Source organism: Mesocricetus auratus, unplaced genomic scaffold (assembly GCF_017639785.1).
Source record: "Mesocricetus auratus isolate SY011 unplaced genomic scaffold, BCM_Maur_2.0 Super-Scaffold_100003, whole genome shotgun sequence".
NCBI lineage: Eukaryota > Metazoa > Chordata > Mammalia > Rodentia > Cricetidae > Mesocricetus > Mesocricetus auratus.
Window position 1 is genome coordinate 40,192,536 of NW_024429188.1, and position 72,089 is coordinate 40,264,624.

At 43.1% G+C, this 72,089-nt stretch overlaps 2 protein-coding genes across 3 annotated transcripts in view; one reads left to right on the plus strand and one right to left on the minus strand.

Moving 5' to 3' along the window:
- Positions 1-25,494: 25,494 nt before the first annotated feature.
- Arx (aristaless related homeobox) lies at positions 25,495-37,393 on the plus strand. The gene is made up of 5 exons (XM_040744193.1): positions 25,495-25,948; positions 27,597-28,470; positions 31,002-31,047; positions 33,692-34,020; positions 36,214-37,393. Exons 1-5 carry the CDS (start codon positions 25,753-25,755, stop codon positions 36,452-36,454), a joined length of 1,686 nt encoding a protein of 561 aa, XP_040600127.1. The 5' UTR covers positions 25,495-25,752; the 3' UTR covers positions 36,455-37,393.
- A 6,970-nt stretch (positions 37,394-44,363) lies between these two features.
- Pola1 (DNA polymerase alpha 1, catalytic subunit) overlaps positions 44,364-72,089 on the minus strand; it is a 304,504-nt gene continuing 276,778 nt past the window's right edge. The window contains exon 37 of one of the 2 annotated variants that reach the window (XM_040744194.1): positions 44,364-45,442. In XM_040744194.1, coding sequence (XP_040600128.1) covers positions 45,297-45,442 — 146 coding nt within the window. In that variant the 3' untranslated portion in view covers positions 44,364-45,296. The remainder of the gene's footprint in view (positions 45,443-72,089) is intronic. The other variant, XR_005876750.1, reaches the window with a different exon arrangement.

Below are 72,089 nucleotides of genomic sequence, written 5' to 3' on the forward strand. Positions count from 1 at the left end.
GTCACCACTAGTCAGTTCCATCGTCTTCACTTTTGTCGACTTGGAGGACCTTCCAGCCTCAGCTCAGCCTATACATTAGGACACCAGGGATCCTTTTATCCATGTGCTGGAGAAGACCTTTTATTGTGCACAGGCACCATAGATCTCCTAAACTGATTGTGTTTGACCCATGGGTGTATATTTCCACCCAATATCCATAGCACTAGAGCTTTAGTTAGGCACATGCTATCTGGAACCAATACAACACATCCAAGACTTAATTTCAGCAAAAAGGGACAATGTGACTATGTTCTGCTAATGAGTAGATGTTCACAACTCCTAAAACTTTACATCCAAAAGATAAGGAAGGTCCTCTTTCCTTGCCCATCTCCCATCCCATTGCTGAAACATTTGTATTAGCTATCTTGGGTTATACAAATGTAGGTAACACCCTGAAGACAAAAGAGCAATGAGAAAGAGTGGCTGTGATCTCTAGGTTTTCCTTGAATAGTCATCTTATGAGCTCCAATTTGAAAAATCAAAACAAAGCAAAATGTTTCACATATCCCAGACTGGCTTTGAACTCTTTATGTAACCAAGAATGTCTTTGAACTTCTGATCATCCTGCCTCTATCTTCCTAATTCTAAGAGATTACAGGCATGCGCCTGGTTTTATGTGGTGCTGGGAAAGGAACTCAAGACTTCATGCTAAGCAGAGAGTCTGCCAACTGAGCTACATCCCAAGCCTCAGCTCTAACTTTTATATGAAATGGAAACACACTTTTGAACCTATTAAACTACTGTTGCAGGTAACATTGTTACATAGCAAAGGTGCTTGCTATTGAGCCTGATGACCTGTGTTTAATCCCTGAACACACGCGGTAGAAAGAAGAAAACTGACTCCAGAAAGTTGTCCTCTGATCTAGACACACACACACACACACACACACACACACACACACACACACACACACACACACACACACACACACACAGAGAGAGAGAGAGAGAGAGGGGGGAGTGGGACAAAGACAGAGACTTACACACATAGATAAATAAATATAATGGACTGTGCTTTTTTAAGTGAAGAAAAAAAGAACACTGGTCTGAGCCAGCTACCCAGGGAAATCATGGATCTTGGATGAGAATCTCCAACTGCTACTTTACTAAACCAACATAATCCTTAACTACATTCTAAATTCTTAGCCTTATACACACAGATATGAGTAGCCCCCACTCCTCATCAGGGAAATATCTCTTTGCAACAGATGGACACTGTTACAGAAAAATCAATCAAAATGCAGAGTTGTCAAAGGTAGTCCCAGTGGATATATCTAAAAGACAACTCCCCACCTAGGACTCAGGGATCATTACGGAAGAGGGGATGGAAAGATTGTAAGAACCAGAGGATCAGAAAGTTTCCTGTAAGATTATATCTCCTACGAATGTCAGGAACTATGCCCATAAAATTTCACCAGCATGGCTGTTTAAACATGATGTGAACAATGACAACAACAGACATGTTAGCATGGATGTAGGTTAAGCCCATGAAGCCTCAACCCTACACAAAGAACTCCAGGCAACTAAAGATTGCCGAGAGTGCGAGAAATAGTCTTCCCCCAGGGAAGAGAACACCAATTGGCTACCCAATACCAAATGTCAATCCCAAAAACATACATATAAGTCACATACAGAGTTGTTTATATTTATGTATTACAAATATATGGGTATGTAACAACAATTAATAAAAAAATACACCATGGAAGCCAGGTATGACGGCACACTCCTTTAATCCTAGCATTTGGGAGGCAGAGGCAGGTGGATCTCTGTGCGTTCCAGGTCAGCCTGATCTACAGAGAGAGTTCCAGGACAGCCTCCAAAGCTACAGAGAAACCCTGTCTCAGAGAACAAAACAAAAGGCATGGATTTGAATGATAGCAAGGAAAGGCATATGCAAAGGTTTGGGGGGAGAAAGGGGAAGGATTAGGTTAGAAACGATGTATTTATATTTTAATCTCAAAAATAAAAATTTAAAGACCACTGTTGCCATTGGGCCACATGAGCTCCAGTCTATATTGTAATGAATGTACCTGATTTCACCACAAGTTTATAAAGGAATTGTCTCCCTTCAACTTCTTACACACAAATAAAACGCAAAGTCAGGAACCCAAGCAATAAAGCAAGAGTGAGAAACAGGTCTTGAAAACAGACTGCTCTCCGTGCCTTGCATTATTGTCTTCTTGTTTTGGAATATTTGTGTAACAATGTAAAGATGTGTTGCTGTTTGACCTAAGGCACCTGATTGGTCTAATAAAAAGCTGAAAGGCCAATAGCGAGGGAGGAGGTATAAGCAGAACTTCCGGTCAGAGAGAATAAGTAGGGGGAGGAATTTAGGCTCAAGGTACAAAGGAGGAAAAAAGAAAAGGAGACAACAAGGAGATGCCAGGGGCCAGACAGACAGACGTGAAGGAAGCAGGAAAACAGGACATACAGAATAAAAGAAAGGTAAGATGTAGATGAATAGAAACAAGTTACATTAAATTAAAAGATCTAGTGGGACAAGCCTACACTAAGGCCGAGCATTCATCATTAATAATAAGGCTTCATGTCTTTATTTGGGAGCTGGTTTCTGGCCCAGAGAAAATTTCAACTACATCTTCTCTCTTAAAGAACAGCTAATTGGCCAGGTGTATTAACGCATGCCTTTAATCCTGGCACTCCAGTGGCAGGGCAGAGGCAGCCAGAATTACATGGTGAGACTGTTTCAAAAGACCAGAAATGAAACAAAAACCAAAAACTCTAAAGTACAGCTATTTGACAGCTTAAAACCCTTAATGACTTTTCAATGCATTAAATGCAGAGAGCAGGTTCATAGACACAAGCTCTTAGTGCTTGTCTGCTACCCTCTCTGGTCAAAATCACTTCATTCTCCCTGTTATAACCAAGTCATTTTGCTGCTAATTGTATTTGCTATATTCTATCCTGCCATGAGCCTCTGTACTATGCTGTTATTGTATTTGCTATATTCTATCCTGCCATGAGCCTCTGTACTATGCTGTTATTGTATTTGATATCTTTTATCCTGCCATGAGCCTCTGTACTATGCTGTTATTGTATTTGATATATTTTATCCTGCCATGAGCCTCTGTACTATGCTGCAACCTGATTCCTGAGAACCTGGTTTTATGCTGCACTAGGGATTGAACCCAGGGCTTCATTCATGCTAGGCAAGCACTTCCAACTGAGTTACCCTCACCTCTGAGTTCATCCTGGCTCCAATATCATTTCTTGCTCCATGACCTACTAGATTTGGCAAAGGCTACATTATAGGCCCTCCTGACAATATGATCCTGACAGGCAAAGGAATAAGAGTTGCAGTTTCCATCTACTTTGTAATGGTGTGATGAAATGTAAGCTCAGGGTGGGGCCTTGTGTGTGGTTTTGTCCCCCACTGTAGCCAAGGTTCCTATAATGCATACAAATGAAATACTGTCCATAAGCTCCTACTGCAAAAGTAGGGCAACATTTGATCTTGTCCTGTCACTCAAGATTAGGTTCAGCTTTGTACGCTAGAAAATAAGACTGGCTTAAATCAGGAAGGAAGTGCACTTCCCTTCCTGTTAAATGTGTGTAGGAACTGGCAGTTTGGGACTGGAGTTTAGTAGCTCTGTGATGTTACCAGGAACTCAAAAATCCTCTGACTTTATCACACCTAGGATCCATTTCCTGTCTTCGTGGTTCAATATGAATGCCTAAGAACACCATACATAATGTGTCCTTATCCAGCGTTTAGTCAAGCTGGTCACTCTTCAGAAAGGGAAGTCAAGAAATGTGGTCTGTCAAGCCACACAGCTACTGTGTGACAAGGAAAAGGAGTTTAATTGCTAAGGGACTTAAAGAATGTTTTGGGTTATGTCTTCCTTCATAAAACATGCTAAAACTGGGGCTGGAGAGATGGCTCAGAGGTTAAGAGCACTGGCTGCTCTTCCAGAGGTCCTGAGTTCAATTCCCAGCAACCACATGGTGGCTCACAACCATCCATAATGAGATCTGGTGCCCTCTTCTGACCTGCAGGGATACATACGAACACTGTATATATAATAAGTAAATATTTTTAATCCTAAAATTACAAGAATCAAAAATTAGCCATTAAGTGTACTGATCACTCTAATCCTCTCTTCCAGATGCACTCATTGTGTGTACTCAGCTAGGCAGTTTCTTCTGCTGATCTCACTAAGGGTTGCAGTGAACTAAGAGGCTGGGACTCTTGGACCTGTCTGTAGCATGAATTCTAATTGGTCTTAATAATAAACACTCAGAGTCAGCTATCAGAGGGTAAAAACTGAAGGATCAGAGAAGCAGAGGAGCCAGCTACTAGAGAGTTCTCACCTCTACCAATGATCAGACCAAAGGGGCGATCCTGTCCTCAGACTGCATCCTAAAACTGCATTGCTCCTCAGACTGTCTCCTCAGGCTGACTGCTCAGACTACATCCATCTCTATGAATTCTCAGACTGCCTCCTGAGCTCCTGTCTCCTCCTGCCTTGTATTCCTCTCTCAGCCCAGCCATATCACTCCTGTCTCCCTCCATAGTGCTGGGATTAAAGGCGTGTGAACCCAAGTGCTGAGATCAACTTTGTGTGAGCTGTTTCTCTATTAGACTGATTCAATCTCGAGTAGCCCAGGGTGGCCTTGACCTAACAGAGCTCTGTCTGCCTCTGTCTCCTGAGTGAAGGGATTAAAGGTGTGTGCCACCACTGCCTGGCCTCTTTGACTAACTAGTGGCTTAGCTATGCACTCTGATCTTCAGGCAAGCTTTATTTGTTAGATTGCAAAGAAAATATCACTACCTCCGTCTCTTCAGTTTGCTCACAAATTCTCCTCTAATCTCATCAATGGAAGGTCAAAAAAATACAAAGCTGATTCTCCCAGGACATCTCAAAGCTTAGACATAGTGTCACCTCACCACTTTTACTAGTCAAAACAGTCACAGGGCTAGGCAAAATTCAAGCAAGGAGGAAACATGCTTTTCTTCTCTATGAGGAAATTGACACAAAATTTGCAGCTCTCTTTAATACACCACCAGAAGAGTGGGTACTTGGAAGTAATTAGCAGCCTTTGTCTCAACTCCCTCTAAGACAAACCACATAAAAGTAAGAGAGTGCCATTGTTATACAAAATTCACAGGGGGAAAAACTGACTTAGACTCTCAGGAAATCAGAGGAGAAATATGGTGATATTGTAATAATTCTCACACTACCTCTCCAAAGATCCCGTTTTACTTTGGTTTCTGTTTCTCTGATAAAGTAATCAATGAAATCAACTTGGGTGGGAGGTTTATTTCACCTTACATTCTAGATAACAGCTCTTCACTGGCGGAAGTCAAGGAAGGAACCTAAGGCAGGAACCTGGAGGCAGGAACTGAAACAGACCATGGAAGAGTGCTGCTTTCTGGTTTGCTTTCTCTCATTTGTTTAGCTATTTTTCTTAGTCCAGATACACATGCATAAGGAGGATAGCCACAGTGGACTAGGCTCTCCTGTCTCAATTAGTAAATGAGGTAGTGCTCCACAGACATAGCCATGGGCCAATCTGATGGTTGCGGTTCCTTAACTGAGGTCCCCTCTTCCCAGATGAGTCTAGTTTGTGTCAAACTGACAAAAAACTAATCAGCACAAGGCCTTAATAACTATGGGTGCACTAGTCCAGACAACACTGAGAAACAATGGAAATCAGACACTCACAGAAAAAGAAACATAATTGGCCAGTTGTCAAAAGCCAAAGTGCTCCTCCTTACTAATAATGAGAAATGCACAGATAGTACTTTTTAAATTCTCTGCAAGACAGCACATACACACTGTTGGTGGCTGGAGAAATGCCCCCAGTTAAGAGGGTTTCTTGTTCACTGAAAGGACAAAAGTTCAGTTCCCAGCACCTATATCACGTAGTTCTTAACTGCCTATGACTGCAGCTCTAGGGAATACCCTCTTTTGACTTCTCTGGGAACTAGCACATATGGTATTCATGCACACAGACATATACATACATACATACATACATACATACATACATACATACAAATAAAAAGTCTGTTTTTAAAGATGCACATAAAGTTGAAAGTGAAAGTAGGGGTCACAGGGAAGAACTGGGGGCGGGGCAGGACTGGGGGCGGATTTGACCAAAACATCTCATATATGTATATGTATATGAAATTCTCAAACAATAAAAGAAACTTTAAAAATTAATTTTCTAAAACAAAACAAATAGCCGGGCAGTGGTGATGCACACCTTTAATCCCAGAACTCAGGAGACAGAGGCAGGCAGATCTCTGTAAATTCGAGGCCAGCCTGGTCTACAGAGCGAGTTCCAGGACAGCCAGGAGGACTACACAGAGAAACCCTGCCTGGATAAACCAAAAAAACAAGAAGCAGAAATAAAGAAAAACACACTGTGGAACAATCCTTTTTGTACACTGTGAATATGTACTGCTCTCATTTGTTTAATAAAGAACTGACTGGTCAATAGCTAGGCAGGAAGAGTTTAGGCAGGAGAGCCAAACACAGAACGCTGGGAAGAAGGATAGTCATGGACATCACCAGGAAGACTCAGAGGAAGCAGGAGATGAACATGCCATGCTGAAAATAGGTGCTACCATGCAGTAGAGTATAGATAAGAAATATGAATTCATTTAAGTTGTAAGAGCTAGTTAGTAACAAACCTAAGCTATCAGCTGAGAATTTATAATTAATTTTAAGTCTCTGTGGGGTTCTTTGGGAGTCAGCTGGCAGGATGAAACACTCTGCCTACAAATGGCACGCAACATCCAGCACCTACATCCACGTAAGACCTGAGAAAGCTTAAAAGAGAGTTCTAAATGCACAGAAATGGAACTATATGTGGCTTCCTAGTCTCATGTCTCTCATGCCAGCTGTGGTACAGGGACATGTCCCCCAGCCATTAGTGTGAGCCACACCAGTATACCATGAGCTAAGATGCATGGTAGGTTTAAGGTTTTGCTCATGCAGACAGAAAAGGTTACAGTAGTAAAGCAGGTTTAGATGGGAAAAGAAACTTCTAAATAAGTTAAAGTGTGTTTAACAATGTGTGTAGGCTTTTAAAAAAGAAAAGAATATAGACAATCATAAAAATAAATACATAAAAATAGCATAAAATAATAAAGTTCTTAAAAAAGGAATAAAGTAATTATAGGGGGGTAAGGACCAACCAAAGAAACACACTTTGTCCCTGAAGCAAGAACCAAAGAAACACACAACACTGACCCTGAAACCAGAGCCAAAAAGTTAAAAAGGGCCAGTGAAAGAAACACACTTTGGCCCTGAAGCCAGAGTCAAAGAAACACACTGACCCTGAACAAATCAGCATGAAAACCAACCAATCCCTGAGCAGAAAACCAACCAATCCCCTATCATGAAACCAACCAATTTCTGAGCACGGAATCCAGGCAATTTCTGAAGTTGTCCAAGTTCAGGGACTGAAATCTGACCAATTCCCACCCTGAACATCTTCACCCTGGAGAAAGGATACATACAGTCATAGAATAAAAAAATAGTTTAAAAATAATAAAGTCCTTAAAAATGAATACAGTAATATAAAAGAAAAATCCAAGTAAAGATGAAAAATACACAGGGAATCTGGAGTCTGTATATCATTGTGTTGTCTTTACATTTTTTTATTGCGAATGAAAAAGTGGAGGTTTCTGGATTAAACCAACCTATATATTTTTTAAATGCCTTGACTTTACAATGAAAGTCAAAAATATATTGCTTTGGGAGAAAAGGTTCTACTTTTGTTTCCACAGAAAACAAAAGGCTGTAGATTTATTCAAGGTTGAAGATGATCAGGTTTGATCAGGGGAAATCCCCCTGAAAATCCTGGGTACAGACATAAAGAAATAAACCTAGAAAAACTATGAGACACATGATGTATATTTTTCTTGCTCAAACATAAAACAAAAAATCATCCTTGGCTAATCTGTGGACAACACACTTATATTAAAGCAGATATGTATGCTACCATTAAAAGTTTATGTATTTTCAGAACAAGTGGACCAGACACCAATAAAAATGAATGGTCCAGGTTATCCAGCATCTCAGAGCACCGCTGTTGCAGTTTCTTCAGAGTTCTACATGCAAAACAGCTTCAAGGTAATCCACCCTCACAAACTACTCCAGCCAAGACTTAATCATTATCCTGATTTGTTGGGGAAGTCCTGTGTATATGTCAATAAAGCACTGTCTGGCCAATAGGAATCTAGATAGGTGGGACTAGGAATCCAGGAGGATTCTGGGAAGGAGAAACACAGGAGAGTTCGAGATGTAACCGCCATGGGGTAGGAAGCCCGGAACTATTCTCCAGTAAGAGAAATACTTAGATTAACAATTATGGGGTAATTACTTAAGTCAGAGCTAGCCAGTAAGAAACAAGCAAGGCCAACAGCTTCATAATTAATATAGCCTCCTGTGTGCTTATTTGGGACTGATGCAGCTCTGGAACCAGGCTGGCGGGAAGGCTTCTCTCAAGGAAAAAGCTTCCCTTAACAGAATGGTGTCAGAAGTGGGATTGAATTTCCACGCAAAATAACAAAAGCTTTAAAGGAATTTTAGAAACAGAAGAACAGAGAGAAGCACAGATTTTGGTAGCAGCATTTTTCTCAGGTGTGCTCTGTTTTGCTATCGACAAGCCGAGATTCACGTGGCTCACTTACCGGAGTCTTCCTGACTCGGCATAAAAAGAAAAAAAAAACAGCCAGCAAGGTTGTTTTAAGAGACTCTGCTAACGATTGAAAGGTATGTAAGTACAGCTGGAAGTGGCAGCTTTTGCTGGATGTCAGCATGGACTGAGGCGGTAAGCTGGAATCACGCTTACGCCCGCCATCTTGAAAAAAAGGCAGTTTAAACTGCCGCCATTTTACAGATAAGACACGTGGCCAGAAAAACGTAAAGATTTACAGTAAAGTCAGACTTGGATGAACAAAACCTCTAAAGGTTTACAGTGTGTTTAAAAATATACGTAAGACGCACGCCTTTAATCCCAGCACTCGGGAGGCAGAGGCAGGCAGATCTCTGTGAGTTCGAGGCCAGCCTGGTCTACAGAGCAAGTTCCAGGACAGCCTCCAAAGCCACAGAGAAACCCTGTCTGGAAAAACCAAAAAAAAAAATTCACAAACCAATCAACCAAGCAGATAAAAATATACGTAAGATTGAGAGAAAAAGAAGCCGACTGTGGTGGCGCACGCCGGTAGGAATTGCTCCAGAGGCAGAGACAGGCAGATTTCCAAAGAGAAACCCTGTCTCAGAGAAAAATAAATATAAGTGAAAGAAATAGAGTAATAATAAACAATAGATAAATAAATAAGTCACGTAAAGATGGAAAATACACAGAGAGTCTGGATACTGTACGCTATTGTGTTTTTCAGTTTTTTGATTACTCAGGAAGGAACTGCTAAAGTACACTTGATTATAAATGCTGCTGAATTAATCCAACTTCTATCTTTTAAAAATGCCTTGACTTCAAAATTTAAGTATAAGGATATGTTACTCGGAAAAGGAGTTTTAGTTTATGTTTCCACAGAAAATGAAAAGCTGAGGATTCCTTCCAGGCTTCTGTGGTTTGATGAACCAAGACCCCCAGAAGCAGTGGGCCAGATGTTTCAACAATTGAGACAGCTAAGATGATGGAGCTTTACAGACCCTGAAAATAAGGACTTATACAGGTTTCTGAGTTTTGTCATGATCCCCATGGTATGAACAGCGCCCCCTTCCAGCATGAAGCAGTTTGGAATGAGCGACGTCCTAATTCCCATCTTGTTTATAAATCTTTGTTTTCATTTAAATGGGGTTGTTTATAATTGGTTAATGATCACAACCAATCTCCTTTTAATGGTAAAAAGGGGAATTATGGTATGGGTATTGTTTTTCATTTATTTATACAAATTCAAGGTCAATTTTGTGATGCATATATTTCTCCTTTTGATTAAGTATTGTGCTTATACTGTTCTTTTAAAACATAATGCATAATTGAATACAGACTATAGATAGTTACTTATAATAGTCAGAACTTATAGTTAGGTAAGTTAGGTTTTCTAGATATACAGAAATATATTTGAGACAGATAGATAGTCTTCAAACCTTTCAAAGACCTTCAGAAAATGGCATTTAAAATGGTTTAGGGTTTTTCTTGACAATGAGAAATATCTGCTCTTGGCAGCACCAATTACGTCTGAGAGGAAGATGGGCATCGAAGAAACTTGTTATGGAGTTTGCTTTCAACATGGCAAGAATAGCCATTTGGGCAAGAAACTGCTCTTGCCTGTACTGCTTGACTGTTGTTGTATAAACTGGACATGCAGGACCCACAGAAAAGTGACTGCTGAACTCAGTCTTACAGGGTTCCTGCTTCATGGAAGAGTCTACCAGACTTTCTACAGGACAAAGAAAAATGACTGACAGACTGCCAGCGCAGATGGACAGTTTGAAATTTCCTGCTTTGCTGAGAAGTGTTCCAGACACATTGTGGCCTATGGGCTGAAGATGGATGCCCCAACGTTACAGAGGAACTTCGGGTGACTGTCCAGGCAGTAATATACCTCTGTCAATCCTAGTGTTTATATATTATCCTTCTGTGGTCTTTGATGGAGTTGAAGACAGATAGTTATAATTAGTTTTCCTTAGTTATGATAAAAGATAAGCTACATATAGGACTTTGGACTCACAAGGATGGGATGGATGATATTTTCTTTAGATCTTGCTAAATGTTAATAGACAAAATGTTGTAACTGTGTTCTTACTTGATAACTGTTCTGTCATATACAATTTGACTATGTTAAAGTTAAGACCTTTCTTTTTGTTTAAACAGAAAAGAGGAGATGTTGGGGAAGTCCTGTGTATATGTCAATAAAGCACTGTCTGGCCAATAGGAATCTAGATAGGTGGGACTAGGAATCCAGGAGGATTCTGGGAAGGAGAAACACAGGAGAGTTCGAGATGTAACCGCCATGGGGTAGGAAGCCCGGAACTATTCTCCAGTAAGAGAAATACTTAGATTAACAATTATGGGGTAATTACTTAAGTCAGAGCTAGCCAGTAAGAAACAAGCAAGGCCAACAGCTTCATAATTAATATAGCCTCCTGTGTGCTTATTTGGGACTGATGCAGCTCTGGAACCAGGCTGGCGGGAAGGCTTCTCTCAAGGAAAAAGCTTCCCTTAACACTGATTTTCTCAAGAATCCCTCAAAGATGCCAGTGCCCCCAAACAATATGAAGCAGTCTAGAGAAAATAACTCCATATTCCCAAGAGGTAGTTTATGGATGTCTGCCATCATTTGGGGGAGGGGTGGTTATAAGTTGTTATTGGTCATGGTCAGAAAAATGATAAATAAAGTAGAGTTAAATTCAAAGAACTCTTTCTGGAGGAAAAAGGGGGATATAATATGGAAATGATAAGAGAAAAGGGTAGATTATTGAATCTATTTTAATCTAAAAAACAACTATTAATCTTAAATATTTTACATTAGTATGGATTTAGATTTATTGATACATATTTAAAGTTTGTTTATACTGTATGTATGTTCCTACTCTTGTTTGGGGTATTGTGCTTATGCAGCTCATTTTAAGATGTAATGTATAATTAAGAAATACAGGTTAGTAGTCATCTCTAATAATCAAACTTGTAATCATATTAGTTATGTTTTCAAGGTTAAATAGATATATTTAGATAGATAGATTGATAGATTGTCTTCAAACACTTCAAAGACATACAGGATATGGCATTTAAAATGTTTTAATAAAATAAGTCTTTTTTTTTACAGTGAAATACATCTGCTCCTGACAGCACCAATTTTATCTCAGAGAAGACAAGGGCATCAAAGAAATTTATATGGGGTTTTCTTTCTTTGTGGCAGTATCTAGCCACTGGGCAAATAAACTGCCCTCATCTCAATTGTTGACAGTATACTGTCCAAACTGGACCAGCAGGACACACAAAAAAGCAACTGCCAAACTTTGCCAAGACAAGGTATAACAGTCATTCAAAATTCCCTCCCTGCTTCTTAGAAATATCAGTCAGATATACTAGGCCTATAGGCCAAAGATGAATGTCCCAACATTACAGAAGAACTTTGGGTGACTGTCCAGGCAGACAGATGTCCCTGTCATTAGGTAACATTAAACCCTTCTGGGGTCTTTGATGGAGTTAGAGACAAAATAATTTATTGACTTTCAACGGAAGGGCTTACCCCCCTCTGAGGAATGGATGGAGGTGGGAAGGGAGGAAGGGAAGGAAGGAGAGGAAGGAGAAATGGGATTGGTATGTAAAATGAAAAATAAGTTTAAAAAAAGAGAAAAAAACTAAGTAATTGTTCTTAAAGTTCCCTTAGTTATTATAAACGATAAATTAGGTATAAAATTTTAGACTCCCAAAGATAAGATAAATAATAATTTCACTAATTTGCCAAACACAAATGGACTGGATATTGTAATTCTTACTTGATAGCTGTTTTGCTGTATACAATTTTACTATGTTAAAGTTAAAACCTTCCTTTTTAATTAGACAAAAAGGGGAAAATGCCATGGAATAATCCTTTTGTACACTGTGAATATATATTACTCTCATTGGTTAATAAAGAATTGACAAGCCAATAGCTAGGCAGGAAGAGTTTAGGCAGGAGAACCAAACTGAGAGAATGCTGGGAAGAAGAAGGATAGAGTCATGGGAGTCACCAGGAAGAGGCAGAGGAAGCAGGAGATGAAGATGTTGTGCTGAAAAAGGTACTGCCACATGGTAGAGAGTAGATAAGAAATATGTATTAATTTAAGTTGTAAGAGCTAATTAGTAACAAACCTAAGCTATCAGCTAAGCTTTTATAAATAACAGTAAGTCTCTGGGGGTTCTTTGGGAGTGAGCTAGTGGAACGAAAAACTCCACCCACACATAGAACAGCAGAGCACAGTAGTAGCTCATACTGTAATTCCAGCACCCAGGCTGCTGAGACAACCAGGGCTACATAGTGAGCTCCAGACTAGCAGTCTGAGCTATAGAGCAAGATCCTGACTCAAAAACCAACCAACCAAACAAACAAAGTACTCTCAATGTTGTCTGGCAAACTACAAAGTACAATGACTGGCGCTTATATCTAACATAGTAATAGACTCTCAGCATATTTGAGGTACTGGGTTTGATTCCCAGCATTGCAAGAAAATAAGAAAATGTAAAAAAGCCCTTGCACTCTTAAGGGCTTCTAAAATATAGAGTTATTATCTCTTTAAATGACATTCTATTACGATCTATACAGTTTGGGGACCAGGGATATAGCTCATCATGTAAAAGCATTTATCACACAAGCCTGATGATCTGAGTTCAGATCTTCTGAGCCAATGTTAGAAAACAGACATAGTATTGCATGTCTATGAACCCAGCATTCCTATTGTAAATCAAAGATAGAGACAGAAGAACTCCCTGGAGCACTCTGACTGGCTAGCCTGAAATACACAGCACAGTGGTACAACAGGAAGAGAGACCTTGCTTCAAAACACAGAGGAAGGCAAAGACAGACAGCCACGGTTGCCTACTGATAGCCACACACATGCCATGACATACATATACCTTCACACACAAACGCATATATCATACATGTAAACGTATACAAAAATATTTTTAAAAGATCTATAGAGTTTAAAATATTAATGGACTAGAAAGTAGAAATGAAATTGTCTGGAGGAACAAAGGAAACTATCATGAGAGGGATAAAAGAGAGGGTGTGTGGGTAATATATTCAACACACAATAAACACACATATGAAAATTTAAAGTAATAAATGCAAAGGAAAAATGTGCATGCAATAGGGCCATTCCAGTCATGAATCAACAGTTTACAAAATAGTTGCAAGAATATTTCAGAGTAATGAGATAATTGCAATATGATATTCAAATATAACACAACATAAGCTAACGTTTTTCTTTACTCTTTTTCTTTTTGATGCAGGGATGGAGCTTACTATGAAAACACTGCCTCTGAACCACATGGCCAGCCAATAGTGAGCTAGCTTTTACCTATCACAATGTGTCACTGTGCTCCAGGCACTTTTACCATCCCTGGTTTTCAGGTGAGGAAACTAAATCTTCTGAAGTTAGAATGTCCAAGGACACGGAGCCAGGAAACAGAAAGAATGGACTCTTAAATCTCTGTTTCGGTGGGACTTCCCCATAATCTCAACACTTGGAAAGTGCAGGCTGGAAAAACAAAGAGTTCAAGGCTAGCCTCAGCTACACGGTAAGCATGAGACTGGCCCAGGTACATAACAACCTTCTTGAAGAAATTAAATTAAAAAGAACTGGCTCCAAGCCAAGTCTCATGACCTCCAGATTCCAAGGCATTACACACTATAAGTCCAGCACAAAGATCGGTGATGACTTCATCCAGCATGGTGGATGTGTGCTGCCTCCGGATTGCTTTCTTTCCATGTCTCCGTGCCTTCTTCCTGGCAAGTTAAGCCTTCAGAGTGAGCAGGAGACATTATGCACTGGGGGTGGAGGAGGGAGTAAATACCCAGGTGGAATTCAAAGAACTAGAGTCAGGCTGAGCATTTAGTTTGGTAGTAGAGCAAGCCCTGGGTTTGATCCTCAGTGCCAGAGGGTGGGGAGAATTAAAGTCAACAACATAGCAATTTAAATAATCCAATTTGGTGGGGGAGAAGGAAAGGCTATAATGTGTAATGGTAGCAAGACTATAGCAAAATTGGCATGTCCATAGGCTGCTAATGGCAGTGCGGGCTAGGGGTGGGGGGAGTTGGTTCCACAAGTTGGAGACCTTTTTGGCAATTTTTCAAAAGACACATTTTAGCATTTTAGCTCACTCTTTAATCAGTAATCCTCCTCCCAGGAAATTACTTAAAGGCAACAATGCAAAAGAATAAGTTAGGTACCCCCAACTTTTCTTTACAATAGAATTGCAATAGCCAAACAATTAAAGCAGCACAAATGTCTGAACTGAGAAATGATTATTCAAGGATTAAAGGTTTGTACTCGAGAAGAACCACAGCTGTTCACCTTTTTTTTCCCAGAAGCCTTTGGCTCCTCGGAGTCCTGAGTCTCACACAGCCCCCAGGTGCTAGCGTTAAGTAAAACATCAACAGTCACTAATACACAGTCTTGCTCTGCAGCACTGCCGTGGAGGCAGCCCAATGTTTTCTTCACATTTAAAAAACTGAGAACGCGCTCCACCTGCCCTCTTTTAGCTCTGCATAAGTCTGTGCTCTTTAGCACATTTGGTGTTTACAGTGGCAACTCCCTCACAGTTGTCTCATCATTTCCAAAATGTTTTCTTCCCTGAAGTTGTACATAAGCTTATGGCATTCAGGATGCCCGCCAGGACTCTGTGAGACACTGGGGCCTGGATGCCTCCCGCATCAGTGTGATAGAGGCCAAATCACAACTCCACTAACTGCAAAGCCTCTAGGAGAGATGACCTATAATTATAAGAAATACATCAAATAATGATTATTTTTATTGATGTCAAGCTGCCTTTTTATAATGAGCTGTTACGAGAGGGAGCAAGTCCTCTCTCGGCTAATGCCCAGCTCCACAACCTGCTTACAAACTATATACACAGAACACAATTAGTTCTTGCCATTTTGTCCAGACAGCCCCCACCGCACCATGCTGTTTGGAAACAGTGCAGGCTGCAGGGTACTGCCAGTTTTGAGGATGATGTGAGGGTCATTATTGAACAATAATGGTATCGGAACAATACACCAAATACTTTAGAGAGTTAAAACGTTCCCTGCCTCACGGCCCCATGCTCCACCTAATTATTTCCTTTGTGCAACGTTTAATTGTCTTTCATTATAAATTGTGTTCATAATATAGGTGACCTCATTTTCCTGCATATTCTGATACCGCCAGGTAGCATCCTGTGTCTTTAGTATGGTATACGTCTGGTTTCTTAGACATTAGCTTCTTTGTCCACCTTTCTAACCTTAAGATTTGATTTTGTAGCTGGGTTTGGTGGCACACACCTATAATACCAGCTCTTCTTGGGAGGTGGAGGCAGAAGGATTGAGACTTCAAGGCCATCCTCAGCCACATAGGATGTTTGAGGCTACCCTGGGCTACAAAATCAAACACAAGATTTGATTTGATTTTTGAAGTTTTGTAGGTTGACCCCAGGGTCTCCCATACGGTAGCAAGTGTTCTGCCACTGAACTACATCATGAGACTATCTTTGATGTACATGACTTCCATCCCAGCACTTGGGAGGTAAAGTCAAGAGGATCACAAGTTCAAAGTCATCCTCGGCTACACAGCAAGTTCAAGGTCAACATGATATTGAGATCCTCAAAATAAGGAGAGAAAGAAAGGGATGGAGGAAGGGAGGGACCGAGGGGTGGAGGGGGACAAAGGCAGGCAGACAGGCACGGGCACAGTGGCACATGCCTATAGTCCCGGTACCTAGGAGGTTGTGGCAGGGGATCGCTTTAAAGCACTTCTTCATTTAAGGCTCCTCTGTCACCATTTCCCAGCTCCCTTTCCCCTCTTCTATTTAATAGCATAGAGACTTAGATAAGAGCATAGCTAGTATTAAACTCATCATTCTGCAAAAATCCTTTGTTTCACTTACCACTACAGACAATACCAATGATGCCTTCAAAATGTTTTTAAGCAATTTAATTTAGCTCTCATTGGAATGTCACAATTTCCAAAGATCTAGTTCAATCTCCCTTTAGTGTGGTGCAATAAAGGTTACTCTGTTGTCATTTCTTTTATATAAATAACATCAAAGTGCTCCAACCCGAAACTGAAGAAAGGAGGGAGAGGAGAAGCAGGCACAGCTTAGTCCATGATGACTGTAGAAGGACAGTTCCCCATACGGTCTTGGATAGGGACAATTTCTGAAAGAGATTATTGTTTTGGTTTTTCTATGCAACGGAAGCCGATATGGACTGATGGGTGCTTGGGAGGTGGGGAGACTATTGTTGAAGAGATCCCCAGGAAGGAAGAATTTGCAGATAAAGCCATAAACACATCGGGCCTGTCCAGGAGTGGACTTAGATAGAATGGTCACTCCCTGCCAAAAGAGTCTTCCAGCAACTGGACCCTTACAATATGTGATGCCTCAGCAGACTGCATAGGCAGAGAAAGGTGACAATGGGTGGAAGACAAGCATGGTCTCTGATGCTCAGTCCCCTTGTAGTCGGCAGAGAATGAAAAAGCCCCGCCTGTAAACCTTGAAATCTGCTGTCTATTTACAACTCTCTGTGTGGTGTCCACGCCCACTATTCAAAAAGCCCAGAGAGAAGGGGAAAGAAAGGGAGGGGAGGGAGGTGGAGGGGAGGAGCAGAGAAGGAGGGAGGAAGAAAGAGAGGAGGAGATAGGAAAAGAAGAGAAAAAGAAAGGGAGAGAAGGAAAGAGAAACCGAGCTTGATTGATTCTCCTGTACGGAAGACTGGCAACGACAGCATTTTCTGTTTGTACTATTTAAAAGATACTGTTGATGGTCTCTTCGTTTCTCAGAAAAGGGAAATTTTACACCTGTTAGATTATAGTCTTGGAGCTGTTTATTAGAGAGAACGTACAGTGACAGATAACACCAACTCTCTATTATCCATGAAAAGAAATAAGTAAAAATCACTCGTAGGTCTAAATTTGACTTGAACTGGGAGTTTCAATACCCTTTCTTTCCAGCCCTTCTGGAATTCCTGGAGCAAGACATATTGGTTTTTAGATTTCCTTGTAATTTTCTTGAAATTTTTAAACTAGGAGAGTAGTAAAAAAACAAATGATCCCAATGCCAGTAAAGGAGGGATCCAGGAAAGAAAATGAGTCCCATGGCTACCGAGTTCTGCAGCTCGGTAAAGAGTCACTGAAGTGCTTCTAGGTGCCAGCAACTGTGCTCAAACCTGCACAGTCTGAAGTGGAGGGAAGGAATTCCATGTTGGTTAGAGGTGTGTTCACACCACATTGCAAGCAATTGTAAAAAAAAAAAACAAAAAACAAAAATCTAAGCTTGCTTTGGTGTCTCTCTCCTTTAATCCCAGCAGAGACAGGTCTCTGTGAGATCCAGGACAGCCTGGTCTACATATCGAATTCCAGGCCATCCAGGAATTAGGGGTAATGTCTTTAAAGAAAAGGAAAAGTCTGAGACCTTTTTATATAAGCTTCAAGGGGGGACAAAGTGCAATACAGCACAGGGCAGCTATATCCCAAAGCTGCCACACACCTTCCTGATTTCTTATCTAGGTCACTAGGGCTTTGGCTCTGCTTTCTAGGCCTCTGAGACCCAGCAGATAACTAGATTCAGGATATCTGAGCCATCACAATAGCATCCCCAAGCAGCGTGATCAGGCTGGGCGCCCTAATGCCTGGCACCCAAGTGCCTCCTAGGCTGCCTCAGGGTGAGTGAGCCTTGTCAGGTGTTGCCCTGACTTCAGCCAGGGGCCCACCCACCAGTCCCTTAGTCCACGAGTGCTCCAATTGGCAGTCACCATCCCTCTCCTAACCTCAGCTGCTAGTCTTCCCCCTTCCTTTTAAGATGCTGGGTGTCCTCAAAAAAGATGTCTGGTGGGCTGGAAAGTCAGGGGCAGAAGAAGGAGAGAACTGCCCCAGGCTTGGAGGAGATGCCTGTCGGAGTGCTGAATGTAAGGCCTTTCGCTCAGTTATTTTTATTCCGGGTCCTTTCTTCCTAGTCCTCCTCCTCCTCCTCTATTTTCTCCTTTCTGTTCAGCTATTTGTGTTTTCTGATCGGGCAAGTGATTTGCGGCAGGAAATTAGATACCTCAATTCCAGAAGCTCTGTGGTATTAATGGCATCTGTTCCAGAGCAGGCTCCTTATCGCAGTCTCTCTCTTTCTCTCTCTGTCTCTGTCTCTGTCTCTGTCTCTGTCTCTGTCTCTCTCTCTCTCTGTGTGTGTGTGTGTGTGTGTGTGTGTGTGTGTGGTTTTTGTTTTTTGGTCGTGTCCCCCATCCCCCAAATACTTGCAGGTTATTTTGCACAGAACAGAGTGCTGTGCAGTCCCAGAATCTTCCCTCCTCCCTTTTACACAATGCAAGTCTTAATTAAACGCGGGAACACCCACGCCTCCCTTCCCACAGGACCCCTCTATCTACCCCCACCGCCGAAATACCAGCCTTGTACGGCTAGGGAAAGCCTCGTGTTGAACTTCCCAATTAGCAAGACACAGAGCAAAATAAAAAGACTCTAAAGAGCTGTTATCAGTCCTATTTTTGGATTCTTCCTTTTAGGCCTTACCCAGTAAGTGTTTTGTTGGCTTTAGCCTGACTGAAATCTTGTGGGTCTAAATACACGAGATTACAGGCACTTTAGATCTTTAGAAGGGAGATTTGTGTTTCTCTGATTGATGATTTAGGATTAACACATTTCTATGTGAAAGAAATAAAAGTTATGGATCAATTGTAACAGGGAATTTTTTCCCCTTTCTAAAAAAAGGTTTCATCAGTAACTTTTTCAGCGATTCTAAGCATTTCAGGAAAATGCAATCATTTCAGATTGAGCAAATCAAAGGGAACTAGACAACAACCTTGGATTTTCTTTCCTGGTCAGACCAAGGGGGAGTGCGTGATTTATGAGTAGTGAAACCAGGGGAAGTTTGAGAGTGGTGATCAGCTTCCCTCCACAAGATAAGATGACCATAAAGTCAGAACCCTGGAGCCAGAAGGTGATGGAATCAGAGACAGAGACATGAAATCAGAGAGAGAGAGAGAGAGAGAGAGAGAGAGAGAGAGAGAGAGAGAGAGAGAGGGAGGGAGGGAGGGAGGGAGGGAGGGAGGGAGGGAGGGAGGGAGAGAGAGAGAGAGAGAGAGAGAGAGAGAGAGAGAGAGAGAGAGAGAGAGAGAGAGAGAGAGAGAGAGAGAGAGAATTCTAGAGTCAGATGACTGAAAACCATCATAGAGCCATAGTTATCACCAGGCTACCATAGAGATCTGTTTCACGTGAAAGAAGTCTCAGACAGACAGATAAGGGGCCTTCAGATGACACTCTCTAGGTCTGAGGAATTCCGAGAATGCACAGGCCCCCAGGCTCCCAGGAAAACCCTGAAGATGGCAGATTCAGATTTCCTCTGAGTGTTGCGTCTCTGCAAGCTTGCCTTGGCCCCGCCCCCAATTATTTCCTTTCTAGGTACACTGTTTCCTGAGGTAGGCCAGCAAGAATTTATTCAGGAATTGCCCCCCCTCTCGCACTCACGGCGGGGGACATTAAACATAAACGCACTGAGGAAAAAAAGGTACAGATGGGTCTTTTATTGAACACTTGGAAATGTTCGCAAGGCTTTTGTTTTCTTTCTTCCATTCATGCCTGCAGGATCACTTGTATCTGCCAACTTCAGTTCCTAGAGGCTGAACCTGAAGGGCTCGGCCCACCCGGAGCCCCCGCTAGGGGGCGCACTCTGGCTGTGGCTCCGAGCCGAGCCCGACAGGGGTGCTGCTTGCTGGCGGGTGAGGGGTGCTGAGTGGCGGGACCCGGACAGCTGGGGGTCTCTGTGACCTCAGGACAGACGCTTGAGTTGATTCCTCCTCTGTCGCTCCAACCCATGCCCTCCTGCCTCCGTCCAGAGGAAAAGCTGCTTGGGGACCCCTCTACCCTGAACGCACACCCGGGGTCCTGAGGTCCGGTTGGCGATGGAAAGAAGAAAGCAGATGGCGGCGATTAGGGGGCTGAGAAGTTTCCCTCTGGGATTTGGAAACCTGGGTGGGGGAAGAGGAACAGCAGATGGGATCCTCCTGCCAAGGGACTCGGGGTGAGGAGCCCACAATCTAGTCATTTGCTTCTCACTGGTAGAAGAGAAGCACGCCCTGCACTCTGAGCACAGACTTGAAGCAGCGACCTCCTTGTCCAGCTTTGTCCTGGGAACAAACCTGGAGGAAAAAGACTCGGTGGCCGCCTGCCTGGATGGAGGGGGTCGTGTGAGGGGGGAGGGTTGTCGGTTTTCTCTCTAGTTCTCACTCCTTCACACCCTCTCCTGCTGCTGCTGGGGTAACAGAGTGTCGAAGTTTACAAATAGGGGTTACCCTAACAGTAATCACACCCACATTTCCATACCTTGAGGGCTCGGCCGAGATCCATGAGCCGCTTCCAAAACAGGGGTGAGGAAAAAAAGCTCTCCGGGATGAACCCTAATGGGGGAAAACCACAGCTCAGGCGGAGGACACAGGAAGGGGAGGCAAACGCGAGGGTGTCTTCCCAGGGAATTCAAGTTGCTAGTACCTTTGGATTTCTCTGGGGCTGCTCCTCTGAAAACACATCAGCAAACCTGATCCACAGAGGGATCTCAGAAGCCTGGGGAAGTGGAGAGTAAACCGGAGTGGTGGGGGGGGGGCAGAGAAGGTGAGGGCAAGTTCTAGGCAAGCAGATTATGCCACAGTTCCTCCTATTACCAGACTTCCAGGAGGAAAAACCTCGATATGTGCATAAAATGCATAGCCTGAAGTGGATAAGACTGTGAAAGCAGCTTTTGAGAAGGTTAACCTTTACTGGTTGGAGTTAAGGGGGGTTGGGGAGGCAAATATTTCTGTTTGTGCCCTCCGGCTCTTCCCAGCACCGGCTGTCAATCGCGAGGCTTGTTATCCTCACAAGGCTTCAGTTTGTTTGCTTGATCTCAGCAAGGTTTTCTTCCACAAGTAGAACTATAATTGCTATAATTCTACTGTATCATTTGGATCATTGCAGTATTGTTGTTTTCTCTCCCTCTTTCTCTCCTCCTAACACTGCAATAACGCGCTCCAGTGTTAAATTAGCAGGTTGCGGAAGACCATAAATGAATGAAAGTTTGTTAAAAAAAAAAAAGGAAGAAGAAATTAAATAAATAAAGCAGCAAAATGACTTGGCAAAGGGGATAACACATCACAGAGAATCCTTGCGTGTAATCAGGACTCATTGTCTTCCCTTCCAATGGCTCCCAAATTGGTCGACAGACTCCAATGAAGTTTATTTCTATTGTTTAAATATATGTTTTGAAGAGGTTGAGCATAATTTAAGGGGACCTGAGCCATCCAGTGCTACTGGAAGCCCATTACAGCTTTATTTATCTATGTGTATATTGCACAATAAATTAAAACATCTCAAATGTAAAGTGTCTGAGGTTAACTCTCCTACAAACATCCCCCTCCCCCGATAAAGGCATCTAACTGCCACCCCTTATCATGTATTTCTTGAAAATATAATTTTGAAGCTACAGTGTAGAATTAGCTCTCTTGCCACAGAAAGAAAGGGGTCTCTTCCATTCACCTCCTCCAGTTTGGGGGGCAAGCCCCATTTTTCACCATAAACAGCAGATTTGAACACATCTGACTCTAGATTCCAGCCATTATTGTCATTTTTATTTTAGTGGTGGAGTTTAAAAACAGATGAACTAGAAAATATTGTTTTTCAAGTAGCTCAAGAAAACCAAAGCAGCAGACCAGACCCCGGAGATTAAAAGCCAGGAGTGGTTACTAGAAACATACAAACATGTTTTTTATAAGTTACCACTAAAATGAAATTACTTTTTGCTAGTGGGTAAAGGTAAAAGTGAGGTGAAAAGAAAGAAGTATCGTTTTTGCTGGCAGAGTGAATATTAAATCGAGCTAAACTATGTGCCCCTTTATACATAGTCCATACTCAAATTTCTAAAAGGCTGTGTGCTCAGCACATTGATTAAATTCTTCCTAGATATAAGAAGCATCATTTCATTTTCTAAAACTGACATACAGGATAGCACATTTTAAGCCCACATTCGAACTAGACTCTTACCAGGCACTATTAGACTTTGCCACTCTATCCAGAGCCTTAGGAAAGTTTCCTGTCATTTTTTTTCTAATTAATGTGTGGGAAATGGAATCAGTTGTAGATTCTGAAGTTAGGTATTCAATTGTGACAAATCTCAGGGTTGCTAAGTGTAGAGAAAAGTAGTTCAGCCCCTCCTCCCAAAGTTGAAGACATGTGCCTCCTTCGCTTGGGAAGACTGATTAGAAAATATTAAAAATTAAAAAAAACAGAACAAAGAAGACTAGAGTTTTCACACAGGTCTTAAAAAACCTTCTTTATATTCCATTAATAGAATTAGATTTAATTCCAAGGATCATTAAATCAGAATCAGAAATTCTATGTTAACCTCCCTCTTTACAGTCGGTGATTAAAATTAGAATACACCCCCATCAGAAAGTCCGACTTCTTTTAAAAGAAGAACAGCTGCAGAGGGGGGGAGGGGGATGGAGGCAAAGAAGTCTTCCACCGAGAGTCTGAAACCCCTTAGGGCGTTCAGAAATGATTTGTACATTTGTGACCCGTTTTATTTAACACGATCTTTATTGGATTCATTTTCTTCCCACTCCCTACGTGTGCGGAGCCCACTCTGAAGCCACAAAGCTACCGGCAGCCGGGTCTTACGGATTTCCGAAGCGGGACTCGCCTCGCAGGGAGGGAAAAGTGACTCTGTATCCATTCCCCCACCCCCCAGCCATCAGCTGCAGGGACGCAGGCGAGGGTCTTTGGCTGGAACCTCGGGGAAAACCTAGGCGCCCTTATATCTCTGTGCTGCCCTGAGACTCCAAGGACTAACTAAGAAGAGCCAGGAAGGGGGACAGGAGCAGTTAACAAGCATAACATTAGCTTAAAGCTAGATGAGACCATATTTTTTAAAACAAACAAAACACCAAAAGGTGAAGATGCAAACAGAACCCCCAAAAGGCAGAAGCCTATTCCAGATACCTCGGGATCTCAGAGAGGGCATAAAAGAAAATCGAATGTTAAGGTAACTTGCAGTCTCTTCTCTGATCTCATCCCCCCATTAGACTGTAGGAAAATCATGCTGAGAAGCCAACGAAAATACCAGAGAGATCGACACATGGAGGGACAGAGACAAATCCTTTCGCTCCGTTTTACTACTACTACTAGTAGTGTGGCTTTAGTATTAGTAGTATTAATGTGTCTGTTCCCAACACTTTACCTCCTCAAGTTGTGTTGAGGACTCCTGCCTAGCCAGCCCCATCTATCTGTCACCCACCCACTAGCATCCAAGAGTTATGCAGATGTTTATGGCTAGGAAAAAAAACCAGTTAGGTATTCTTGTATTTTTAAATACTGACTGTAAGTGATTCAAGTATAATCCTTTGTAAAACGTTTTCTCTTTGACACATTGAAGGGGCTGAGAGAGGAAAACCTGGCATGGATTCCCCTTCGCCGACCTCTCACCCACCTAGCTCACCCCAGCCCCGCCAATGTCAAGGCCCTGACTGTCCCTTGGAACCTGCACCTAGGCAGTGAAGATGTCCGTGCTGGCTCCTCTCCGGGATCGACCCAACTTCAATGAGGGTTGGGTGTAGATTTCCTGCACCCAATGCTGGGAGCTGTTTGAGAAGAAACGGTCTCCCCCTAAGGCTTGCCTCCCTCACTTTTGATAATGGGAGGCAGTCACAAAATTCAAAATTCTAGGCAATTCGACTTTGTTCAAGGTGAATATGGGTCCTTTCTGTCCTAGGGAACTGACAACCACACCAGGTGCTGCTCAAGGATGAAAAGCCAGATGGTGACAGCCTAACAGAGATGAATTTAGGGAAGCAGGGAAGACAGAAAAAACTCAGGAGAGAAAAGGGACTTTCTCAGTCTCTTCCCCAGGCACCCTTCTGGGAGGCTCGGACTCGCACTCGCCAGTTCTTTTGGCCTCTGTAGATACTCCAGGGAAGGTTGTGCGCCTTTGGCAGAGCCCTCTGTGTTTAAAGGCCTTTTTCTCATTCCAGAGTTAAAAACGGAGACAGAGAATGTTGGGAACCGATATTAAACAAGAGAGCAACAGATAGACTCTGGATGAAGACAAATAGCTCTAGGCTCTGAGCCACAAGAGAAAACCAAACGCTCAGACAGCAGATGTTTCCGCCTGGCACGTCGGAGGCCCATTTGTCCTAGAGAGGACGGTGAGTGAACAGCACTGAGGTCAAGACGCTATCCTAGGAGGACAAAGTCAGTTTTGAAAAGTGCCAGGTCGATTTCAACTTAAGCCTTTCAGCTTCACCTCCAGGGAGCTAGGTCCTCTGGGTGGTGGAAGGGGAGTCCAAAGCCCAAATGGCGCCCACAAGCCTAGCAAGCACCCAAATGAGCTAGAGCTGGGAGCAAACCTTAAGACTTAAAGGAGGAACTACAAGAAAATGATGGAAAACTTGAGAGAGAGAGAGAGAGAGAGAGAGAGAGAGAGAGAGAGAGAGAGAGAGAGAGAGAGAGAGAGAGAGAGAGAGAGAGAGAGAGAGAGAGAGAGAGAGAGAGAGAGAGAGAGAGAGAGAGAGAGAGAGAGAGAGAGAGAGAGAGAGAGAGAGAGAGAGAGAGAGAGAGAGAGAGAGAGAGAGAGAGAGAGAGAGAGAGAGGAGATTTGGCTCTGGTGCGTGCCAGCTGCTATTCCCCTGCCCCCACCCTCTCTGGCCCCTCCAGAATCCAGTTCGCTCTTTGCGCTGTGCCGGCAGGCCGACGCAGCCCGGCCTCTGTCGAGAGCCAATCAGACAGCTCCTCTCAGCACGTGGAGCAGAGAGACTCCAGAGCTCGGCGCCCGCGGCTCACTACACTTGTAACCGCTTGTCCTGAGCGCGGAGAGGACGAGCTCCGGCTGAGGCCAGGGTGAAAGTCCGCAGCCCGCAACCGAAGGACAGAGAGGAACAAAGATCTCAGTAATACTTGTTATAATCAGCCACCCTAACCACCCCCAGCACACACTCATTCATCCCACCCACCAGGAGAGGCAGCCAGAGGTCCGCAGTCTGAGCCCAAGGGAAAAGCTCCAGCCATGAGCAATCAGTACCAGGAAGAGGGCTGCTCCGAGAGGCCCGAGTGCAAGAGTAAATCTCCAACTTTGCTCTCGTCCTACTGCATCGACAGCATCCTGGGTCGGAGAAGCCCGTGCAAAATGAGGCTTCTGGGAGCCGCGCAGAGCTTGCCTGCCCCGCTGGCCAGCCGCGCTGACCAGGAAAAAGCCATGCAAGGTAAGGTTGTGCCAGTCAGGCACCTATGAAAGGACATTGGGCATTGATTTGAATGTTTGCTATTTGGGGACCTGGAGCCTTGGGGTTGTCAAGTTAGAGACTTAGGAAAGAGAGGGAACAACTCTGGCTTCTGGGGCCTTAGAGAAAGGGACTGTCTTTACTTCCCCTTTGGGAAAAGGCAGAGGCCCAGCTTCACTTGGAAGGTGGAACTCTAAGATGCTCCGTGTTAGTCGTTTAAAAGTCTCTTTTGGTTGGCCTTGGGTGTACTCTGAATAACGCTGACAGGTCCCAAACAGCAGATGCTCTTACAGCCTTTAGCAGCAACTTGATGAAAACAAGAAACCCAAAAGCTAAGAGATGGCTGTGGTGGTGGCCGTGGTGGTTCCTTCAGGAAAGATGAACTTTCTAGCCTTTCCCCTTCGGAAGATTTCTTTATATGCAGTGGTCTGCGTCTCTTTTTAGTTTTTAATTGTACATTATTGGTGACCTTTCAAATGTAAGTGTTGCAGAAAGTATTTCCTCAGGTTCCCCCAAATGCAACTTACTGTATCTGAAATGCATGAAATGTGTGGCTTCTAGGTGCTACTTTTCTGTGCTGTGTTTTTTTTAAAGAATCGAGATGTTTAAAGTGTTTTATTTTCTGAAATTAACAAATCCAGAACAAGTGTCATTTGGTCCTCCGAACCTCTTATACCCGAGTTTCGCCTAGAGCTGGATGCGGAAGTGTTGCAGGCAAAGAAGTGTTGGTGTCTTTTAAATCCAAAACCAGTGATCCAGCAGCAACAGCATTTGGAAGACTGGAGCGAAAAGCTGAAAATGAGCCCTCTAAAATAAAACTGACTTTTTCCATTTCTTGTTTTAGCCTGCAAGGGCACCTGTGCCAGGCGCTTCCTCCAAGGGAAGGAGCGGGCCTGTGCCTGTTGCACCCCACCCAAGTCCCCATGTCAGGCATTTCTTACACATTTTCTCGAGGATGCTTTTTTTTCCTTTGCCCTTCTGAGCAAGAAATCCCTGCCTCCTGCCGCTGTGGGCTGTTGGAGCATGGCGGGTGTTCAGAGCTGAAGGGCTCAGGCGGCTTCGCCCCGCAGGGGTCGCCCGCGGGGCAGAGCCCCTCTTGCTAGCCTGGGGCCCCTGTGACAGAACAGCTGGCTGAGGTCGAGCGCGAAGTTTTCAGAGTAGTGATGATTTAAGTTGTTCGATTTTATTTTATTTCATGTTTTTGAAATTCGCCCCACTCCAAAAGGGGGAGAAGAAAAAAGAGAGAAAGGAATGAAATAAGACAGGAGTGGGAGGAAAGGAAACAGGAAGCGGAGGACAGAGAAGAGATGACAAAGGGAAAGGAGTGGGGAGAGAGTAGAAAGAGAGGGAAAGAAAGGGAAAGGGGGCACGAAAGGAGTAGGCATGAGAAAGAAAAAACGGAAGTAAAGGTCTGGATGAGAAAGGAAAGAAGAAAGGAAGTTTAGGGGGACTGGGACTCATGAGAGTAGAAAAAGAAAGACGGAATCCTGGCAAGTGTGCAAGGAACGGGAGATGAGTCCGAAGGTAGGGGCACAGGGGCGGCAGAACAGGCCTGCCTCCAGCAGCTGCAAGGCAGGCAGGGGGAAAAGACGGTCGGGCTAGCGCGCTGACCACTCTTCCTTGCCCGCAGGCTCTCCCAAAGGCAGCAGCGCCCAGTTCGAGGCTGAGCTGCACCTGCCACCCAAGCTGCGGCGCCTGTACGGCCCGGGTGGGGGCCGCCTCCTCCAGGGCGCCGCGGCAGCGGCGGCGGCGGCGGCAGCGGCGGCGGCAGCTGCAGCCACGGCCACTGGCACCGCAGGTCCTCGCGGAGAGGTACCTCCACCGCCACCGCCAGCCGCGCGGCCAGGAGAGCGTCCGGACAGCGCGGGGGCCGTGGCCGCCGCCGCAGCCGCCTGGGACACCCTCAAGATCAGCCAGGCACCGCAGGTGAGCATCAGCCGCAGCAAGTCGTACCGCGAGAATGGGGCGCCCTTCGTGCCACCGCCGCCCGCGCTGGACGAGCTGGGTGGCCCGGGGGGCGTCGCGCACCCCGAGGAGCGCCTGGGCGCCGCCAGCGGACCCAGCAGTGCCCCGGCGGCGAGTGGTGGCACGGGCACCGAGGATGACGAGGAGGAGCTGTTAGAGGATGAAGACGATGAAGATGAGGAAGAGGAGCTGCTGGAAGATGACGAAGAGGAGTTGCTGGAGGACGATGCCCGTGCACTGCTCAAGGAGCCCAGGCGCTGCTCTGTGGCCGCCACCGGCACGGTGGCCGCCGCCGCCGCCGCCGCCGCTGTGGCCACCGAGGGTGGAGAGCTGTCGCCCAAGGAAGAGCTGTTGCTGCACCCAGAGGACGCCGAGGGCAAGGATGGCGAGGACAGCGTGTGTCTGTCCGCGGGCAGCGACTCAGAGGAGGGGCTACTGAAGCGCAAACAGAGGCGCTACCGCACCACGTTCACCAGCTACCAGCTGGAGGAACTGGAGAGGGCCTTCCAGAAGACGCACTACCCGGACGTCTTCACCAGGTACGTTGCCCGGGTGGTCGATGCGCACAGCGCCGGCTGAAGGGCCCAAGAGCAGAATATCCAGAGTAGGGAAATTCTCTGCGTCTGGGCACTACCCAGGGGATGCTTGGCCAAATGTGATCCTTTGGCTCCCCAATACTGCCCCAACACACACACACACACACACACACACACACACACACACACACACACACACACACACACACACACGCTTTAAGTTGGTGTGGTTTCTTTCGGTCCCAAAGCCCTTTGACTTTGTTTTCCAAATGACAAGTTTTAGAGTCAAACAGCCTCTCCAAAGAGCACCCAAAGCAGCCACGTTGGGTAGGCACATGACGGCTCCCAGTGCTGAGGCTGGGGCCAGGTCCTGGCTGGGCACAAGAAGCACTTTTGATAGGCGAGCAGGCGCTATTTTTGACCCGTGTACTATGCGCTGTCCACCCTCTCCCGGTGGCCCAGGAGTCGTGTGTATCAGTTACATTGTTCGCAGGAAAACTGGAGCCCTTGCCTTCAGACAAGACCTTTAAAAAGATCCAGAGTTTTTGTCACTTGGGGACTCCTGAAACAACCAGAGAAGTCGAACTAAGCAGTGTTTGGCGTCTTTACACCAGAAGGGCACCAGCCAGACTCTTCCCGTTTCCACTACACCTAGCATGACTTTACTGTAAACGGGTTGATGGGGTAGACCATGGTTTCTGGAAACGGGGAAGCCAGTAAACCAAGCAGTTGAGGTGGGGGTGGGAAGAAGACTGTGTCTCATGGACCAGTGTCCACTACACTTCCCAATCTGAGAAACTTGGGCCAGTGGGCTTGCTGAACTTTGGAGCTCTTGCTTCTTCAGCCGATTTAGGGGTACCGGCAGGTTTGGAGCCTTTCCCACCCCCAAGTCCAAGATTTTGGCTCGGACTAGGGGACTAGGAGCCAGGATTGGGGGCAAATGTGAGAAGAAAGAAAGAGACCAGTCCCCCCCGTGAGAACAGAGAATGAGACCTGTGAGTGCCTGGCTCGCGCTCCCTAACCGGGCAGCTCCTTCGCAGGAGACGTGTGCAGCTTTTCAATGCGCATTTTCGACGGGGAAAGCTGCCTGGCCCTTTGAACCAGAGAAATCTCTGCTCACAATCAAGGCCTGAGCCAACTCCAAAACATAGTTGGTCTGGCAGTTGCCAAACTCTTGTGGCCAGAAACAACCCAAAAGTAAATATAATACAGGCAAGGGCACTGAAACTTGGTCCTCCTCAGTGTCACTCAGTATTTCTCTTGTTTTTGACGACTGAAGTACAACTCACAGTCAGCCATCGCGTACTATCAAATAGCTAACTGGACCACCGGCTTTTATTTGATTTTCTTTTTGCTTAAAAAGGAAAAAGAGAGACAGTGTCGCTTAGCATCCAAGTCCACCCCCTTTAGCTTGTCAGGGAGACTAAAGTACAGGACCTGGGCAATTCCTCTTCATTGCCCCACCCCCATCTCCTTCCAGCTCAGCGGGCCTAGCTTCTGGGCTACAGCCCAGTCTGGCTAGAGTGGAGTTGTAGATTTGCTGGTGCTCTCTGAGAAGCGGAGGGGGTGGGTGGGACGAGTGTTCCAGGAAAGGTGTTCAGAGGAGAGATTTCTTTTTCTGGTGCTGAGGAAGTTTCAGGGGCCCGACCTGGTCCTGCGGGCAGCGCAGACCCAGGCCCGGGCTTAGGCAGCTTCGCTCTTTCATATTGGGGAGCAGAGAGCCAATTATTCTCGGCGCGCTCATATTTTCGGTAAACAGGTCGTAAGCCGTTTTACAGCATCTTAATGGTTTCCTATTTGCCTTAATTGTCGCAGTAATAACTGCAATAACGGGGTAGGGTTTCAGCTAAATTGACTTCCCCTGAGATGGGCAGGGTTTGTAGTGGGCACTGGAGTCAGGAGGTGCGCAGAATTTTGTTTAATCGAAAAATTACCCCACTGAACTCTTAACAAGCTTAACATATCTCCAGAGGGTAATGGGGAGTGTGACCTAAGAGGGTAAGGGAGGGTAGAAGGGGGAGGGGATGGAGGAGAGACTGAGAGCTGGAAAGAGGGGCTAGGAAGGAAGAGGGATTTTTTTTAAGGAAGGCAAAACAAAGCCAAGAGGGCAGAAAACAAAAATTGTGACTGATTGCTGAGCTCTTCTCCCATTTAGAATTTGGATTAAACAGGATATGAGCACCGTGTGTGTGTGTGTGTGTGTGTGTGTGTGTGTGTGTGTGTGTGTTTCCCATTCTACTCTAGCCTAAGGGAGATGGAGAGAAAACTCATTTGTCTAAGTTTGAAGACTTATAGACTGAAGAATCCATGCCTGTCACACTATACGATACAATATAAAGAATAATATTTTGTATCTGTCACTATGCTGTTTTTTTTTTCTGTTTTCAACCAAATAGTAGGCACCCTAGAGGTGAAGATCTGTCAGACCCATCTACTTGGGGTATGGACTGGGAGAGGCTGTCATGCAGGGGAAAGTGGCTGAGAGGGGACTGCAGGGGCCTACTGTGACCTGTCTGAATGGTGCTTTCTTATAGGGAGGAGCTGGCCATGAGGCTGGACCTAACTGAGGCCCGAGTCCAGGTGAGCTCCAAGAAGGGAAGAAAGAGGGCTAGGTTGGGCTGGGGGTTGGGGGTTGCCCTTCCAATAATAACAACAGGATCCTAAACTGAAAAGTAGATTCAAGCACTCATACACAAAAAGACATTTCAAAAGCAAACTGGGAAGGAGGAGGAGAGCATTTCTGGATTTGGGAGCTTAAAGTAGTCCAGGATCAAAACAGGGGGTTTCTAGTCCCTGAGACCACATTCAGCAGCCCCCCACCCAAACCTGGTACCCAAGGTCCCTATAGAAAACAATCCACCAGCCGACTTCTCCTGATTGAAATAATGGGATGGAGCATGGATTTGGTTGTTAGACAAATCCGCTCAGCTCCAAGCAGGTATTTGGCTGCGATTAAGTCTCCAATCGGGCTTCATAAAAGCCCACTTAGTGCTAGAACAAACAGGGCCATTTGAAGGCAAAATGCTGTTTGATTTCCCCTCCGCCCTGCACAAGGAGCTGGCTAATGCTATTTGATTTCCCATTTTTTATAGCAATGAGCCCACATTGATCTAATAGGGAGTGAGTGCAATGCTATTAAAGGTGTTTGCAGCCCCATACCAGAGTGCATTTCCCAACCCAGGCCTCATAACCAAAGAGACGATCAACACTGGGCAGCCCCGATGGCCAACAGAAAACAGATGTCCCCGGGTTAGGAGCTGAGCGAATCACTTTACAGTCAAAATCAAGCGCTGATAAAGCACAATAAATTCCATATGGCTCATTTAATACACAACAGCTTCTTGCATTAGAGGGCTAATGATGAGGCTTGTCCCCTCCTTTCTGTTGACACATTTCTCCATTGTCAAACAGAGATGTGACAGCAACTCCACACTTTCAGCTCAGGGGAACAAGTCGTGGGAAAGTTAAATAACTTTTTAAAAGAAAGAGAGTGCCCCTCCCCTTCTCCTTTCCCCACTATTCACTGGAGAAGATGTAATTAAGTGAATATGAATTATCAGAGTCCTTTCGTTTACCTTTGGGGGCCTCAGAGGTATTAATTCAATAATGAGGAATTGCAGGGGACATCTTGATAATTGCAGTTGAGCCAGAGAGCCCGAGAGACAGCCGATCTCTCTTTAGAAAAGGTTCCATGTTATTTAAGGCACCTCTGCCTCCACTACCCCCACTTCCCTTTATTCCTTTCCCTACAATCAAGGAATGGTGGAGAGTCTTGTCTAGATTCTTGTCTAGACGGGTTGGATGTGAGAAAGCGGCCCGCCAGCCCAGCCTAATTTAACTGCAGTCTAACTTTGTCAAGCCTGTGGGTCTCCAAGCTAGAGCGTTTCTATAATGCCCACATCGATTATTTGAAGGCTGCCGAATGCCATGGCCCCCTTCCCCCAGGAGTTTAAGTAATCAGTCAGTTTGGATTTTTGATTTTATTCTTGTCCTGGATGACTTTCTAGAAGTCCAACCAAGCTTAGCTGCTAGTGTAACTCATCCTCAGCCAGACTGGAAATTGGAAAGATCCGAATGTCTTTAACATTTTTTAAAAAAAGATGTTCCTCTGTGGCAATTCACATTATATTTTCATATAATCCTGTATAGCCCTGGAGTTCATTCTTAATTTTTAGACTCATGTGCAGTCACAAACTCAGCTCTAAAAATACTAATGCCTTCTGAGGAGAAGGAACATAGCTTCTGAGCTGTGGGAGTGATGAGCAGGTCACATAAAAATGATTTCATGCTTTGGGGCATATTTTTAGATGATGGTGGCTGCCACGTTTTAGGTAAAGGTCTCTGTTCAAAGTGCTTCTTATTAAAAATTAGGAAAATACCTCGGGCTGGAAACCTACTCCAAACCTGGAACTATCTTATTTAAAGCACCGAGTGAAAGCACATTCCCCCAGAAAAAAAGAAGGCCCTGTGTGCCCTCTGCACTGTCTCCCAGTAGTCAGTGAGGCCTTCTAGAGAGCCCCTGAAGACAGCCTGTTTTGGACCTCCCTTTCATTCATGAACAGCTGGGCCTCTGAAATGGGCACCTGTTTCCCACTTACTGGAAGTAGTTCTCTCCTCTCTGCAAACCCTACCCAAATCCCAGACCTTGAGACAGTACACTTATTGGTCAGGAAGTGCAAAGAATGAATAAACAAGCTTTTCAATAGAGAGAAGACATTGCCTGTGCTCTTGGGTAAACCTGAAATATGTGGAAACCTCGAATATGCAGAACAGATGTGTAGCTCATGGCTTGATGCCTGTCCATACCCAACAGTCACCACTCTGTGGTTTCATTTGTTGCCTTATATGCATTTTTTCATTAGAGTCTTATGAGAAAAATGTTACTGACCCCATTTTACAGATTAGAAAACTGAGGTCCAGAGAGGTTTCAGTGACCTAAATAAAGTCTTACAGCAAAGAAGGGTCAGCCCAGACCGGGCAACCTAGGTGTTCCTATTTTTTAACTTTCCTGAATCTTGGAAGCCTGGATTAAATAGACACCACTCTTAAGGGCTCGCTTGCCCCAGTGGTTTCTGCTGGATTAAAGTCTGGGCCCCTTTTCACCCAGAGGTTACAGAAGGCCAAGGTGGGTGCAGAGACAATGAAAGGAGGGAGAGAAGGCCCAGGGTGTCCAAGGAAGGAGTGAGCCAGAGCTAAGCCAACCAGGCCTCTCTCTATTTTGCAGGTGTGGTTCCAGAACCGTCGGGCCAAGTGGCGCAAGCGAGAGAAGGCTGGCGCGCAGACCCATCCCCCGGGGCTGCCCTTTCCAGGGCCTCTCTCGGCCACCCATCCCCTCAGCCCCTACCTGGATGCCAGCCCTTTTCCTCCACACCACCCAGCGCTTGACTCGGCCTGGACCGCCGCCGCTGCCGCTGCAGCAGCCGCCTTCCCGAGCCTACCACCGCCTCCAGGCTCGGCTAGCCTGCCGCCCAGCGGGGCGCCGCTGGGCCTGAGCACTTTCCTAGGAGCAGCGGTGTTCCGGCATCCGGCCTTCATCAGCCCAGCGTTTGGCAGGTAACTGCGGCCTTATGAGGCTCTGTCAGTCCGTCTGTCAGTCCATCTATCTGTTTCCTACACAAGCAGATGCTGAGGTCAGAGAGGAGGCAGGAGGGAACTGTACACATCTTTTTTTTTCCCCTTTTAATTTGGCTCAACCTCAACGACTTTAATCAAACAAGTCTCTAATTTTGACTTTAAAAAGAAAAGTAGGTCTTGAAGAGAATGAGTTAGACGTAAGTAGGAAAGGGGAAGGCAATTGACAGTGACAACAGTGACAAGTGTTCGTGGAAGCTGTACAAAAGTATGCTTTGAAGGTAACCCTTCGCCATGGGCGGTCTGAGTGAACAGGAATAGGCTACAGAGCCAGTGGGACCTTTACAGTGTTGCAAAAGTCCTTCTGCGTGCCACAGAGCCTGGCAGTGTGAGGGACACACTTGGGGTCCCCTACAGGAGCCAGGAGGCCCTTCAAGTGCACAGAACTCCCCCCACTTTATTTTCCTTATCACTTATATGACCCGATGCGAACAAGTACCCCAATATGTGCAAACCCCGACAGCGGCAGAAGACAACGAAATAAAAGAGCCATCTCATCGTATGTAACTCCCTTTCTTTATATGAACATTGATGAAATAAAAAAAAATCTGTATAGTGACACAGACAAAGAAACAAAGGAGGGGTGTATTAAGTTGGAAAGTACAGTGAAAATAAGACTGAATGCAGCTTCAATGATCTCTCTTTAGGAGAACAAAGAAATAATAGAATCATCCAGCTGCGCAGCTACTTAACAAAAAAATTATCCTCGAGAAAATTGAAAGTAGGACTTGAGACAAAATTAAAGTACCAAACCACGAAAGTACCTAGCGATTGCCTCCTTGAAGTGCGGTTAAGTGGGGGGTGACTCAGTTTACCTAATAGAACCAGGGCCTGTTACGCCCCCTCCAGGTCACCCATTATCATTTCTTTCTGGCAAAAAAAGTAAAGTCCTGTGTCTCCTTCCTGCTTTCCCCGCCTCAGACAGACAACAAAAGTACGTTAGTAAAACCAGGCGAACCCCTGCTGAAACACCGGAGGTTTCCGCGAGGTTGGAAGGAGGGGGAGGTGGGGTTGGCGGGGTTGGCACTATGAGTGAAGAGGGGGCTGGGGAGGAGGGAGCAGTGGCTCCAAGAGCCCAGGTGGGCTCGTTTCTAATTGAGCAAACTCAGAATTGGCCCCTGGGGGGTCTGGAGCAGGAGCCCTTGGGGAGGTGGTAGGAAAAACACTTCTGACAGCACGGGTGGGTGGAGTTGAGGGCCTGGGGCGCTCCGGCCTCAGCTGCAGGTCAGGGGTGTTTTGAGGAAGGGTTGAGAGTAATCCCCGCAAGCAGAGTAATCCCGGTGCCACCCGGAGGCGGTGGCGCAGACGCTGGCACTGGTTCCAGTTTAAGGCATTGACTTGAGTGGTGTAAGGGGCTCCCAAGTCTGTGAGCTATTTGGGGAAGGTATCTGGGGTTCAAGGAAGTCGGTAGGGGAATGTGTGTCTTGGTGCGGGGCTGCGGGGCATCCGGCAGGTCCGAGCTGCCTGTGGAGAGGAAATCAACTGGCAGGCGCCCAACAACCCACCCCGCGGGCGCTGGCAGTTTAGATGCGAGTCGGGGGGCGGGGGAGGGGGTTCGGCAGGCCAGCACTCAAGGCCAGCTTTTTCTGGGCGACAGGAGGCTCACACTCAGGAAGCCCAGAGTTTGCAGAGTGGGTCTAGGGCAGTTTCTAGCCTACTTTCTGCACCCCTCCCCCATTAGCTTTTTCTTCTCTCTCTTTTTCCCTTTCCTTCGCATTTGTTTCCCCGGTCTCCCACCACTTGCTCTTCTGTGCAGAGCATCACTCCAGGAACTGATCTTGGAACACACGCTTTCTTAACTGAAAGCCTGGAATCCACGCACTGGGACCTCGTAATTTGGGCTGCAGGACCTCCCTCTGAATTCATCCTCCCCGGACGTGTGGGATCCCTTGAACTTTCTTTTCCTGGGAGGGTTCTTGGCTCGGGCAAAACCACCAGCCTGCCGCAATTTAAGCTCTGCTTAGTCCCAGGTCGAGCTCCACTAGGGGCCGGACTCCCCCAGCTGCTAGGCGCCCCTCTAACCCTCGACGCCCAGTGAGAGGTGATGGGACTCGCTACCTCAGGAGCTGCACTCAGCTCACGAGGCCGTGACCGTGCTGTTTGCTCTCCCCACAGGCTCTTTTCCACCATGGCCCCCCTGACCAGCGCGTCGACCGCGGCTGCGCTCCTGAGACAGCCCACACCCGCGGTGGAGGGCGCAGTGGCCTCGGGCGCGCTGGCTGACCCGGCCACCGCCGCCGCAGACAGACGCGCATCCAGCATAGCGGCTCTGAGGCTCAAGGCCAAGGAGCACGCCGCACAGCTCACGCAGCTCAACATCCTGCCGGGCACTAGCACGGGCAAGGAGGTGTGCTAAAGGCTGCCCTCCACTCTCGCGCCCCTTGGGCGCGTCCCGAAAGGTCACCTCACTCAGCATCACTCAAGACCAAATGGAAACAGAGGACCAGCACACTCCCAAGACGGCACAGAAAGAGCGCAGCCGCCTTCGCAGCAGCCTGAAAGCGGACAAGGCAGCTCTTAGCGCTAAAGGACGTGGCACCTCTTCAGCTGGCTGTCCACATGCCCCTGCCCGTGTCCCTACCCCTGTCACTGCCAACGTTGCTCCAACTCGAAAGTCCACTCTCCCATTCTTACCTTACTGAAATTAACGGAGAGGGTTTCTCCCCAAGATGCCTAGTATTGAAGTTTTAAAAATTAAAAGCCCAACCTTCTCTTCCTCCGGATACCCCACTTAGCTTTTCTTTTGAATAGTATTTTGGCGCTCTAAGTTAATTACAGCGCAGGCCCGGCTAGACACCAGGGCAAGAGAAGCAAATGCGAATCTGTAAGATAGTTAACAGTGCACTTAAAGGAAAGGGGCGTCTCGTTCTTGTTCTCTTCTTTATCATACACCAACCAAGGTTTTTATATCAAACCAAAGGGAAATACTCTGCTAGAATATGGACTGTTGAAGTCACCAAACTGTGATTATTGATTCTGTACATACCATTGTTATTAAAAAAAGAACAGAGCTTTGTATATTTGAAATGTTATAACGCAATTGCACTCAGCGTGGTATGGTAAAAGTTTGTCCTCCTGTAGATTCTTACTGTGTTGTAGATACGGTAGGGTACCTAGACAAATATTTATGTACTCAAGCCCTTTATTTAACTTATTAACTGTAGAGGCTTTGGAAACCTTCAAGATAAAGGCAATGGTACAGTACTTTTGTGTAATGTGTAATTGTTATCACTTTTCCTTGCTATCTAGTGGAGAAGTGTCACGCTCAAAATAAAAAAATATATGTTTAACAAAAGGAAGTGTGAATGCTCTATGGAGACCCTGAGGGACAGTACAAGCCCATACCCCCCCCCCGCACCGAAACCAAGGGGGATGCCATAGCATCTCTTGAGTTTATATGCATGTGCATCTTCCAGGAGAAAGTGAAACTCAAAAGGAGACCACAGTGGCGCTTTCCAAGAGCATCAGAGTTCTGTTGCAGTTGGTGCTGAGGATCCTGGGCCAGGGAGATTGGAGGGTGGGTTCCTCGGTAGGTGGGTGTATAGTAGGTGTTGCTGACAACCGTGAAAAGAGAAATTTGAAGCAAGCGGAGAGTCTTGGTTGGAAGGCAAAAGCAAGCTGTTCGTGGAAAGTGCCACGTAGCAAGGAAGCGCGCAGTCGGCAGTCCGAGATGACAGGTAGTGGCTAGAGCAAGAAAGCTGAGGCGCTGGCTTCCGAGGGGGCGGGCTCGGTGGAACACTAGTAGGGAGGGGGGAGGAGCGATGAAGCGATGTGAGAGAGAGAGAGAGAGACAGAGACAAAGACAGAGACAGACAGAGAGACAGACAGACAGAGACAGACAGACAGAGAGAGAGAGAGACGAGAGAGAGAGAGAGAGAGAGAGAGAGAGAGAGAGAGAGAGAGAGAGAGAGAGAGAGGAGAAACCCGCGGGAAGAGTGATGGAAAGGCAGCTACCGGTATCCGAGTGGCAGATCTTAACTCGACAAGCGTCATTACTTCACTTATGTAGACATTTGGAAATGTATACATTAAAAAAAAATCCAAACAGTTCAGGTTTCGCCAGGAGACCCAAACAGATTTGGCATCTTTCACCCCCTGGGCTCACCCCTCCTCACGGCAGGAACCGTAGCTCCCCCCTCTTCAGGACCCTGCCCGCACCTCTTCGGGTGACCTCTTGGTGGAAGCTGGCCCGAGGGGGCTGGGTCTCGCCAATGCTCCCAGGGTGATGGGAAAGGGAAGAGAAGCTTAATTAGTTTCAATTTGCAGCAATTAGCGCGCCGGACCTTTGGGGAGAGGGGCAGGCGGGAAGGGGGGGGGGCTGCGCGGCGTGACTAAGGCGGCTCACGGAGCATAGAACCTCAGCCCCGCCAAGACGCCGGCGACCGCGGGGGGCGCGGGCACGTCTCTGAGGCCAAGCCGGTCGCGCGCATCCTGTTAGCAGGAGGTGGGGAGCCGGAACCCTTCGCAGCCTCAGCGAAGGTGCAGACTCCCTTAGAGGTCAACAGTCCTGGGGCAGAGTTCCTGTCTGGGGAGGCGGGCAGTGCTCCGGGTGCTTGCTGCGACCTCGGCAAGCCCACGCGGTCCTGTGGTCCCAAGTTCCCGCCTGTCCAAAGTCTCCGAGAGCGCGCCCACGAGGGTCTCCAGCCCTAGCTGTTTATTGGATTTTGTCTGCCCTGTGGATCACTACCACCTTAGTTAGGTCTGGAATTTCCAGGGTGGCTGTCCCAGGCAGAGGCCCGGTCTAGGGCATGAGAAGTGACCACTAACTCCCATTCCCACTACACACTCCTTTCCTGGATTTACTAAGGCTGGGGATGGAACTTTCTGGGGCATTTTTCCAGATTTAGAGTCAACCCCTCAGACTTGCATAGGCTTTCCCAGAGAAAGCCACCTTTCTGGAGTGGACAGGGCTGTTGTAGGTAGCAGAGCACAAAAGAAAAGCACTAGTGGAGGATTTATTTATATATATATTTATGGTCAATATCACTTTTCTGTGGATACTGGCTTTTTGTTCAGTAAGAAGGCTTCAATCCCCTGCCTCCCCCCAACCAGGCTGCCAGTTGGATGGTATACGAGAAACAGTACCATTCTTCCTGTTAATGAACTCTTTTTTAAGTCATTTTTTCTCATTTGACCCTTCCATGGAGCAGAAGCAAATTGCGTGAAATTACCTCCAAGGATTACATTTATTACTGGCCAATGAGAACCCCTCGCCTTGTTTTACAAACTCTTAATCCTATGTCACTCTGATGCCGCAAACAAGCCCGGGCCTGGGCCTCCTATTCTTTCAACTTTCCCCAGCTGGAGGGACCTCATTCTGCACTTAATATTCCCCATAAATATCACACGCTAAAGACCCCCTGACTTCCAGCAAGTCCACATTAAACATGTGACATGTCACGCATGACAAACTCTGAGTATCTTTTCAAAGCAGCATTAAAAGCAAAGAAACCAATTTTCTTCTCTTTCCAAACCTCCCCAAGTGCTGAATGATGGGATTGGAAAGAGCCACTGGAGCGTACTTAGGGGGATTTTATGAGATTTTCCAGAATGATTTAATCTTATTGTCAGCATTATTAATGAATGGCAACCCAATTTGGCCCCAATATCTGGGAACTCGGTCACAACAGTGGGACCGGCTGACAATGCCCCCCTCCTCAATCTTAAGCAAACCTCTTCCACCACTGAGGAGGACATATGGGGGCCCAGGGAGTCCAGGAGAGTCAAATTCATGGCAGGACTGTCTCCTATCACATTGAGAACCTAACAGCCCAACACCTGTTTTCCCAAGGTCTTTGTGGGGGTGAGGGGTGATCAAGAGCCCTGTCTGAGTCCCTGGAGGGAAGCTGGAGGGGAAGGGGAAGTTAATTTGTTACATTTTCAGACACTTTAGCCAGATCAGGAGGAGACCCAAAAGAAGGGAGCACCTGGCTGGCGCACACACTATTAGAATGTTCTGTCACACCCATGGTCTGAACTCTAGGCAGTAGTGAGGGCAGACTTGTTAACTATGTGCTGACGAGGGTGGCGAAGGGGTCAGTTTGGGAGAATGTGGGAATCTGAAACTTAGGATCAAATTACTAGTATGGGCCCCCATGGTTTTCCCATGCTTTCCCCACCCATTGGAGACAATCATTTGTTAGTGTTAGTTTTTAACTTAAAGTATCAATACTAAAAGCACCAGAAGGTCTGTTTAGCATGATTTGGAGCGCAGATACTTCTAGAATGGTAAAGGGACTGATGTTAGAGAGGAAATTATACACGGGCTAGCCCAACTTGCTTTTAGAAGAAAAAAAATGTGTATGTGAGCATGTGTATGTGTATATACAAAAGTGAGTGTGTCTCAATGAAGGGGGTCTTAAATGGAGCCTAAAATGGTATTTTGGAACAGAGTTCCCCAGAGCAACTGCATATTTAAATGACAAGTGGTAGCCTGCCTGGGGGTGGGGTTGGGGGAGAAGAAAACCCCACTACCTGAAGAGGGAAAAGCATTTTTCAAAAGAAAAAGTCATGTTGTCCCTGGACGTTATTAACGGTCCAGTTTGAAGTATACATTTTTCCTTTAAAGAAAAGGGGGCGATTACCAGTTATACATTAAGAAATGTCATTCAGTCATTTTTATTCATTCTCCGGAAATCTTCGTAAAAGCCTGAATCATACTTGTACAAGCAGCAATTTTGTTAATCCAGGGGGTTATTACTCTGGGCCCTTATTAGGTTCTACACCACTGCCAAGCAATCCTATAACCCTCTCAAAAGAAGTTTACCTCCCTGTTATAAAACCAGTAGTGGTATTTATACTGTGCAATAATTAGTGTATTACTTGAATCCACTAACACGTTCATTTTATCTCTGCACAAAACCTCTAGTCTGCTTATAGAAAGCTTGTGCCTCCTTTGGTGCTGTTAAAGTGGTGAAAGAGTGAATTGAAGGCTGGTTGCACTTTCTCCTTTTGCCTCGCCTTAATTCCCATCTCTTTTTGCTCTCATCCAATTAGCACAGTGTATTAAGCGGTTTATCATCTCATAGTCAGCTATTGAGAGAAACAAGGCGAGCACTTTGCAATAGAACCTGCGCTCCTTTGACACCCTCAGGTACTTACATATTCCACTGCGCTATGAATAATAGAGGAAGAATGGAGCGCTAATTCCCTCATCAAAGAATGCCTTGTCTGCTGCTTTGCTCAACAACACCATTCTGATCAAAAGAAAAGCAATAAAGCTTAGCATAACAAAACGAAACCTACTTATTAGCTTAGTGGTTAAATTAATGCAGAGCCGCTGCTATTCAAAACCAAGGTTTGAAAACAGCCTCCAACAACCTGATAATGCTGCCTTCGGGATGAAGGAATTTTAATCTGAAATTTGAGGCTGGCTCAGATGAGTTAATCTATTAAACTGCTATAAGGAAGCTCTGCCACAAACTGTTCAATTAAGAAATATTTAGGTTAGGAGAAAGAGGAGAGAGGACAGAGGTGGGAGGAGAGGGAGAGGGGAGCAAGGGGGAGGGAAGGAGAAGAGAGAAATAGATAGATGGATTTAAGTTTTGATCAGGAGCACTGAGCAGCATTGAGGGGTCCAGGTTCCTGAAGAGAGAGCTGGAGCTTTTCACAAAACCCAGACACAGATGGAAATTTGTTTTCAGTTTCCTTGTCTTTTGTGTCTTCTGTCAAACTCACATTAAGCAGTATGTTTGAAAGTATGGCAGGGCGCTCACTCTTCGCAAGGGCTGGAGAAATGGGGTAGTGGTAAAAGGCAACAGACTCATTCTCTTTCCTCATCCTGAGCTCCAATCTGTAGACACTGATCAGCTGCGCCCTCACCCCCAGCCTGGACAACTGTCACATAATTGATTTTATCTATACTTGATTTGACAAATTGCAGTGTTTTTGAGCATTCTCTGTGGATTTTCAACTTTTGGCCTTCTCTATAACCTTTGTATGTAGGGCAGTTGAAAGATAGCAAGTTGCGTCCATGGGAAGTTTGTGTAAGGGTCTTAAGCAGCAGCAGCAGGTCCAATGTAAATTAAGCTAGTTCCTAAATTAAACTGGAAAAGCGCTGTATTCTGAGGTATGAGGTCCTGCACAGAGCAGGACCCTTTAAGGGTACCACTTCCCAACTAATTCCTGTAGGTGTAGCTCACAGGTTTAGCAGTCTTTAAAAACAAAACAAAAACAACAACCACAAAAGAAAACAGGGCTAGAAAGATGGCTCACTGGTTAAGAACACTATTCTTCTAGAAGATCTGGGTTCAATTCCCAGCACCCATATGGCAGCTCACTGCTATCTCTAACTCCAGTTCCTGGGTAGCTGACACCCTCATGCAAGTATAACACCAATGCACACAAATAAAAAAAATCAACAAAACAAAAACAATTGCCAGCCAGGTGTGGTGCCTCATGCCTTTAATCCAAGCAGAGACAGTTGAATTTGAGTTCAAGGCTAGCCTGGTCTTCACCAGTGAGTTCCAGGACAGCCAGGGCTATGCAGAGGAAACCTGTCTTGAAAAGCTAAAATAAATACAAATTTTAAAAAATTGTCAAGGCTTAGCCGGGCGTTGGTGGCAGAGGCAGGCAGATCTCTGTGAGTTTGAGGCCGGGCTGGACCGACAGCCTCCAAAACAATACAGAGAAACCCTGTCTTGTAAAACAAAACAAAAAAATTGTCAAGACTTAGAGAATGGAGAGCATTTATTACATGTTTGGATCCCTGGCTTCTCTGGAATACTAGATCACTGGACCCTGTCCTCTCAGCATCACTACTGCCCCCTGCAGACTGTCCCCAATATTCCCTAGTGTGTAGAGTTAGCTCCATTCATTGGAGCTTAAGGCTGGTGCCAGGGAGCCCATGGAGACAGGGATGGGTGGTGTTTCTGAACCAGTTGTACCCAGTGTGCCATCAATCAAGGCACATGAAGGAATAGAGACCCTCCTGAGAAAAGCGAGTAGGCAACATTCCTACCTTCCAACAAGTATCCACTGTAATTCTTCAACTTGCAGGTCCAACTTTCCATAAAATTCTGGAATCCTTCAGGTACCTGCAGTTAAAAGCCTACACGAGGTAAAAGATCCTAGTTAGAAAATGCTAACTGCTGCCATTGGCTATTTTCTGCAAATGTACTTCAAGATGGTTTTTAATGTACATTTAGTTTGTTTTTATAGAAAGAGTCCCTAGGTGTTCTGCATCTTTCTATGTAGACGAAGCTGCGCTATGGCCACCTCTAGAGTACACTACAGGTATGTGCCACCACTACTTGCCAAAATGCCTGATTTTTCTATAGACTTTATATAGAAATAGTCCCTGTCCGTAGAGCGATTATAAACACAAGGTAGAGGCAAGAAATAAAGTAAGTGGAGTCTTTTGTTGTTTGAAGACCAAGTTGATTATTTTATTTATATTGAATATAGTCACAGCCTCCAGAAATCAAGGAAAATGCACCTTCTTTTCAGAAAGCCTAGTGAGGGCATAAGCTCCAGATACACATACTGGTGAATGGTCCTATGACTTTAATAGCAATTATCAGAAGCTGACCAGGAGTGGTAAGAGCACATGAATCCCTTTGTTTCCTAAAGCAACTTGCCTGCTTTAACTTGTGAACGGCTACAACCCTTTTAGTGCCAATTAACTGTCAGGGCCCCAAACCTAGTGTTTCTACTTCAATTCTGAGTGTAAGAGAAAGAGAGGAGAAAGAAGAGCCGCTTAAAAGCCTGAAGAGGAGAGGAAGGAGAGAAAAGAGACGGCAAAAGCCAGACAAAAGACTTTTTAACAAGTATTTCTTCACAGCCACTGCTTAGCAAGTATTCTTCCCTAGGGGTCTCTATGTGGAGTACCTCTGTGCCAGGGGCCATCAGCTTGTTTCTTGGTTTAGTGTCCCTCCACCCTCTCCTTCTTTCTGGATCAGGAACCAATAATCCTAGTCCTCTCCATGCTTAATATATTAAAGGACTCAAAGGCCACGGAATTTCTTGATGCTTCGAATATCCAGACATCTTGCTCAGCATCTCTGAATTGGGTTGATTTAGGTTGTTATGAAAGAAAGCGGGGGTGGGGGAGGGGGCTGGAGAGATGGCTCAGTGGTTAAGAGCACTGGCTGCTCTTACAGAGGATCTGGGTTTAACTCCCAGTACTCACATGGCAGCTCACAACTGTCTGTAATTCCAGTTCCAAGGCATCTAATACCAATGTACATAAAATAAAAGTTAAGTAAATTAGGAAGAAAGAAAGAAAGGAAGAAAGAAAGAAAGCAGGCAGAGGTTTGGGAAGGAAATGGTCTTCAATCAAGCTTTTATTCCTTGCTGTCAACTTTAAATTGCATCCAATTAAAAAAAATCACTACTACTGGTTTCCCTTTAGAAAACTTTATTCTGAAGAACAAAACACAATGCATTTTCCCTTCTAAAAAACCCAAGTAGATAAATATTCTAATGCTGTCATATTGAAATACAGTTTATTGATGGCAAAAGGAGCACCATTTTGAAGAATTGATTAAACGTAGCAAGCACCAGGTCCTGTAAGCTGCCTCCCATTCTGAATGTAACAGTGATTCTTGTTACGATCTCACCATTTTTGTCAAATGTGCTTTCCTGCTGTATAAACCTCCACTCTGAACATTCTATGTAAAGGGAAAACGTAAGGAATGTTGAGTATGAGACACCTGTTCAGTGTTGGACTTTGAACAACTCAATAAACAAACTTGCTCTGTGAAATCTATTAAATGCACAATTTTTAAACACCACCCCTCCTCCTGTTATGTAAAAGAGCACTGAAAACAGCCATGTTTGGAACCAGTAGCTGAACAAGTATTTGGATGTAAACTGTGTTTAATTGACACATGAAAAAGCAAAATGTTAGAACTCCCATTAGACTCCACAAAACTCTTAGGGGTGTCTCTGCTACAGCCTCAGGGCAAATTGAAGGTCACCTAAAGCAGCAGTTTCTGCCCTGCAGAAACCCAGTCCCTAATAAGATAGGTCTTCAGGTACTTGGAAAAGGATTTGGTGGCACATTGTGCTATGACTGTTTGGCAGGTTAAATATTTTTTACACTCCCATCCTGGTCCACATCTACATGAACCCAACATGCAATCCTCGAAAGAACTCTTCGAAAGAAAAAGCAAGATACTGGCAAAGCAGTTAAGGCAAGTGGAGGCACTCCGAGGCTGAGATTCAGCAGCTGGTCTTCGTGCTTGCTCCTGGGTCTCTCAGTACTTCCCAGCATAACTGGCGAAGAGCTTGCTGAGGTTCACTTCAGAGTAGCCACTCCAGGACAAGAACTGCTCTGCTATGTTCTTGATTTTTTTGTAGTCATGAAGAACTTTGGGAGTAAAAAACTGCTTCTTCAATTTATCTAAAGTGAAATAAAAATAAAAGGATTAGAAATCTCAGATAGCTTCTTCAAAAATATTCAATATTTCTTTTTCCAGAGAAGGGGTGCAGGTTTTGATTGTAGTTTCATGTTTCTGATGCCCTAATGGGCCTGTCTGTGTCCTTTCTACCCGGGGACAGTTCTGTGAAAGTCTAAGTCTCCTCTTTTCAGAACCTAACTGCCCGAGAAGACAAAGCAGGTGAGGCCCCCTCTACTGACGTGAACTGCAGACTCATGTCCACGCACATCGGGCGAGACGAGTGCCCTTCTGAGACGCCACTCCCACTGGGCTGCTGAGCATTGCACGCTGCAGTAACAATCTGGACACAGAAGGAAGCTATATTCCCTAGTGCCCCCCAAACCACACTGCCCCAGCTAGTTGGCCTCCAGTTTCTTGTAGCTCCCCCATCTAAACAAAACCTTTACTGAAGGGAGGATAGCTGCCTGGAGGTCCACCTGTCATTTGCCAACCTTTCTTCTTATCCATTCTGTGAGAACTCAGATCCATGTCCCCACCTGTGCGCCCAAGTCCTTTTTACCTATCCATTCCTGGCCTTCCTATTTGGAGGATGGTTCTATCAGCCAGGAGTCATTCTCTTCCCCTATTCTCCCTTCCAGTGTCTGCTACCTTTGCACTTGCTTCTTTGAAAGGAGCAGCAGTGCTGTTTGTTGAGGTCTGATCTTTTGAGAGAGCCATCCCTTCCCTGAATGGTCTTTGTTCAAAGCTGCTCAGGAACCCCATGAGATGCTTTCACAAGTTTTATAGCAGAGGAAACTGCCTAAGGCCACAAAACAGGTCCTTAGAGATACAGATTTGGAAATTCAGGTAGCCAGAGCCCCCAACCAATAGTTGTAGGAGGTCACTTTTGTGTCCTGTCTTATGCCGCTGCTTGCTGGCAAGGCTTAGAAATTGGCTATTTCCAAGGTAAGGAACCCCGGGATAAACTGCCTGTGCCAAGGTACTGGGGGTGGGGGACAAAGCTTCCCAGAGCCTTGGAATAGGAAAGGTCCAGGAAGGAGACACAGATGTGGGAGCACATCCATGACAGAAAGAAAACCCCTCTCAAACAACAGATAGACAAAACAGCCCGCTAAACCCCGGAAAATGAAAACTCAGCCTCAAGATTTTTGTTCCTTAGCTACACATTCACATTTGTTCACAACCTTTTCTAAGTTACATCAATGCCTTTCCAAAAGGACCATAAGAAGTTTTGTTGAGGATTTAAATGCCCAAAAGGGGTAGAAAAAGAAGCTGGGGGGTGTGGGGGGCACATCGTTAACTGACTATACAAAGACAATTTGAAAGTTCTAATTATCGGAGTCTGGCAATATACAACAAAGGCCTCAACCAATGTGCCTGCCTCCTGGCAGGCCAGAACCGCAGGCCTGCAACCCTGTGCATGTGAATGACACAAATGCATCTGATGACTGCGGAGAGCACATTTCAAAAGCTGTGGTAATACAGAGCAGGGGAGGAAGAGAGAGGACATAGCTCCTGATGTGTTTACCTCCTCTGCTGATGGGATATTGACTTTTCCCACTAGGTTGGTTAGAAAGGGGACTATTTACGCTGCCACACAGCAGAGTTAGAATGACAACCAGCATCACTGTGCTCGCTTCTTCGTAAAAGACAACTGTGACCACCAGCATATCCCATACCTGGTCAATACAGCCCAGGCACCGTTTTCTGGTAGTCACAGATGCAGATAAAAGCTCCCACTTGCTTCCCCAATGAGAGCTTAATCAATAGCATATGGAAGGTCCTCTAGGAAACAGAACTGGATGAACTGTCAGGCCATATCCCAGGAGCTTGGAGGGTAAGGAGTCACTTGTTCAGTTTCTCACTTCTTCTTTGGACACTGGGGCCCAAAAGGGATAACATTAAACCGTTCACCCCGTTTCTGTCAATACTAACCTACCACTTTCGAACTTAAGAGAAAATACAGATGTTAAATGGTGAAAGTCAGTTAACACGGTCAGTAAACTGCTGCCTCCTTTTGCTGTTCTAGTTTTTGAACATAGCCCACCGGTAACATCATCATCCCAAGTGGAGCTGTGGTCAGAACTTAGGACAACACTGATAAAATATTTTAAGAGGTCAGTCAACAAGACGCAGACACATGCAACAATGGCACACAGCTCTACCAAATATCATTCAGTAATTGTAACTCTTGCCCTATAAATCCAAACTTCAAACATAACAGTAAAATATAATCTAGTGACCTAAAGTATTACCTGGAAGGCACTCATCCTTATCCACAAGCATAATAAACCTTTTTTTTTTTAGTTTTCTTGTCAATACTCTTCCTGGGTAATTACTCTACATTTTTATTTTTCTGAGACAGGGTTTCACTGTGTAGCCCTGGCTGTCCTGGGACTCACTTGTAGACCAGGCTGACTTCAAACATCCACCTGCCTCTACCTCCTGCTAGGATTAAAGGTGTGCACTGTCCGGCTTGGTTCTCCAAATAGTTTATCAGACAAAACAACAAACCACTAATACGAAAGTTTATTTCTATTCACTAGAATACAAAATGATCCAAATTACAGTGTTTCTGATGCAAGACCAACTAGATCATCTGAGATTTGACCTGTATTAGAGGTTTTGTTAAAAGTCATCTGATTAAATGAAATCCTTGTGCTATTTGAAAAAAAAAAACCAAAACAAATAGGAGTCATCTCTGAGGAAACTTATTCCTATATTACATATTTCAGCTCAATGTCAGTAAAGCAAAAATCTCTTTTCAGTTTTCCTCTTTATAAAACCATTTTTGGTCTTAAACACATCGAACTAGGAACCATGAGGCAAAGACATTTTAAAACATCGCCTACTGGTTATTTTATTTTAATTAAGGCAGGCTTAGGCACACAGGCAGCAGCCGTCTCTGTTCTGAATGTCTGTTTCATTTATTTCTGTGCAAAGGTATCAAACAACAGTCAGTTATAATTGATTCTGTCAGGTGTTATACAGTCAGTCATAATTGTCTCTGTGTAGAGGTGTGTCAATTTACTATATGTGAATGAAATCTTCTGTCAATTATGGAATCAGGTAATAATTTCAGTCAGTTTTTTAATTGCATGGCTTCCCACCATACAGTTCTCGGCTCTCCCACCTTTTCTAATCCATATCATCCCTCCCTCCCTCAATGTGAGTGTTTGCCTTCAGGTGTGGAATGCAGGAGACTTGAGGAATTTTGAGATGAAACTGCATTTCGTGGTTCTCGCTGTCATTTAGGGCCACGGGAGCTACAAAGAGCTGCTGGGGCCTCTGGCCTCGTTGCCTTTTTCCTATTAACCCAAAATAGAGGCAAAGCATAGGTATCTGCAAGATCTCAAATGACACCCAGATTTCAAAGAGAAAGACATTCATCATCCCAAGTCTAAAAGCATCTATTAATCAAAGCAAGAAATTAAAATATGTAATCTTTGAGTCAATTCTTATCTAGAGAAAAAAATTAGAAGACACAGCGCCAGGCACACGCAGCATGCAATATATTTATCTACCAGCCAATGCCTGGAGGGCCATTCTTGTCTGAGAAATCACTGCCTAGATATAAAATATTTCTGAAGGCTGGAGAGTCTCTTAGTCCATTATTCATTTCCACTCCTACTTATAAACAATTATCTTCAGTTTTCTTTTTCTTCTTTTTTGTTGCTACCAAAATACAGCCTTCAAACAGTATAAAATGTCCATGGTTCAGCTCAAGTGCTCTACCAGACTGATCTGACAAGTATTTAGAAGTGTGATTATAATTCTCTCCACTATTGGTCTGGTTCATGTTCAATAAATACAGGCTTGCTGCAGCCTGGTGCTGGTGAACAGTGACCCTTCCCACTTGAAGCAAATGGAGGTGCAATGGGGCCCCACCACCAGGAAGGGCTGGCCAGTGGAAGTTTGGAAAAGAGCAGAGGGTGATGTGAGGAGGGAGGAGACAGGGCGAGGCGATGTAAAGAATGCCATGTCTACAGAGAAAAAAATAGAAAGTGAGAGTCGTGCCCCTTACCATGTTTCACTGGAGAAAGAGTCACCTTGAAAGAGATCAAAAATTTCCTTTCAACTGGATGAAGTGATTCTATCAGGGTTGGGTTTTGGGTGTTTGTATTTGTCATGTCGGAAGAAAATTGCCCATGCAGCCCCCTTGCTGAGGTTATAAAAAGTACTGTCAACCATACTGGACAGAATTTTTTTGGAGGGGGGGTGCAGAGAAGGGAAAAACACATTGTGCAGGATCATTAAGCACTGTTGTATAAATAAAGTTAGAAGATCAAACGAAAGAGGGGACTCGGGTTAAATGCTGGAAGACAAGCTTAAATAAAGTTCTAAGAAAAAAGCAAGGCACGCTGTAATTCCAAGAACCTATTACTTCAGACAATTTACTTCAAAAAATAAAATCAGAATGGTAAATGATTACCCAAAAGCAATCATGTCATCATCACTGAGAGATGGAATAAAATAATTTTTTGTGAAGTGGCTGAATGAGAGCAACTTAAAAGCCACGGAGCCTGTCAGAAGCACATTATTTCTTTTTACACCCCGTTTCCCAATTCATCTCAGTGCTGCTGACTAACCTCGGCTCCCAGCAGGTGGAGCATTTAAAATAAATAGCATTTCCTACAAAACGCGCTCCAACTGCCCCATGACAGACGCTTCCAATTCCCGGCCAGCCACTGGATCAGCTTCAGCGGTATCTAACAAGGTGTAAATACAATAACAAGCATGTAATTAAGTGAGCATGATGAAGTTAATGGAGATAATTCATTCCATTTTGGGCTTATGAATATTCTATTAGATGTTATCAGGCAGCTGGAATAGCTGTTAATTTAATCATCATTCAGACCAGCAAAATGTTCTTTGTGCGAGCATAATTGCAGAGAATGAATAATTGATTTGACAATTGTACCAGTGGATTTCAAACAGTTCTGTGCGCTCTCAGAGCAGGAAGGGAGGAGAACTGGAATACTCAAAGCACTGAAGAGGTGGCAGAGAAGCCAGCCTGTAAATTGAACATTATCAGGACACAGATAAAGGACAATTTTTATTTTATCAATGCAACACAATTACATTACAGTGCGCTAGTAATCATTCTGCCCACACTTTAAAAAGGGAAATAAATTACTCTTCATGGGAAAGGACAAAAAGAAATATCAAAACCATTTAGAATCCATTGATATTGGATATTTAATTTTTTGCATTATATTTTATTATAGGAAATATCAAACTGTGTTCGAAATTGCTGCCACATTTAACTCTGTTACCTGCAATCAGGTACACAGATTGTATTTTACACGTATCTCTGTATTACAGCGTGTTCTATGAATTACAATGACTTTATTGCAATTTCTTTAAAAACTCCCCTAATGTTTAAAAAGAGCCATCAATGTAGCATACAAGTGTACTGTATGTACATCTTAACTATCAGGACTCTGTTCTGGTTTTATTCAAAAACTAGCTTTATTTTTCTCCTAATGATTCTATACGGCATTTGGATGGAAAAGTAGCAATAAAATATTGACCTTCAACAAGCCACCTCCATCATGAAACTAAGTTGATTACAGATCAACTCTACAGAAGGCCTAGAGTTCTCAGTTACTATCCCAATGCAAAACATGTTTGCCTTCCCATCCACAATTGTCACTATAATTTGCCCAAATCGTACAGGGTATTTTATGCACAAACTTGTAATTTGGTCAAAGCCAATGGAATAGACAACAATGGCAGTCAAATTTAATGCAAGCCCTACTTTTTAATACACACAGTCATGAGAAAATGGAAATATCCTAAATACCTCAATGTCATAGCTGGTGTTCTATGACAGACAAGAGTAGAGATGATTAACCTAGGTCAGTGGTTCTCAAAGGCTGAGGATTTGGGACTGGGAAAGAGTCAAGGAAAATCTCTGTGAAGTTGGGCAACATGTTCGTCCAGTCAGTGTTCATCATTCAAGCCCATTTCTAGATTCTGATCATTTCAACCTTCCTCCAAATAAGAGCCCAGACTACAACTATGTCAGTAATGTCCGATTTCATTATCTGACATCTTTGCACTATTGAAGTAGCATGTTCACCATCATCATTCTTTCCAAGTCTTAGGCCAGCAACACTATCTAAGAAGTGTACATTGCATCTTTTTTGTTCATATGCCATTTCTACTGTTGATTCATATATTGCTTTAATTTCTATTTACATGGTTTTAAAAACTGGATGCAAAAATACACAAGAATATAGTACTTGGCGAGAACAATAACAACAGGATTTAGATTTCACTTACTTTGGAGAGCTTACAGGGTAAGGGTGTATGCTCATAAGGCTTGGTCACTCTTCGGAAGAAAAGGTAGCCAGGAGACAGAGAGAAAATACTTATGTAATAAATGTACCAAATGATTAGGGATTGGCTTCAGAATCAAATTCTGAACTCATTTCTGAATGTCAAGCTTCTGTTTATCTTTCCTCATCTTAATGACTGTACAGGTTGAAAGATTAGTGTGCTTTGGTAGTTTTTGAGGCCCTGCTAATGTTCGACAAATGTTAGCCAATGACAATGAATGATAACGGCTAGGCGGTAAAGGCTATGGGGTCCAGTGTAAATAATCATTTATCATGGGTGGGAGGAAGAAAAAGTGATCAGACTGTAGCAAATGTGTGAAAAGGGACACTCAAGGGAATTGCTTTTATATTTCCTGGACCAAAGACTAAGCATTTGGCCTCTTGGGGATAGAGGCTAAGAACACAAGACTGGCCTTCTTTGCTATGTAATCCCCTAGATCTCTTTACTTCTCACTGGGCCTTTCTGTTCTCAGAGCACATTACAGGATCTTGGAATGGTTCTGACCAATGCAAATAGTTGGAAACATGCCTGCGCTATAGTTACCTGTGAAGGTAATAGCTAGGAACATATCTTGGTGAGAGTATTACCTGTTCCATACTGGTAATGGATATCCTCTGGATAGATAACAGATGGAGGGTGTTCCAAGCCTTCTAGGATACCCTCCTTTTTCTCTTCTCTATTTGGAAGCAGATACAGTTTCAACTATTCTAGGAGCTCTCAGTTTTTCTTGGGTTCTGTTTGTTCATGGATGGTACACAAACCCTCTCTATTTGTAAATCATGCACATAGATGTTATACCACCAAACAATGAGCTATATTCTTTGTGGAGGAAAAAAATCCCATTTTTATTAATTTAAACCAAACCGCTATTCTGGCAAAATAGTGAAAGGAAATAGAAGATGTCACAAGCAGACATTTAAATGACTGCTTATCATCAAACCCATTATTCAAGGAAAAACTATGAAGGCAACATTTTTGGGGCTGCATTGACTTTAATGTTTATGTAAAATGGATATGATCTGTGATCTGATTCATCAGATATAATCTAAATATTAAGAGCTGGGTGGGTGTGGTGGCACACACATGCCTGTAATCTTAGCCCTCAGGAGGCTGTGGCAGGAAAATCATGAGTTCAAGATCAGCATGGAGTACATAACAAGATCCTGTCTCAAAACAAGACAAAACAAGAAATCAACCAAACAACAACCCAAAAAAGCAGGTGGTTGTACAACTCAATAATCAATTTCTTAGGATACACAAGGGCCAGCATTCAATAGCTAGCATCAAAAGGAATAATAAGACAATTCAGAATATTAAACTATCCATTACATCTGAAATACTACTTTCTCAGTAAATCCATGTTCAGATTCCCTTTACACAGAAATAAAGGTTGCGTTGAAGCAACAAGTTTTGGAGACAATGAACATATTTCACCTGAAAAACAAACACCCAGTTTTCTCAGGGTGTCAAGGTTAGCATTCTTTCTTTTTTCTTTTTTGGAGACAGGACTTCTCAGTGAGCCTTGGCTGTCCTGGAACTCTCTGTAGGGCTGGCCTTAAACTCAGACATCTACCTGCCTCTGCCTCCTGATTGCTGGGATTAAAGGCCTGCGCCACCACCACTGGGCTTAAGGTTAGCACTCTTTACCTTCTTTAATTGGACAAAACAATGCATGGCGATCTCTCACCAATAGATTCTTTTATTAAGTCAGTGGATTTTTTTTTTACCTATTGGAACTCTGAAGACTGTAGTGAATTATATCCTAGGACTGATCAGTGACAGTTCAAACAGAACTCTCCACTAACTTCATCAGAATTGACCAGTTATCTTGAAATCTTAACTGGCTGATGACAAAGATAGTCAGCCACAGCTGTTCTTTTCCCAAAGTCTCTTACTGAAAACTTAAGATTTGTTCAGAGGAGGTTAATAGGGGGTAGCATTCTACTTTATTCAGTGACTTAAAATATTGGCATCCTTTCTCTACCACAATTAACATCAAAGTTTCTTAGTAGAAAAGGCTGGGGGCTTTTGAGAATAGGCAGCCCTTGTAAAGCCAATGAAAAATACAAGCCTAGGTGAACTTAATTTTATCTTTAATGATAGAGCAAGCTAAAAGTGGCTTTCTCTTGAAAGACATGGTCCCCTTTAGGATTCCTCTTTTATAAGACTGGCCAAGCATAGACCATACTGAGTGACTCTCAAATGAGGAGTTACTTATGTGAAGCAATAATAAGATATTTGACATTTTATGATTCACATTTCTCAGTATAGAACAAAGATTAATAAATTATGGTTTGTCAATAAAGTTTTATTGGAACACAACCATGCTCATTATGTTTATTTTTTCAATAGCAACAATGGTGACACTGAACAACTGTAATGAGATTATCTGGTTATGAAAGCTGGAGATTTCAACAACTGACCCTATATAGAAAAAGTCTGACAATTTCTGGTAAAAAAAAAGGGTTCAAAAGATATAAATCCTAGCATGATGTAGTATTGTATGCATACAGATACTAATGCTGAGGTGGGAGGATTTCATGATGGAGCTTAAAACTACCCTAGCAACACAGCCAGACCCTGCCTCAAAAACAAACACTTCCCCTAACAAAAGAAACAACAACAAAAAAATCATAAATCGCCAGGCGTTGTGGTGCACGCTTTAATCCCAGCACTTAGGAGGCAGAGGCAGGCGGATCTCTGAGTTTGAGGCCAGCCTGCTCTACAGAGTGAGTTCCAGGACAGCCTCCAAAACAATACAGAGAAACCCTGTCTCGAAAAATTAAAAAAAATAAAAAATCATAATAACAATCTTATAAGCTAAACAGAATCAACAGATTCATGCAGTAATGCAGGAAGCAAGACCAAAGAGGCTTTCTGTAAGGCTAAACTTTTAGTTCATGCTTTCTCTACATCCTCTTTGAAAGGGACAAAAAAATAAAAATAGAAAGAAAGAAAGAAAGAAAAGAAAAGGGAAGGGAAGGAAACCTTGCTATTTGTTTCCCTTGACAAAGTCTCACTAGGTAACTCAGCCCAGCCTCTAATTTATAATCCTCCTGCAATGGTCTCTCAAATCCTGGGATTATACACTTATAGGTAATGGTCACCTCTCCCAGCATAAACAATGTATCTAAAAACAAACAAACAAACAACAAAAAACCCAAACCCCACAAACATACAAGATTTCTGATTTGATTTGGGCAACTGAAAGTCTTTAGAATTGTCACCTAGTGTTGATGTGAATGCTGGAATAAACACACTCATATTTTCTATGGGTATAAAATGGTGGTGCTAGGCCATGAATTGTAAAATTGTTCTGCTTTACATGTGTTTAAATTTTCTCCAATAAAAATTCCAAATCCTTCAGGTTGTTTTTTGGCTGCTATTAGATGAAGGTTAAATGGTAGTGGAGATAGGGATAGAATACATTAGGAAATGTGTTTTACATTCTAGACTCTTCTCAAAGAAATGTATAACCCTTACAGTAAAGCTTAAGTCTTTTATCTGCTGTTTAGAAAAAGAGACTTCTATCAAGGCACTCTTCTGAGGGAGTATATAAGTGCTTAGAGAGATTCAACATCCGTATTTGTGATATTTAATATGCACATTTCTAGCTGCCAAGGAAAATCCCTATATTGTTGTACATTTTCACTCTTATTATCCTTAACATGTAGATTTATTTCTTTTTCTTCTTGTGAGATTGGATTGCACAAAGCACGTCCCGCACTAGCTGAGCTATACCACTAGCCCAAGGTAACTTTTTATGCTTAGTCCAAAGCTAATTATAAACTGGATCTTATTGATTTGCAAATTGTTGCTATCCATTTAAAGCTGTGTCACATTTACAACTCAATGATTAAAAGCATTGAGTGTCTCTTATACTGCATAGTTCTTGATTAAGTCATGGAATTCTCAGCCTCTAGGCCTCATTTTGCAGATGGGATCATGGAACTTCAGTGTAGACGGTAGCACAGGGTAGACAGAAATGCATAAGTCATAATTCCAAAGAAGAGGCAAAGGTAAAGAGGTAACGTTAGTTACTGAGGGGCCTAGCTGATTTCATACATGCACGCCACCACACCCATCACATAGGTCTTTGCCCACTGATAGGACCAGCCGTACAAGGGTTTATTTAGATGCTATAAGTGAATGGCACTCACTATAGTTATAAATAGTAAAAGTATCACATCATCACATTCTTTTTTTCTGGTGTGTGTGCACAAGTACGCATAGGTGCACTCATGTGCATGTGTATTAGATATTATAGACACTCCATAATACCGACCAATGGAGTCATTCTATTCATATTTCCATCATGAAAAGACTATATGCTTCATTGGCAAATAACCTGTGTTTTGGCTTTTCTACTTGTTTTGCTTGGGTGTCATTTATAATTTGTCATAGGGTAAGGAGGGAAACTTAAAAAAAAAGTTAACATGCCTGCTATATTTCTCACAGTTTAGCACTTGAATTGGAGAGAGAAACATCCATAGGTAAGTAAATACACCACACTTTAACACAGAGAAACTTGCTTGAACTGTTGCTTCATTCAACAAAGATTTGCTCAATGTCTATTAAGTGCCAGACACTGTTCTAAATCCTGTGAATACAGGAATGAACAAAAAAGACAAAAGGCCTGCCTCCATACGGTTTAGTGTCTGACATTCCTACAGACATGATTAAGACAAAGAAAAAATCACAAGCCACCATATGAACATAAAGAGAGCTATATTCTTTAGAAGAAACACACTTCAGAAGACTGGGTTACTTTTATTATCAGTGCAATGCAGCCAACAAGGCGTCATTCAATTATTTTGAGTGAGATTGGAGTTACTTCTATATTTTTAAAAGTTTAATTCTGAAGAAGTGAAGTAGGCTTCAAGTATACTGTCACTGCCATCCTCTAAGTGGCCCATCTATTGGCCTAAACATATGACTCTCCAAAATACAAAAATACTACAAATACAGCTTCCATCTGTCCTATAGTCATAGTAGACATCCCTTTCATTCACAAGCAAAGCCAGCAAAGGGGGGAGGGGACTTGAGATAGAGAAAGGATAAATTCCACTTGTGCGATTAAAAAAAAAAAGTAGACTAGTGAACCCAGTGGTTGAAAAGTGAAGATAAAAAGAAGAAAACAGTAATCTTGCTATAGAAACCAGAGAATTATGTTCCTGCTCTCCCCCTACTTTTTTTTTTGCTTTCACACTGTACAAACTCTAGCACCCTGAACAACTCACTCTCCTGCTATTTCCAGCACTTTAAAGAAACTTTTCAACATTTCTGCTTGACACATTTTTTCAACAAGGAGGTGAAGACAATAAGTAAACAGGTAGTGAAGGGCTATTTAGAGAGCTGGTCAGTCACAGTAATAATAAAGGGGAAAACCCCCACCCGAACAGAATATCCATCCTATGTGCAGCAGCCACCGACGGCACATGACCTCTGACAAACAGTTTTCAGAGTAATTTTAATGCTACTCTGGATTTAACTTGACTAACTGGTAGCAATTGAGCACATCTTTTTTTCTTTCTTTCTTTTTTTTGTGGCAGCAGTTATCTAAAATGCTACAATAACAGCATCAAAAGTAGAATGGTGGAAGATTGGTTTTCCATTGTGCTGCTGAACTGGCATAATGCCCACTTTAAAAGCAATTCGCTGCTCATCACTGAAATCTGGCAGACACGACACTAAATGCCTTGAGGGAAAAAAAGGGACTTGAGAAGGGGGAACCCACTCCAACCACCATGAAAGGGGGGGGGGGAAGAGTTCCACAGATGAGGAATCTGAGTGAGAAGAGAAAATTGCCAAATAAAAAGTTTATAGCATTGCATGCAGACTCCCAACAGGCTGTACTTAATTTGCTAGAAGATTTTGTCTACAGGTCTGCATTAGTTACAGCCGAACAAAACAAAAGCAAAATATATATTTATGTCTGTCTATTGTTCTGATGAAGCAAAAACCCAGTGAGTTCCATCAATCATATGTCAAACATGTCTTCCCCGTTTTATTTACCACCAAATATAATGAGTAAATATGTGATAATAAAACTCTTCTTTTTACATGGACATATACAATTTTTCCTCCTGCTAAATACAGGTAATGATTTAGGAAGCTTTCAAAATGTCTTTTTACTGTCAATAAAACTAATTCTATTCCTATTTTCATGTGGGAAAAAAGGCTTTACAAATGAAAATTCAAATTAAAATTCTGATTATAGTGTAGTGTGACAACACCTGTATTTATAATTTTACTGTCAGCTAGCTTGTAGTGTTTAACAATAGCTCAAAGTAGAAAAGTAATTGGAATTTGTCTGTAACATGCCAGATGACGGCATTGGGAACTTTGCTACGCTACAGCAAACTCGGTTTGATGGCAAAATAACCTCATGGAGATTTCTACAACTCAAAGGTTGCTGGGGTGTGTGTGTAGGTGTCTCTCAGGTATGGGACTCATTCCTGGATTGGAGGATAAGAATTTGTATTTGATGAGAAAACACAGCTCTGATCCTGACTCATGCTCCAAGCCCCTTACCTACCTTTCAGTCTCTCCCACAGCACAGATGCAATTTAGGTCCTACAATTACCCAGAAAAATGAAGAGCAGGCAAACAAGCAACACCAACAATATCCTGTTATTACGGAGTCAAAGCAGTGAGGCATTTTAACTATAAACCAAACAGAAGCAGGTGGGATGGGGACGGATGCATCCTTGAGGACACAAGAGCAATGAGGTAGGAAAGGACAAAGTGTTGACAAAAGCAAAAGAGACTGGCTGGTTACTTATCATTTGTCTAAGACTGCAGAGCCAGAAGCACTAGAGGTGTTTATTGTAGTCACTGGTTTTTCAGTAACCACTGATAAATAATACAGGTCCCCTCACAGATGCCTAAGATTTGCTATTTATCAAACGATTAAGAGAAAACTTACACAACCCACCAATAATCTTACTGAGGCAATATGGAGAAAAATTATTTAAAGCAGTGTTCTGCTGTCAACTTGAATCTTTCAAAACTTATAAACACACGTTAATCTCCACACACAACTTGCCTTACTCTAGTCTACAAGTGAAAAGCCCATCTTTTTCATTATCCTAAAGACGGAAAAAAAAGAGCCACATACAAAAGAAAAGCAGAATGACAGTGATGTTTTAGTTTACACTAGATATGGCAACACACACAAACTGTCAAAACTATGGAATGAAAAAAGCTGTTATCAAGCAACTGTCAAGAGAGTCCTCTGAGATTTGGAAATCTTGTGTTTATTGTAACTACTGCACATTACACAAAGAAAGAAACATCCCTCTCCTTGCTCTTGCTGCTAAATATCATGCAAGAGAACACAGGCTTCTCCCTTAGTATTTAGACTAATTTTTCCTCCTGGTATAATCCTGTGCTTGACAGAACTCCCCTCCTCCTAAGGTATCTACTGTGTGGTCAAGGTTCAGAGAGAAATTTGAAGTTCTATCAAACATTATTTCATTTCAAAAACCATCACCACCTCATTTCATGTTGTTAACTGGTTGTCTATCCTGTAAGAGTGGAATCTCTTAACATCAAAATGCATAGTCTTCACTGGAATGATTTTCTGACTTAGTTCTACAAAGGGAAGTACAGAGTTGAAAAGGTATCGACACTTACGATAAAATGATTTTAATTTGTGACGCTCTTTCCATCTTCCTAATAATGGATATGACAGAGAAACCCGAATTCCTAAAGGGAAATTACCATCTAATAAGGGGAAGAAATGGAAAAATGCAGGGTCAAGATCTCTTCCCATAGTGCATGATATTAGTGGGGTGTAGCTCATTTTCCCATTCCAAACTCAAGAGGCAAAATGTCCCTTGTAATCTCACCCGACTCTGTACATTTTATCCCACTTGCCAAAGTGGCTTTTCACCTAAACAGAGGCAGAACCACTCCCAGTATGACTCTTAATTCTTGTTCCAGGCCCCTGTGGCCATGCTTAGCCAACTATATGACAGTGCCTGGGTAATGGCAGCAGTCGCCCCTTGATTAACATAAGTGGATGCACTCTTTAGGTGTTTTCATTTTTATTTTCCATATTTTCCTTAAATGCAGGATGTACACTTTGTAAAAAATTGGGTAGCAGAACCCTTACTGTAGCATTAACTGCCTGATATATGGGTCAAATCAAATCAAGACACATTCTGTTACAAAAGAAAAGCCGTTTGCAAAAGATGAGCCGACATATAGAACAAGAGTCATAATTTGGGAACAAAGAGATTAGACTGAGTCTGCTTCTTGCCATTTTTTCCAGCATGTTTCTTTGTATAGAGGTAGTTTCAATGGCACGTTTATCTTCTCATTGATGCAGGAAAGAAGGAGTCAACATGTTTTATGTGGGTCTCAGCTCCAAATAGGTTATAGTGGTTACCCAATGCTTAGAACATACTTATTTTAGGTTTCAGTAACTTGGCATGATTCAGTCCAAAACAAAATAAGTCAGTCAATTTTTAACCTGTGGTAAAAATGGCCTAACAGCAATGTCAGTTTTGTGAGAAATTAAGGTGACTGCTGGGCGTTGGTGGCGCATGCCTTTAATCCTAGCACTTGGGTGGCAGAGGCAGGCGGATCGCTGTAAGTTCGAAGCCAGCTTGGTCTACAGCGTGAGTGCTAGGATAGGCTCCAAAGCTACACAGAGAAACCCTGTCTTGAAAAACAAAACAAAACAACAACAAAAAATTAAGGTGACTGCCTAATAACAAAAATCTACATTTCCAAAACAGGTAAATCTTTTGTAGCTTTTAATAACTAGCAAATTATTATTAATATTAAATATTAATTAAGGGAAATACTTGCATGTTTTATTCCTTGTATTTCTTATTGTTATTTTCTGTTAAGTGACCAATTTACATTCATTTCAAGCAATGAAAATCATGTTGTATGCAATTATCTCAATATCAACCAGTTCTCTGTGAATGAAATTTTATTTGAAGTAAACAGTTCAAAATTTTCTGGATGGGATAGAGAGATGGCTTAGAGGTTAAAAGTGCTGGCTGTTCTTCCAGAAGATGCAAATTTGATTCCTCTCACCCATATGGCAGTCTAGAACTATCTATAACTCCAGATTTAGGGGATCTGATCCCTCTCTGGCCTCCATGGGCTCCAGGCATGCATGTGGGGCACAAATGTACTTGCAGGCAAAATATTTAAACACATAAAAAATCCACATCCAGAGAGATGCCGTAGCAGGTAACCTGTTGACCTAAGTTTGATTCCTGGAACTTATGTAAAAAGCTAGATGTGGTGTCGCACATCTGTAACTCCAGTAAGCACTCTACTTAGAAGTAGAATGCGGAGGATGAAGACCAGCTAACATGGTGACAAAAATCGAGGGAGACCCTACCTCAACAAGATAAAAGAACTTCTAGAAGGTGATTTCTAGAAGTTGTCTTTTCGCCTGGCTTCTACAATATGCACCATGGCATGTATTTATCCCTCTTCCCCAACATACAAAAACAAAACTTTCCTTAGTCAGATAATAGTGTATACCTATAATCTGCTGCAGTTTGGAGGCCAACCCTGGGTACACAGCAAGACTATGCCTCTAAAAAACAACCTCCTAATGTGCCCCCAAAAATATAGGGAAAAAAACCACTCACAGCCTGGTGTAATTGTAAACATACTCACAGGAGGATGGGCTACATAGCAAGACCTGTTTTCAAAACACAAAAATAAAATTCCCTCACAATGTATCCAAATTTCAGTGGTTTTTATGTGAGGAAAAAGCTATACATTGGTGAAATTATGATACTTGGTCCACTAAAGAAGTTTGGAGACACCTGTAACAAATTTGGGGGCATCACTTTGATTTATTCTCAAAATTTACAAAATAATAGCATTATGCATTTTGTAGTATCATTTAAAATGTGCTCTAGAACCAGACTAGGCTCAAATCCTGACTCTTGCCATTAATTTGCTGGGTGGCCACAGGCAGTTTCCTTAATCTCTCTGTACCTCTCCAGCTCTTCATTTATAATGGAGGGCAATGACACTAACTTCCTAGGTCTGCTGAAAGTTACAGAAGATAAAACATGGACCATAATTAGAATAGTGTTTAGTGTTTCATAAGTTTTAATCATTGTATAAGCACTCATCATTATTTTACAGTTCTTAAGGGTCTCATCTAGAATCTAATGAAAAAAGAAACAAAGGCATAAAACTACTCCTCATCAGATTTAACTTGGGAGGAATATGTGAAAAAAGACCCCTAAAAATCCTTCTACAGATATATTTTGAGGCCTTTGGATTTCATGAACATTAAAATGGCAGTAGAAATAGACTATACTAAAAAGAACCTCCAATTTCTGGTTGAAGGTAGCACACTAAATACATATACTTAGCTCTGCAAATGCCTAAATCTTCACGACAATTATAGTAAGGGATTCTTTTTGTAGACAGGGCTTCTCTTTTTAACAGTCCTGGCTGTCCTGGAACTCACTCTGTAGATTGGTCTGGCCTCAAACTCAAGAGATCCACCTGCTTCTGCCTCCCGAGTGCTGGAATTACATGTGTGCACCACCCCTGCCTGACCTACATTAAGGGACTTTTAAAGGCACAATAAACTCCAAACAGGAATGGGAATACCAACAGCAAAGCCAGTAGAAGAATACATGGTAATTTATAAAGTGGATCTTACCAGAATTTGAAGCTTGCAGGAGAGCTGGAAGGGGGCTTATCTTATCCCACAAATTCCCAGGGCTTGTGGAGTGGTGAAGATTGGTTCTAAGAATGATGAAAGCTAGTTCCTGGATGTCCATTTCCATGAACCAAGGGACCATTTGGCACACTGTGTCAAGACTGCATTTGAAAGCCTGAGCTGCTGCCCCTTACCTCCACCCCATTCCCCAATGGCAGTAATAGGCTTTTCTTCTCTGGAGAATTTGACCAGCTCATGAAAACAGACCTCAAGTTATTGAAAGATTACAATCATGAAGTATATCAAGTACAAGCAAAGCTTGTTATAATAAAAGGCACCGAGTTCATTGGCTGTGGTGATTCATGTTTGTAATCCTAACACTTGATGACAGGCAGGAGGATCAAGAATTTAATGCTAACCTTGGCTACTCATTTGAGTTTAAGGTCAATTTGACCTATATGGAACCCTGTTTCAAAAAGAAACAAAAGTAACTAGGTATGGTGTTGTAAGAGGCCTATAATGTCAGCATTTAGGATATGGAGACAGAATGATCAAGAGTTCAAAGCCAGTCTGGGTTACAAGAGATGCTATTTCAAAACAAAACAACAACAAAAAAACCCAACCACCGGGCAGCGGTGGCACACGCCCTTAATCTCAGCACTCAGGAGGCAAAGGCAGGCAGATCTCTGTGAGTTCGAGACCAGCCTAGTCTACAAGAGCTAGTTCCAGGACAGCCTCCAAAGCCACAGAGAAACCGTGTCTCGAAAAAACAAAAATCCAACAAAACAAAACAAACAAACAAAAGCCCAACCAACCAAATTACTAAACAAAAATAAAAAGCCTAATTGGATGATAGAATACTGGCATAGCATTCAAAAGGTCTTGAGTTTGATCATTAGCACTGCAAAATAAAAAAGTAAAACAAATCTAATTATTATAAAAATTGTGGTGAGGAAACGGAGAAAAGGTTTGGGAAAATTTCCCAGAACTACATGACTAAACGTTTCAAACTAGAAAGAGTCCATCAGGTAGGCAGTACCACAAAAGAAAACTGTCTATGACAAAAACACACTGCAATGAATGTCCCTGCACTGGGTACAAAGGAAATTCTACAATTTTCTTATGAAAACCAAGCAGCCAACCAATCAACACAATGCAAATGGTTACAAATTTGAAGATTAGGACTCAGAAAGACTTGCAAATTCTCAGAAGCAATATTGAAAAAAAGAACTGTATTTTCAAAATTATGAAAACAAAACAAAAATTCTAACCTACAAAAAGCTGTATCTAACTATTGAATAGGCATCACAGTAGATTAAAGACAATTCAAGTCAAAGTTCTTCAAACTTCATTTGCCATGTATTCTTTTTCAGGGAGCTACTGAAAACATCCTTTATCACTCTCCAAGAGAAAGTAAACAAAAAGAACACAGAAACTAGGATACACAGCTTTCAAAGTAAGTGCTGCATGCAGGCAATGCCCAGAAAATAGTAGATCTCCAGGTGAACAGCTAGGCATCAGGCCATGAAGATGATTCATCCAGAAGGACCAGCTATGTGTGAACTGAATGAGGGCAAGTTTAGAAAGGGTGGGAAAGAATTGGTATATGTCCATACTGGCTACTAAGCTACCAGAACTGGGCCATATCTGAATAAGGAAGTATGGGCATCTAAGTATTACAGGGTATAGATAGGTGGAAATGACTGCATAATGCATTTTGTGTCTGCTAGAGATAAAAAGGGAAGAAACATCAAAAAGAAGAGCAGCAGGGTTTATAAGTGGTTGCTTTTGAAGACAGGAAAAAGAATTTTCTAAGCATCCATATTCAACTTTTTATCACAAAAAATTTTTCATCCCACCCATCTCCACTTCCTTTCTTTTTTAAGTTAGTCATTTGCTTATTTCGATATTGAGGGAAGGTCTCATGTATCCCAGGCAGTCATCCCATTACTACGTAGCCAAGAATGACTTTGAATTTATGATTATCTGGGAGTACCTCCTGCTCTCTAAAATTGTGATTACAGGTGGGCTTCCTGACACAGTTGTAGGTGGAGCTAAGGATTTAACTCAGGACTCTGTGTATGCTAGGTAAGCACTCTACCAACTGAGCTACATCCCTAGCTCTCCATACTCAACTTCTGTTTCATTACGTTATTAAAAAAATCAATCATTATGTTCATTAAAAAAATCAATCAAGCAAGTCTGTCACACATCCCTCATCCCTTTTAGAAGTAATCATTTTTTTGCGCCAACTTTTGTGTTTTGTTTTAGGAGTAGTTAGAAAGCTTTATTAACAATTAAACATGACAGGAACATCTTGGCTTTCTAACACTTGAGGTCACTGAATTTGTGGAGAAGAATGGAGTTAATTAAGTGAACTATAAGAACTTATGAAAGGACTCTTTCTAAAATGTGTATGCTTTAAGATACAGGGCATTTTTGAAAACTGCATATACAGAGGCTATGGTCACAGTGACAGTGCTTTGTGGGAGTAGGGTATAGGATGTCACACTGTTTTTAGATGGAGATGGATGGAGTGGAGGCCTGGTTGTGGATCCCTATCTGGTATCAAGGCCCTAAGACATTATGAGGTCCCACAGCATTTTGGGTAGCAGCCTGGTTCTGGGGGTCAGGTAAGAGTTCCCTTGGGACTGAATTTGAGGAGTGGGTTGGGTAGATGTAAGGGAGGTAGGATAACTGTTTCTGGGGGAAGGGGCTCCCTAACCAGGGCTGAGGTTAAAGGACTCCATGAAGTTCTGAAGCAGCAGGGTAGGTGGGGTGAATAGAAGACTAGAGTTGACTATCTCAGGTGGTCCCTATCTGGGGTTTAGCAATTGTGTTCTTGGAATACTCCCCAATTTCAACTTGCTTTGAGGCCTCACTATCTTACCCAAATGGTCAATGGATGATCTTCTTGGGGTCTAACTTTCTAGAACAGGGTTTAAATCACAGTCTAATTACTAAAACTCTCAGATCCCATCAGTCTTATGTATGCTAGATAAGTGCTCTACCACTAAGTTCTCAAGGTTTTTAAGTTAAAATTAAAAACAGAATTGTAGAGTAAAGCAGTCATAGTGGAACACATTTATCATAATATTTAAAGACCTTAAATGTAGTATAGTAATATATGTTCTTATTAAGGGATTACAGATAAAATGTAGCACTGTGGTAACTGAAGTTTCAAAGCAATAATGAATACATGTGTTATTTTAGTTATCTGCAACAACTGTAATATGATCTGAAAATGTCCTTGATTCTTTTAGTGACTAAATCACAGATAATGGTAGTACCAAGGTATTTTGAGGCCTCCATTCATATTTGAAGGGAGTGCTAAATACCAGTTAGAAGATCAGTGAAAACACAGGCACATTTCATTTTTCCCATCCTGATGATAGACTCCTTCTTTAGCTCTAGAGTTGCATTTTCCCAAGTGTGGGCGTGGGAGGAACCTCCAGGGAGACCGAGTCCCACACTGGGGTTTTCCAAGATCAAAATGTTTTCAAAAAGTATTCTACGTCATTATTGGCTTTTTGGCCCTTATTCTCTCATGGGACTATGGTGAAATTTCTAGTGTGCTGCTGCCATAGACTGAATGCAAAAGCAGAGATGAGACATCAGCTGCTTTCTGTTAAGCCAGAAATTTAAATGGTTTTCAAAGACACAAAATGATATTTATCTTTTACTCCTCTGTTTTGCAAACCATATATATTCATGTAAGTATGTAATAAGTTGACTATGTTACAAACAGACTTAATAAATAAAACTCTGTGCCACAGATACACAATACAACTGATTTTCTATAATATTAATTACACAAAGACCAAAAGGCTATTTTCCTTGTGGCCAGAAAAAATTGTTGCTGCATTTACTGTTACTAGTTTTCCTTGAATTGACAAAATACTATCTAGGCCTTCCTTAGCATCAGCATAGTGGCTCCCAAGCTGTCTTTATTAACTCATTCTACACATCTACTCCACTAGCCAAAAATAATGAGGGCTTGTCAACCTACTAACATTACAGACTAGCATATATGTATTTATGTTTGGGTTCTTGTTAAACATAGGTTTGCCGGGCGGTGGTGGCGCACGCCTTTAATCCCAGCACTCGGGAGGCAGAGGCAGGCGGATCTCTGTGAGTTCGAGGCCAGGCTGGAGCCTCCAAAACAATACAGAGAAACCCTGTCTCGTAAAACCAAAAAAAACAAACAAACAAACAAAAAACAAACAAACAAACAAAAAACCCATAGGGTCATACTCTATAGCACAGGGCTGACCTGGGAATCATGAAGTAACCCCTAATGAATTATTCAATCTTATGACATTCTTCCTGCCTCAGTCAGCTCAGTGATTCTTTATTGTGTGCCCATTACAGGCTTTGACAAGGAACTGGAACTATGTCTCAAGACTTTATTAAACTTTTCCTTGGAGACACCTTTTAGCGGAAGAATGTTTCTGTCATGAAAATGTTAGTGACTATTTTTCACAAATGAGATACGTACTCTTGGAGGGTGGGTTTAATGAGAAAAAAGAAAATCAGAATGGAGATGTACAGTGAGATAATCAAGATAAACTGGGCCCAGGAAAATCCACTCAGAGTCGTAATTCATGGTATCTTGCTTGCTCTAAAAATGGGCATTGCCATGAGAGGGAATGGTAATGAAAGAAGCTGAACAAGATGGCTTTCTTTTGGGCAATGACAGAAAGCAATATAATGTATATAGTCACTCGAGAAAGATGGAAACTTCCAGGGAAGAATCCTGATGGAATGAAGTCATGAAGAAAGCAGAATAACAAGAGGAGAAAAATCACTTGCACTGAGTGGACAAGGCTGGAGAGGCAGTAGGTCATTGTAGGCTCTATCCTTGGGTCCCTTCAGGAAGGAGGAGGATTCATTAGAAATGCACAATGACGCTGGGCATTGGTGGCGCACGCCTGTAATCCCAGCACTCGGGAGGCAGAGGAAGGTGGATCTCTGTGAGTTCGAGACCAGCCTGGTCTACAGCGCGAGTTCCAGGCCAGCCTCCAAAACAATACAGAGAAACCCTGTCTCGAAAAACCAAAAAAAAAAGAAAGAAAGAAAAAAAAAAGAAATGCACAATGACAAAGGTCAAGAATAAACCTTGAAGGCACTGGGGAGATGGCTCAGTGGTTAAGAGCATTTACTGCTCCTGCAGAGGACCCAGGTTTAACATTCACATGGCTGCTCACAACCACTTGTAACTCCAGTCCCAAGAATCTGATATCTTCTATACACACACACACATACACACACACACACACACACACACACACACACACACACACACACACACACACACACACACACTACATAATTAAATTTTAAAATAATGATCCAGAATATGAAAGTGAGCTGCTTTTGTACAGATACAGCTCAAAGCTGGTAGAGACAAGCTACGTTTTTACCAGATATGCCAACAGACATTACCTACTTGCTCTCTGGTGGAAATAGAAGCTTCTTTGTTTACTAAGGTTCCTTCTCCACCACCAAGGACATAAAAGAATGACAAGGAAAACAGATGAAGAATCTGATACCTTGTCAACTACATCATCTAATTATCACCAAGCAAGCTGTCAATCCTACAAGCCTGCTGGCTTTTATAGATTCCTTGGCTTCTCAGAAAAAGTTCTTTACAAAATTCTGTCACTTTGTCAGAGCCAATCGGAAAGATTTACCAGAACCTTGGTTATATAAGAGTAAGCTACAAACTTGTGGCAGCCAGATAGGTGGAAACCATTTTCTGACCATTGAACTCCTTCCCTATCCATATAGTGAGCTTTGACCAATTACTTGTAAAGTGCTGCTGCTGGTCCTGGCCAGTGATGGGGAAGTCCTGTGTATATGTCAAGCACTGCTGGCCAACAGGGAAGCAGGATAGGTGGGACTAGGAGTTGAGTAGGATTCTGGGAAAGAGACACAGGCAGACATCATGTAGCCGCCATAGAAGAGGTCCGGACCCTTTCTCTGGTAAGAAAAATATTTAGATTAACAATTATAGGTTAAATACTTAAGTCAGAGCTAGCCAGTAAGAAACAAACAAACAGCCAACAGCTTCATAATTAATACAGTGTCCTGTGAGTTATTTGGGGACTGCAACTGTGGCAGGGCCTAGGTGGCTGGCAAGGAAAAGACTACACTCTACAGGCCAGGGATTCAGAATTGGTTTGGAGAAGGACAGAGATCCTTTTTAGCTCAGGCTTCTGGTTTTGGGAACTACAGGATAAGCAAATTCCGAGTACACTGTAGCCATGACATGCAGAGAAAAATCTGTCTCTCACAAAAGAGAAATGGAACAGGTAATGTATATTCAAGAAAGTGAGATGGGAGACAGAGACAAAGTCTGGTGGTGGTGCAGGCTCTGGATTCAAAAAGAATCTCTGAAGTCTTCCTTTTCATTTTATGTGCAATGTGTTTTAACTGTATGTCTGTGTGAGGTTGGATGCCCTGGAACTGAAGTTAGAGACAGTTGTGAGCTGCCATGTGGGTTCTGAGAATTGAAACTGGGTCGTCTGGAAGAGCAGCCAGTGCTCTTCACCATTGAGCTATCTCTCCAGCCCTGAAGTCTTCTTTTTAGTCAGAATGCTTACTCTTCTATTCTTCTTTTTAAAGGTATGACTCAATGCATAGCCCAGGCAATCTTTCTACCTCAGCTTTCGGAGTGCCAGGGTTACAAGTTTTTGTTTTGCTTTTTTAATTTAATTGAATTTTAAAAACAGTGTACACCATGTGATTCCAATTTCAGTGTGCGTGATTAGACCCTTTTGAAATTCTGATGAACAGGTAAAAGATGGACACCTTTGCTTAATTCCCTGGTACCCAATCACATGAATGACAGTCTATGGTTTTTTTTTTTTTTTGTTTTGATTTGTTTGTTTTTTGAGACAGGGTTCTCTGTGCAACAGTCCTGACTATCCTGGAACTCACTCTGTAGACCAGGGTGACCTCAAATTCACAGCCTGTCTCTGGATCTCTGCCTGGCAACAGTCTAAGTGTGTCAGGCTCCATTGGCTGCACAAGACCCAAAACAGATACCCTCTAACTATGGGACATGTAACAGCAGAGAGGGCTCAAGACTAAGTAGATTCATAACATTTCCATATGCTCATCCTTCTCAAGCGAATCTTCTATGACTTGGGTCCTCTGGAAAAGCCACAAATACTCTTAATCACTGAGCCACATTCCCAAACCCTCTTGTATTTTCATCCTCAGTCATGGAAAATGGCTTTTTGAGCTGGTTTCTCTCTATTGTTTTGGAAGCTGTTCTGGAACTCGCTCTGTAGACGAGGCTGGCCTCGAACTCAAAGAGATCTGCCTGCCTCTGCCTCCCAAGTGCTGGGATTAAAGGCATGTGCCACCAACACCTGTCATACTGTCAATTAAAAAATGTTACTTTATTTATTGTTTTTTTTTCCCTTTTGTTTTTTGAGACAGGGTCTCATTATGTAGTTATGGCTGGCCTGTAAATTAATATATATACCAGGGTGGCTTAGTTCTCCTTGCCTCTGCCTCTCAGAGTGCTGGAATTGAAGGCATGTACTACCTACCATGCCCAACCAATTTTTAAAATATTAATAGAATGTCATATTGTGATGGCTATTCTTGGTGGTCAACCTTCCTACATCTGAATGAGCTACAATCTAGAAATGAAGAGCACACCAGTCAGAGATTATTTTTGCTTGGGTGACTTCACTTCTAGTCTGGACCTCTGAGGTGGGAAGACATACATCTTTGATTTGTACCTTGAGGTAGAAAAGCCACACTTTCTGCCAAAAGCCTATATAACAGAAATTCTCAACTTTCCTAATGCTGCAACACTTTAATACAGTTTCTCATGTTGTGGAGGCCCCCAACCATAAAATTATTTTCTTTTTAAAAAGATTTATTTATTAATTATGTATATAGTGTTCTGCCTGCAGACCAGAAGAAGACACTACATCTCATTACTGATGGTTGCGAGCCACCATATGGTTGCTGGGAATTGAACTTAGGACCAGTAGAAGAATAGACTGTACTCTAACCACTGAGCAATCTCTCCCAGTCCCCATAATATTATTTTCATTGCTAGTTCATAACTCTAACTTTGTACTGTTATGAATTAATTTAAATATTTGTGTTACCAATGATCTGTGAAAGGGTTGTTTGACCCCCAAAAGGTCATGACCCATGCATGGGTTGATAACCACTGCTATATGCCCTTGCCTTGCTAGCATATCCATTCCTTCACTGGCATTAAAGCCTGGGATTCCAGCATATATTGAAAACCGGTTGAGACATACAGCTTTGTGAACTGAGCAACTACTGGACTCTTGGACTTTCTGTTCAGAGCTAGCCTTTGTTGGATTAGCTGGACTGCAGCTTATAAATCATTCCAATAAACCATCTTTAGCCATCCAAGTGCTGTGATACAAGTGTAATCAGCCACAATCACTTTTGTGAGCCATAGTATCCTATCATTATGAATACCCATGACTATGGTACAGTGAAACTTTCTAGGTAGAGTGTGTCTCTCCTCTCTATCTCTTCCATCCAAAGGATTGGTGCTTGCACATGCTGTCTAGCCTCAGAACTATCTGAATAGTTTATATAAAATGAGACTAGTTTTAAGTCTAAATGAAGAATATTATAAATTATTTTCAGTGGGGAAGGTCTATATATGTTTCACAGGAGGCCTAAAATCATGGACCCAAGTGATTCTCTTGTCTCTGCCTTCTGAATAGTTGGTACTATAGTGCATACTACCATACTTGGCTCAGAATTTTAAATGTATGGACAAAAGAACTGAAAAACAGGATAAAGTGGACAGATAAAAGTGGTTAACTGGGATTGAAGTTTAACTGTTGAGAATTTTGTTTTGCAGGGAAGACAAAACTAGATACTGGGCAATTGTTGAGCAGCTCTAGTGGAATGTCTGTGACCCAGGACAGTTCACAGTAAAAGGGTCCTATATAACTCATTCTAAGTCCAGTCAGTAATGCCCAATCAACAATACATTTCCTGTGGAGAGCTTTTAATATCAACCCTTCATAGTGGGACCTGATTTCCAGTGCATGTATCTATGCAGTCTTAGAAAAGTAAACTTGAGTGTGACTTAAACAACAAAATCATGACAGCCCCTTACTAGCACACAAATTGTTACTCAGCTATCTATGTACACTGAGGCTAGGCAAGGAGAATTTGACAATTCAAGGAGGGGGTGTATGAGAGAACGGGGTGGAAGATGCTTATTAGTTTGTTCTATTTGCTTCCCTACTGTTTGGACCTTCTAGCACAAACACACACTGATACAGTATTTGTACCTAAAATACTTTCAAATGTCTGATTTTAAAAATGGAAATAAATACCTCTCTGTGAAAGTTCTTAGGAAGCTGGAGCATATCACTCATTGTTGCCTCAGATTCACTCCATTAGAGCTGCTCTCAATGAAAACAAAGCTAAAAAGGTCACTCCATTAATCATGACATTTAGAGTACAAGAAAAGGAGCCACCTTACTTATTTTCTGGAATACAAAAATTCAACACCAAAATGTTATTAAATCGAGTTAGTATTATCAGTAAAAACATGCTCTATTTCCTATTATTTATGAAGCCCTATCCTTTTCTTTCTTACCAATTACATTCCCTATCAT

What these genes read in the sequence shown, in the direction of transcription:
- Arx (XM_040744193.1), top strand. Translation starts at nt 25,753, where the DNA reads ATGAGCAATCAGTACCAGGAAGAGGGCTGCTCCGAGAGGCCCGAGTGC. An exon ending in TACCCGGACGTCTTCACCAG is followed by an intron (nt 28,471 to 31,001) that starts GTACGTTGCCCG and finishes GCTTTCTTATAG; the next exon opens with GGAGGAGCTGGCCATGAGGC. An exon ending in TAACTGAGGCCCGAGTCCAG is followed by an intron (nt 31,048 to 33,691) that starts GTGAGCTCCAAG and finishes TCTATTTTGCAG; the next exon opens with GTGTGGTTCCAGAACCGTCG.